A 72089-nucleotide genomic window follows, 5' to 3' on the forward strand; every position below is an offset into this window, starting at 1 on the left:
AAATAATACATTAACCTAAGTAAACTTAAGTAAGTGTAAATAGTAAATACATATTTACGCCAACACCCCCCCCTTAAGTGCAACTTATGGGAATGTCCTTAAGCCTACGAAAACTTGGATGAAGTGCAAGATGGGTCCTAGCTACTATTCCATGTTAAGTACCCATGTACATAATGATATGTAGTATCTCATAAAGCGGAGAAAGAGGGAAAACCTTATGGGAAAAACCCTCCCCCAAAAAGAGAGATAAATAGGGATCCATGGATGGATGAATTAATCAACACCCCCCCCCCCCCCCCCCCCCTTATGACATACATCCACTATATACAAAATTGACGATGAGAAGAACCAAATCCTCATAAGAGGAAAAATTCCCCCCCATAAGAAAGAAGAGGAAGAGGGACAAGGTAGTCCCCTCCCCCCCCCCCCCCCCAAATGAAGAATGCTTGCAAGTGAAAGCTTCTCTGATAAAGAAGCTAGTCCAAGAATGCAGAATGGTGTTCCTCCCCTTAGGAAGAAATAAAGGCAAAGGTACAATCCTAAAGATGTGTGGTGGACTTGAAACTTGCTCAAGTATCCCTGTGTTGATGCTCATGTCTGCCCCTTCCAACTATGCTAAAAAGAACAAATGCAGATCTGGCAAGGATGTCTATTGAACCTATTCTAATGAACCATCTATTTCCTCTACTGACAAAGAGACCTGCGCCAATTGTTGTTCATAAGTATCCACAATCATGCCAACCTGTAAAGATTGATCATGTAGAGAATGGACATGAGGGTCAGAGTGAGCCCTTGCAACAACTATAGAAGGATCATCGTCATCAAAGAGAAGATGTAAGTCCTCAAGTTTGTCTCCCAAGTCAACTGAAGCTGGGGTTGGAAGACAAGATGTATCATGTTGTGTTGGACCTTTCATTGTGGCAATATAAGTATGTGGACTGGATTGCTGATGTGACCTCTCACTGGAACTGTTGATAGAACCCCACGTGTCTGAAGCTATTGAAGCACTATTGCTGGTGTCACTATCAATTTGCACTGTGTATGATGTGCAGATAGGAGTATAGGATAAGCTGGGTGAACTTTCCTCAAAGTGAACATCCTTCTCCGCAAAGATCTTGTGAATCTTTAGATCCATAAGTTTGTAAGCCTTTGCATTTTCTTCATAACCGATGAAAGTACAAGACCGAGGTGTCAGTGCCTTGCAACTCTTGGAAGATAGGTTTGCCCATGCTAGACAATCAAAGACTCTGAAGTGACTCACACCGCACCATGCCTCAAAAGGAGTCTTCCCATCTAAGGCATTATGAGGAGACCTATTAAGTATGTGAGTAGCATTGCTAATGGGTTCAACTTCAAGTGTAGGATCAAGAGACTTGGCTTTTATCATGCAACTTGCCATGGATTTGAGAGTCCTAATCCTTAGTGTTGCAACATCTTTCTTATGCGGACTAAATGCTGGTGGGTTCTGAAGATCAATCCCCTCAAGTTTGCAAAAGTCCTTAAGTCTTTTATCCACATATTTGTTCTCATTGTCCACCTGTAATACTTTGATGGCTTTCCTTGACTTGTGTTCAACATGAGTCTTAAAGTCTTGAAGCTTATGAACCACTTCATTCTTTTGATGAAGGAAGTAGACCCAAGTTAATCTTGAAAAGTCATCAACACATGTGAGTATGTAGCGGCCTTGGCTAATTGAAGTCACTGCAAAGGGTCTTGCTAAAACCATGTGAACTAGCTAAAGAAAAACTGGAGCTCGAGAAGACTTCCCTTTATCATACTTCTCCTTGAGATGCATATCCAATAAACATGATGAACACTCTCCCTTAGAAAAGTTGATATTAGGTAGACCTTTGACCATGTGTTTCAAGAAAAGTTGTTGAAGAGAGCAAAAGTCAAGGTGACCAAACCGCTCATGCCATAAGTTAGGTTGTGAAGTAGAGTGAATCAACAAGGCTCGAGAAGGAGACTTAGGCACAAAGTGGGAGAAGGAATAAAGCCTTTTTTCATCATTGACTTTCCCCACTGCAACCAATGAATCATCTCTAAGACTGCACACCATCACTGAATCAGGAAGGAACTCAACTTTGTGACCATCTCCAAGGTGAGTGATTTGGTAAACTAAGAGGGGATTAGAGCTAAGGTTTGGAATATAGAGCACATCTTTGAATTCCCCATTTTCCATTTCCACATGTCCTTTCCCTTCTACTTCCATTTTAGAATCATCTCCCATGAAGATGTGTGGTACCTTTGACTGCTTCAATGAAGAAAAATCTTCCTTTGAATAACCCATATAGTAAGAGGTACCTAAGTCAAGTATCCATTCTGAAGAAGAACTTGTGTTTTCTATAAGTGCTTTCCCTTTACCCTTTGAAGAGGTTGGAGTTGAATCCTTGGAAGTACCTAGCACTTGAATCTTGTTCTTCCTAAGTAGGTTTTCTAACTCATTGATTCTTTTAGTTTTGCAATGATGCTCGTCATGATTTGGCTTTTTGCAATATGCACAAAAGAGTTTGTCCTTCTTGTCATTACTTCTCTTCTTGTTGGAAGAAGAACTGCCTTGTTGAGAGGAGGATTTTTGTGTCTCAGATTGTGATTCCTACTTCCACTACTTCTTGTTGTTGTTGTTTTTCCCTCCTTGACTTGATTGGTGCTCATCACTAGCCAGCAAGGCTTTGGTCTTTGATGGCTTGAGAAGTCCTAAATCCATCAAGTGAGATTGTTCAACAATCAACATCTCTACAAATGCATCAAATGAAGGCTTCTGGTAAGCAAATCCCATGGTTAACTTGTGAGTATTAAAACTTGAAAAAAAGGAAGCGTACTCAAATGTAGCCTCTTTAGGATGTGATGAATCAACTTTTCATCCTTCATGGGATTTCCACAATCTTTAAGAAGTTCCCTATACTCATTGGCTTTGATGATGTAATCCTAAATTGTGTCAAATTTTTTTTGGATCCAAGAGAAGTAGATCATCCTCAATCTGAAATCCCTTTTCTTCATCCACCTTACCATACAATGATTCAAGTTTGTCCCAAGCTTCTTTAGATTCTGAACAATTAGTAATATGAAAGAGGAGATCCCTATGTACACAACTCCTGATTACTCCTAAAGCCTATTGGTCTTGTCTTTTCCATTCAATGAGTTCTTTAGCATCAGTAGGTTTGGTAATTGTACCATCAACATAAAGACTATCATTTTTCCATTAATCTACTCCATGCAATATCTTTCCATGTAGAATAGTTGCATGAAGTTAGAGGTGGACATTTAAAATGCATGATGTAGAAATGAAAAGATCACAAAAGAGAGACACAAGAACACAGTACACACCCTCTCTTTTCACTCAATCAAAAGACCCCCCCAAAAAAGATGCTTTTGGCACTTTATAAGTAGTGCATGTACAATGGGCCACTTGTCAAAATGAACAAAGTGGACTTTCTAATTTTACTTGAACAACTACCTTATGAGGCCCAAATCTGTCACTAAGCACTGTAGCTCAGATGTACAACAATTTTGAAAAGTAATCAAAGCTTTACAATGTAGAAAAAATCCTAATTCTGAAAGTGAGATTTTGGTCCACATAACCCTAGAATCTTACTTCAGATCCGAAAAGTGGACGAAAAAATGTGCACTTTAAAAAAAAAATGAAACTTGAAAAAGTGACCAGATGTGCCCGTAGTGAGCATTTGAATTTGCAAAATGAAGGATTATGTAGGTACACTCACCAAAAAATGCAATTTCTACAAAATCTATGCACCAAAACTAGAAAACAACACCACCACTAGAAAACTCAAGAAATTATGCCCAATTTCAAAATAAAAAAGCACCTGAATCAGAGTCAAGATGTGCAAGTTATGGGCTCACAAAGTTAGGCTACCAAACTGCAAAGCAATCTAAAGAGGGATTTGGCAGGAAATCTGTGTGTTTAAATTTGACGGTCAAATGATTGTCACAATAGTTATAAAATAACTGGTTTTGACGGTCAAACGATCATCAATTTTAATACAGTGTTCTACTAATGTCAACAAAAAAAGTCCCTTGTTGACTTGTCATGTTGACTGGGCATACAGATCTGTATGGATGTGACACATGTCTTGTACAAAATTTTCCATGTGGCATTTTGGGTGGCAATGAAAAATAGCCAGATTCCAAATGGCACATGGCAGTTTCAAGGTTATGTAGCTGAAACATGGAGGAAGTATTGTTGACATGACAGTAAAATGACTTGTCGTTGCTGACATAAGTCCATCATGTGCAGTGAAGGATGCTGATGGGTCGGAGCAACCAAAACACGTTGCATGGAAACCAATTAGTTATCCGTGTGGATACCTATTAATATGTGGGTGGGAAGAAATTAGGGATGTTGAAGTGTGAAAATGTGATCAAAATGTTGCAAAAGAATGACGTCATGATCTTGCGGACGGGTGCTGGAATTATTAGTCACTGGCCTTTAAATGGGCAGGAGAATCTTGAGATGCACCAGAATCTTCGATGCATTCAATGTTGTCGGAGAGGTTTAAACGTGCAGGCTGAAGATAGGAAAATGCAGTGATTCGAATGATGGTGAGCAATTTGTGGCACAAACCACAGCTAAAAATTTGATGCGTGGCCGAATTTTGCTTTACAGGTTGTCGGGATCAAAGAATGAGCCATCGATTGTGTTAAACACACCATATTTTCAAATGAAAATCCCACATTGATAGTGGGTGCGGGCTTAAGCTTATTTAAATCAAAAAGGTCACCCAAGCTTCACCAAAGGCAAGTCGTCGGGTCTTATGTGAAGTGGTCACTAGTAGTGTAAGATTCACCAGATTTGGCCTTCGACCGGTGATGGTGCCTTGTCCACCGAGTTGGAATAAATGCTTGCAGAATTAAAATAACTTACGAAATAATTAAACCTCTGAAATTGCAAAGCTGGGATTTGACAGCCCGGTTCTGCAAAAAAAAATTCTCTGCCGAGTGCCTTAAGGGCAAAAAGGTTTTCTAAGAATTCTGACAAAAAGTTACAGAGAAAAAAATACAGATCCAAAAATGAATTAATGAGATCTTCAAATGACCATACCCGAACTACAAATCAAGGCCTTCGGGTTTCGATTTGCAAAACAAATTTTCCTCACAGTCGACTTTGGGTCAAGGTAGCCAAGTTTATAGTCGATCTTCATCGATTCAACATTTTGGATGCAATGGCAAGGTCAGATCTAGCTCTAGATGCTCCCAATTTCTATAGTACTCTAGATTCAGGCTGAGGTGCTAAAGCAACAATGGTCTTGAATGACTATGTGATGAGAAAGTCTCCAAGCTCTGATACCATGTAAGAATTTTCCTAAGGGATAAATTCACCCAGGAACTAAGAACTCAAACACAAGCACAACTGTAGACCAGTAAGAGAGAGTATGATCAGAATGACAATATATTCATTCAATATGCCATGCTCAAGTACAATAGGAATGTCTGTATATAAAGGCCTCTAAGATACATCTAGAATGCCTCGTAATAAGCATCATGATATGTCATACAACCAAGCACATGTCCACTAGGTATGGGTTATCCTCCATTAAGCACGGAAGTAAGTGCGGTGATGAGAGGATAAGCCTACAAGAGTGTGACACACAAATTAGTATTGTAGACACCATGTGCTAAAATAGAGTTGCGTACCCTTATGTTGTCAACATGACAACTCAAAAAGGTGCACAAACTCCTAAGTGTCTCACAAAATAAAATAATAAAATAATGTAAAATAATAAAATAATGCATTAACCTAAGTAAACTTAAGTAAGTGTAAATAGTAAATACATATTTACACCAACATATAGCAATATGCTTTGTTTTGGTATGCATCAGTAGGTTCTTTGATATATTGATTGCACTGATGTTATCACACTATATGACTACCAGGTTCTTGATTTCTATCTTCATTCCTGACATCAATTGTTTGAACCAAACAATGATTGAACAATTGATTGCTGCTACCATATATTTTGCCTCTTATGTGGATTGAGAGATGCAATTTTGTTTCTTGCTTGTCCAGGACACTAGTCTTTTACCAAGAAAGAATGCTCCACCACTAGTGCCCTTCTTGTCATCAATACTTCCTACCCAATCAGCATTAGTAAATACTTTTAATTCTAAATTTCCTCTTATTTTGTACCATAAGCCATAGTCTTCAGTGCCTTTTAGATATCTCATGATTCTTTTAATTGCCATCAAATGATTTTTTTTGGGATTTGCTGAAAATTTTGCCGCCATACTGATTGCTAATGCAATATCAGGCCTTATATGCACTACATATTGCAGTTTTCTAATCATTGATCTGTATGTGGTCTAATCAACCTCTTTGGAATCATCATTTTTGAAAAGCTTATGTCCAGTAGACATAGGGGTTCCAACTAGTCTTGAGTCTTCCATTCCAAATTTCTTTAGTATCTCCTCGATGTATTTAGATTGTGTAATGTAGATACCATCTTTCTTTTGTTGAATCTATAATTTAACAAAGAATTTTATCTCTCCAAACATAGACATCTCAAATTCCTTACTCATTTGTTTTGAAAATGTCTTGCACAAGTCATCATTTCCTATGAATAATGTGTCATCAACAAATATTTTTGCCAACACAATCTTCTTGTCTGGTCCTTCTTTGATATACAGACTACTGTTTCCATTTGTTCTTTGAAAACTAATCTGTATCAAATAATTATGAAGTCTCTCATACTAGTCTCTGGGAGCTTGCTTGAGACCATATAATGCCTTGTGTAATTTGTAGACCATGTCTCTTTTGGTAGGATCTACAAAACCTTTTGGTTGTTCAAAGTAGACTTCCTCATCAAGAATTCTATTCAGGAATGCATATTTAACATCCATTTGATAAAATTTAAATCCTCTATGAGCTGCATATGCAATTAAAGTTCTAACACCTTCTAATCTTACAACAGGGGAAAAAGCTTCACCATAATTAATACCTTTTTCTTGAGAATAGCCTTTACATACCAACCTTGCTTTATTTTTAGATACTCTTCCATCTTCATTTAACTTGTTTTTGAACACCCATTTTGTGTCAATTAAATTTGTATCCTTTGGTCTAGGAACAAGAGTCCAGGTTTTGTTCTTCTCTATTTTTTCTATTTCTTCATTCATTGCTTCAACCCAACTTTCATTATCCAATGCTTCTTTAATATTTCTAGGTTCAAATTTAGTAAGTAACCATGTAACTTTTAATTTCCTTCTTGTCATTGTTCCATCAGATTTGTCTCCAATGATCTGATCAGGTGCATGATGCCTTCTGACATATCTTGCTAACACAGGTTCTTTGGATTTGGAATGAGTTTCACTAATTTTGTTATGAACTTCAGTTTCAAGCTCGAGTCCCATTGTTTGTGACTTGGGTCTATCAGACTCGATTTTCTCTTGAAGTAGCTCGGTAGCCTTTGACTACGACTTGGGTCCTTTAGACTGTGACTCAGGTTGCATTGTCTACAACTCGATAACTATTGGAGATTTTGGGGATTCAAGAAGTGAAGCTTCCTTTCTTTCAAATATATTTGGCAGGGTATCAGGTTCATAGTAAACAAATCTTCTGTAATCATCTGGCTCTTTGTTGCTTTCTTATTCACTCTTTTCTACAAACTCATCAATTCTCACATGTGCACTTTCTATGATTTTATGAGTAGACAAATTCAAACTTTTGTATGCTTTACTTATACAGGAGTATCCTAGAAATATGCCTTCATTACCTTTGACATCAAATTTTTCTTTTCTAGATTTTTTCAAGATATAACATTTTCTATCAAATAATTTCAAGTAACTTACATTAGGTTTGTAGCCATACCATAATTCATAAGGAGTTTGATTGGAGTCTCCTTCAACTGCACTCTGTTCAAGGTATGAACTGTATTGTTGATAGCTTCCTTCCAATATTTGATTGCAACATTATTTTCTATCATTAATGTTCTTACACAATACATGATGGATATGTTTCTTCTTTCAGCTATATCATTCTGCTTTGGTATACCAAGGGTTGATACTTGTCCTTTGATTCCTTTTTCAATGCAAAATTCATTGAATTCATTTGAGATGAATTCACCACCTCTATCTGATCTTAAGCATTTTAACTTCTTTTCAGTTTCTTTCTCTACTCTTGCCAAGTACCACTTGAATTTTTGAAAAGCTTCAGATTTTTCTTTTAGATACGTTACAGTCATTATTCTAGAATAATCATCAACAAAAAGAATGAAAAATTTTCTCCACTATAACTCTGTATTCCAATAAGTCCACATAAGTCAGTATGCACAAGTTCTAAGACTTTTTCAAAATGATAGTTTTTGCTTTTGAAACTAGTCTTTCCCATCTTACCAATTTGGTAAATTTTTCATAGACACATATTAGGTTTCTTCAAACTAGGAATATCTCTTACCCTTTTCTGTTATCTTATTTTAACCAAATTATTAAAGTTTACATGACATAACCTTTTGTGCCATAGCCAACTTTCTTCTATATGAGCAATCAAACATGAACTTTCACTGAGATCAAGATAAATTAGGTTACCTTTTGTTTGCTTGCCAGATCCAACCAAATTTCATTTTTCATCTAGCAGTTTGGCCTTTCCATCCATGAATTCTACCTTGAATCCAATGCTATTCAATTGTGCCACACACAGTAGATTATGCTTTAGTCCTTCAACCCAATAAGCATTATCACATAGAAGTTCATTGGTTAATGAGATGTGACCTTTTTCTTTTATGCAACAAGGTTCATTGTTTCCAAATCTTACACTACCTCCATCATAATGTTTCATGTGTTCAAACTTTGTTTTATCTCCAATCATATGACTTGAACATCCACTGTCAATAATCCATGTATCGTTTTTGTTAACATGAGAGATAAGTGCCATCTTATCTCCTTCATCATTAGATTCATCTTTTATAGCAATATATACCATTTCATCTTCATTGTTATGAGAATCTTTAGCCATAAAACAAGATTTCTTACCTTTGTCCTTATAGTTCTTGTAATTTTTGGATTCCTTCTTGCCTTTGTACTCATTACTTTTCTTCTCATCCTTGTTTTCTCTGTTTGGACACCTAGCAACAATATGACCAATTTCTTCACAAGAAAAATAGATTAGAGAAATTTTGCCTTTGTATTTTCCTCTTCCTTTGGAGTATTTCTTTGTAAGTAGGGCTTCAACAATTTCAAGATCACTGTCAGAACTTTCTTCAATTTCTTCTTCACTTCCTGATTGATTGACCTTTGATTTCTTGCTCTTTTCTTTGAGTGAAAGTTTGGCTTCAAATGCAGACTCAATATTTTTGGAACTAGGAACATAGTTATCATAGTTATCTAATTCAAAAGATGTCAATCTTCCAACTAGAGCATCCAAAGTTATTTTTTTATTTGGATCATATCTCATTTCTTGAATAATAGATACTCTAATTGCATAAATATGAGGAAGAGTTTTGAGTACCTTGCTTACAATAGTCATGTCATCAATGTCTCCTCTAGTAGCTTTGATTGCACTCACACTAGCTTTGATTCTTTTCACATATTTTGCAACATTTTCATCTTCTCTCATTTTCATTTGATCAAGTTGTCCTCTAAGACTTTCTACTTTGGCTCTTCTTACATTGTCATATCCTCCATAGATATCTTTCAATTTGGTCTACATTTCATGAGTAGTTTTATAGTCTTTTACCTCATCAAATTCAGCATAACTGAGAGTAGATACAATATCAATCATCATGATGTTATCATTCTTCTTTTCAACAATATCTTTGACTAATAATGTTCTAGTGGGAATCTTGTATTCAGTATCAAGATATTTACAATCTGAATCACTGATAGTAGCTAAATATAACTTCATAAGTCCTTGTGATGCTGCAAAATTGTCTTTGTTCAACTTGGGAATCTCTCTTTTGTAAGACATCCTGATCTTTAGCTTAGGTCCTGTAAATCTTCTCTACAAGAACCAAAAGATCTTATACCAATTTTTGGAAATATAAGAGGAGTAACTGAGAGGGGAGGGGTGAATCTGTTACTACAAAAATAAATCTTATATCCCTTAGATGTTAGTAAAATAATTCTGTCAAAACTTGATTTTGCTGATCCTCCGCAAACAAAGAAATGTTGTAACTTGGTAAACACTATGAATGCTCGGTAATTAATCAACATGCAAATCATAGATTTTATCTATAATTATCATTAGTTTAACTTAGTTGCAATTATAGAAAAGAAATAACATGAACACATTTGACACCAAGATTTAACATGGAAACCCAATTTGGGAAAAACCATCAATTGCAACTAGTTACTAATTTCACTCTTCTAAAGTGAGCCCTATTAGGAGACAACCCTATTAAAGGTTACAAATCACACTGTTAGGTGTGACCCTGTTAGAGGATTTAATCACCTTATTAGGAGTGGCCTTGTCAGAGGTCTTTAGAAAATTCAATAGAATTGCCACCTTGTTAGAGGATTTACAAATGGTTGTTAAACCAACTCTATTAAGAGATTTAAATCACTGCTACAATGGTTAAAGAGTAAGAATGAGATGACCTGATTTGGATGCAACTGAATTGCTGATTATAGATCTCTATTCTAGTTTGAACTTGATCCTTCCTGATTGAATGTATCCTTTCAGCTCCACAAGAATATTTTTCTTATCCTTCTAATTTTTTTCCTCTTAGCATTATCAAATCTTTAATGTAGTCACATACCACTTCGCACATTCTAACCCACAGCTTGACCTTATACTTATATCTTTCACATTGTCAAGTCAGGTAGAATAAAACTTAGAATAACTAATATTCATCTTCTCTGTCGGCTAGAACCAATAGATAAATCAATTAAACTTAATATGCCAAAATAAGAAAATTCTTCATTAGCCAACCCTGTTTGGTAAACACTAACTCAGAAGTGATTTTCTAGTGTTAACCAAGTGAAGCTTGGTCAACACTACATACTAGCAAAGTTCCTTTGGTAACCAAGTGAGCCTGGTTAGCACTAGTTCTATCCAATATTTCCTTCATTAACCAAGTGAGCTCGGTTAACACTCATTATCTGTAGACTTTCCTTTGGCACCGAAGTTAACTCGGTAGATACTGCCTTCTAAACTAGGAAAACTCTAGGTTATTGGATGTGATTTAGAGTTATATTGGATGCTAATTATTTTTTTGAAATTTTCAGCTACCCATTGATAGTTGCAAATTCCATTCACCAATGTCTTAACGAGCATTGATGCGGAGGTACGTGTGATTGCGACAACTACTTTGGCTAAAAATGTAAAAGTGGTGTGGACAAGAGATATGGAACAAAAATTTCTAGATCTACTTTTGGAGAGGATTTGATTAGGAAGAAAAGGTGACGGGGGCTTTAGAAAAGAAGCTTGGACAACAATAGATAAGAAGTTTAATGAATATATGCATATGAATCTTGTAAAGGATAACTTTAAATACAAGTTAAAAATATGGAAACAAGGTTACATAATGATGAAATAGTTGAGAAACATGAGTGGTTTTGCCTAGAATGAGACTACTCAATGTGTGGATGCCGAGGATAGTGTATGGGAAGAGTTGTTGAAGGTAATGTTCTCTAGATAATATTTCTAGGCAAGAAAAATTTCTCGTAATCAATTGTAACAAAAGACATCTAATTCATTAATTTTTGCATCATGTAGAGAAAGGACTTCAAAAATGTTAGAGTGTACAAAAGGCAATCATTCACCTATTTCAATGAGTTAGCAGTCATTGTTGAGAATGACATAGCTGAAGGAAATGCGACATCAACAACTACATAGACTGATGATGGGGCATCTATTTGAAGAGGTTGTTGATCTAGAGGATGATGGGGGCTTCAATATGAGTATGGATGGGGGCTTGAATACTCCTAATTTGGATGAAGAGTTCATTCAAACAATTCTACTACTTCTGTAAATCCTTCTACGCCCACAACAAGGAGGCCAAAGAGGATGAAGCCAAGCATGGCTACTCATTGGGATGTCATATATGAAAGTATCCAAAACATAGATCAAGGCATGAATAAGGCTCACAATATCAATGTTGATAAAATGGAAGTCAAGCAAGATATGGCAAGTGAATATGATGCCTTTAAGGCCATGCCTAGACTTAGTAGGGAGACTTTGATTGTGGCATATGATTTTTTTACTTCCGAAACTACAAAAGCTTGGGGGTTCATTGAGATGACTGAAGAGGAGAGGGAAGAGTATGTGAGATATAAGTTTGGAGGAGCTTCGTGATATATTATAATCTTTATGAACTTATAATCTTTTTGAGATTGTTTATGAACTTATAATCTTTTTCAAGTAAGATATGTAACTCTTATGACTTGTAATTTCGTTTAAGATTAACTATTGGGGATTTTTTCCCCAAAGAATAGTACAATTTGTTTACCTTCATTTTGTTTATGTAAAAGTATACATATGAAATGTGTAAATGAAATCCATTAACTCTGCAGATAATTTCTTGTATATAGGTGCTAAATATTCTTGTGAATCACTTTATTCCTTGCTTGGTTGAATTGTTGTTGTATCTATGAAGATGGGGTAATTTTATACTGTAAAATTATTTATAGTTCCATTGAATTATGTTTTATGACTTACTTGAAATAGTTGTTTCTATGTTTATGGATATATTGATCTTGCCAAGTGGTTCAATCTTGTCAACATCCATATTCTCAATCTTGTCAACATTTTCTCCCTTAGCTTCAGCTTTAATGGCACTGTTTAGTGCTCTTACTAGTAAAGAATCCTCAAATTTTTCTTCTATGTTAATCTTATATTTCTTAGAACGTGTCTTCTTCACATGGTCCATAAGACCATGATCAATACCATTCTTTGTGATCTAAAAGAATACAAACAGTTTAGTTCAATTTTATCCGTATTATTGAAGAGCTTATCAATCATGTAAGTTTGAAATGTATTACTATCAATACCAACTTGAAACCCACTCTTCACTAGTGGAGAACAATCCCAAACTGATTTGAATACATCTTTTTTTGAGCTTCTTGCATGTCCATTAATAGGGAGTTTTTTCACTTGATAATCCTTTGTTGTACTTGAAAACTGTACTTGTAGATTGAGAACTGATTTTTTTTTTATAGTGTGAGTGTTGTTGTAGAAGCTGACTATCTTATATTTCTTCTTTTCTAAAATATATGTTTTCACTTTGCTAATGATGTATGAACTTGCATAGTAATTGGGGGCAGTGGTAAAAAATTGCTACATTGGAAATTCAATGCAATAGTAGAGTTTCAAGGCTAAGGATGGTGAAGGTGGTTTTGAGTCTCAAGTTTTGACTGAATATTGGCTATATTACATATTAGAGTAGATTCATAAAATAGATTGGGAAGATAGTCTTCATTTCTTCTTAATCCCACTACTTTCAAATTTGCATATGTTATAGGAGTAAGGTTTTATCTTTGTATCTCTCTTTACATTTATCTTATTGGCTATATATTTTTGAGGATACATAGGATAGAGGAGCAACTTCATCTTTTTATTTCTTGTTTAAATATATGTAATCGCATTGGATATAATTTGTGGTGCTGTCATAACAATTTGAGATCTTATTTTGTTCTCTAATTCTATTTGAAATAAAGTAAGAATTTTGAGCTATGTTATTTTTATGGTTGCTATTGTATGAAAACTAGTGCAGTATAAAATGTTTCATATGCTAATCTTTGATAACTTATAATCCTTTTTCTTCCATGATATGTTATTGTTTAATAAGAAATGTTGAGTAGTTGAATTATTTTGATCATGCCACTCATGAAGGGCATATTTTAGTATTTTTTTAGTATGGCTATTAGTGTAATATGATTCTAAGGTGGATGTTTTCTTTATCAGTTCAGTGGCTACATTAGCCAAAGCACTAACCAGACTTTGGTTTGCAGTTTGATCTAAAATATGTGTACAATCAATTATTTTCATATAGTGCAGCATTGTGTACATTTTTAATAGTAGAAATATTTTGTTATAATTTTTAATTATTAATTACCTCCCCTTTTGGAATCTGTGAATACTTGTGACTTGTCAATTATTTATGTAGTCCTAGATAAATTACACAAACCTTTGGAAGTGTAGTTGCATTTTGGCAAGTGCATATTGCTTATGTAAGTTTGATAATGAATGCTAGAACTTATTAGCTCTTGGTTCATTTGCTCTCATTATATTTGTTTATTATTTATATAGAGGTGACGGCTTTGGATACTTTTCCATTGTGTCACTGTGGCATTGGTACTATATTAATGAAAGACCTCACACACAAAGTGTAATCCCAAGAATAAATTTTTATGTTGTCCAAATAGTCGAAAAGTTTTTACTATTTTTTTTTAATGTTTATTTTAAACATAATAAATTATTGTGGTTAGAACTTATGTAGTTTTGGAATGCAAGGTGACAATGGATGTAATTTCTTTTAGTGGGCCATTGATGGCCCATCTACGTCAACCACATCTAACTATATAGAAGATGAAAGGAACGGTTGCAAGTTGTGCAACATTCGAGATACTACTGCCAGGGAGATTGCTTCCATGGTAAAAGTCAAAATCATGTTTGCACGATGTGTTATTTGTGTTCTAATTGCTATAATTGTAATAGTGGTTATGGTGGTTTGAGGTCAAATGCGTAAATATGGTTAAGAAGCAAATATTGGAGATGTACTTTTTATTATGACTTTGTATACCTGATGGTGGGAAATTTTTAGTAATGACATGTCTATTTTGTTGTTTTGAACTTAACTATGATCATGGAGATTATTTGTTCCATGATTTTGTATATAAATGATAAATATATTTTACTAGTTTCATGATTATTTATTGTGTATAACATTTTCATGATGTTATCTATTTATTTTTTTAAAAATGAAATAATTTAAATTTCTCATTAACTTTAATGAATAAAAAAAAAAAAAAAATACATTCTTCTATACAATTATTGAAAAAAAAACCAAAATAATAATAAATAAAAACAAATAAAATTAAAGGAAAACTAAAATAAAATTTAACCTTATTCTAATTCCCATTTTCTACAACCAAACAAAGGATTAACATATTCTCAATCAAATTCCTGGTAAACCAAACAGGATTGGAATTGCCATCTTCTATTCCTATTCTCCATTCCCATTCCCATTCCAATTCTATTATTCTAATTTTCAATTCCTATGCTAGCAACCAAATAGGTCCTTAGAGTTTAACTCAACTCTTGTCATCTCACTTGTACAACTATTTCATTTGTTTTCTATACTTCATGTATTGATTGAACAACACATTATCTTGTGAAGGGCTAACTTATCAAGTGCCTATTATATTTCTATGTTACTTATCTTCACATCACTCATCAACATCACTAGCTCACCTTGCTATCTCTTCTTTTCAAATAGTTGTCATCAATCAATAGATATGGCACTCTACACTCTTAGTAAATGTCTCTCCAACAGGCTTGGCATTCTATCTTACTATTAGGTTTAACATCAAAGAAAACATAAACATTGATCCAACTGTAGTTTCTAATACAAAATAGTTTTATGTAGTGAACAATCTTTGATCTCTACTCAAGACCATTCATGAATTAGGAAGTATATTTGTAGGATTAGATAAAGTAGTTACTCATTATGGAAAGAAATGGTTAGGTTGGAAGATTGTTATGACTCAGACATCCTTAATAATATTATATGTCTTTCACATTCTAATATTCCAATTTTTTTAAATTATAAAATCATGTTTTATTGATCATATCATTACTAACATGCCCTATATAACCAAGATACATACTCCAAGTTATAATTCTCAGCACATCCTTCTCTAACTAATGAAGTCGACCTATTATTTTAGGTTACTCTTAGTTTCCCTAATTAACTTTGGAATCCTATTTCACCTTATAATGCATCATCATTCACTTTGGCTATTATCTCATTTAATAAAAATGTGTGTTTAGAATAAGGCTTCTCTTAAGTTATGACACATCATCCAATAAAAAATCATCTTTATTTAAGCCAATTGATTTGGTTATCCATTCTATAGACCTTGTCTTATTCCACCCACTCTTTTTTCCCTCCAACAAATTTTAAGGAAGTGATACAAAGATTCTAGGATTATTCAAGCTTCTATTAAGGTTTCACTACTTTAGGATTCTTCTTGGCACCATCCAATGGCCCAACACACTTGTTTTTCCAAAATGGTATCAACACCCTTGAACTTTCTCTTGACCCTTCCCCTTGTGACTAACTCATTGAGAAATTCAATCCCTCTTTAAGTTATATAACTTCTTACATCAAATCCAACTCTAGAGACAACATAATAGAACCTTACCCCTACCATGTTAGGATCTTTTCACCATAACTTTCATTTGGTCTTATGTAGATGTTACTCATCCTCCTAACACCTTAATTAAATAATCTAACCCTTCAGAAATAGCCCAAACTACCCAAATCCCTATCTCACTCAATTAGCCCTACTAGGACACCCAAGAGCAATTAGCTCTCCAAACTCATTTTTTGGCCCTTAACTTCAAATTTTCCTAAAAAAGGTCCCTATGATATTATATTTTCAAATACCCCATTTTTCCTTTATACGCAATAGCTGAAAATGCTAATTGGGTTTTGACATTGACCCAATCAACCAAAATATACCTAAATTAGGCCTTAATGGCTACTTTGGATAGGGTCCACAAAAACTCTTCACTAATCGATGTTCCTTGACCAAAGGCTCATTCCAACATGTTTAACCTTACACAAAGGAACTCAAACAACCTTTATTTCACACCCACATAACTTACTTTAACTTTTGCAACTAAATTCCTACTAGATAATTAGGCTTGTCACATCTGAATACCAAGCCTAAGGCTTCCTGTCAAAATTTAGGGATTGAGAAGACCACTCAAAAATAAAATAAATTTTATATTAAAAAATAAAAAATAATATTCCATATATATTTATCTATATCCAATATTAGAATGCTAGACTATGGTCATTTGTGTCCAAAACCTAGGGTTTGAGTCTTGTAAAGAAAATGTTTCACAAAATTGAATGGATATCTTTTGCTTGATCACAAAATGACTTTACACTATTTGAAATGAAAATCTAATTAGTCCTACTACAAAATCATAATCATATGATTGTCAGTCCAATCATATAATGTCTGTACAAAAGCATAAAATAGGAAAATTGCTCTCAAACTCTCATTTCTATCTACCAAAATCTTCAAGTTACATCTTGAGGTGGGCATATTGGTATTATATTTTCATCCTATAATCATCCCAATTGTCTTCAACTAAAATTTGAATTATTTGGTCATTGGATAACAAAATTGTAACTTTTTGTCAAACTTGCAACTTGACAACATTGACAACTTTGACAATATTTTGGGAAATGTTGCATTTCCTCTGAATCATTGAGGATACATCCTTGCATCTTCTTATCAAAAGTTCAAAGATAAATGTATATTGGACTTGAATAAACCCAAGGATCCCTCACCTAAAGAGGTTCTACCTCCTTGTCCCAGACCCCTAACTTCTTCCTACACACACACACACACACACACACACACACACACACACACACACACACACACACACACACACACATATATATATATATATATATCCTTGGCTGAACTTTGGAAATCTTGATACCATAATGCTTTATCCTCCTAGCCATTATCCTACTACAATAATTCTTGCTAGGAAGAATGCCCATGTTGTGGCAATTCCACCTAGAAGGTAATGAGCTACTCCTATAGCATGTCCTTGAATAATACTCAAGGCTCTTGGCTGGATAGTAGGAGCAAATTTTAATTTATTATGGGCCCAAACAATAGATTCAATAAGTTCTTGCCAATATCCACGACCACTAAATAGGAAAATTAAACTAAAGGCCCAAATGAAATGAGCACCTAAGAATAAAAGACCATATGCAGATAATGAAGAACCATTAGATTGGATCACTTGAGAAGCTTGTGCCCATAGAAACTCACGAAGCCACCCGTTAATTGTAACAGAACTTTGCGCAAAGTTTCCTCCTGTAATATGAGTTACCACTCCCTGATCACTTATACTACCCCTACATGTTATGAAGGAAAAATACCAACAATCCATATCTCAACCTAGTGAGCTCATTTAGTTCCTATTTCTACAAGACAAAAAAGTAAGCCTATGTTGATTGATCCCAAACCTCCACAAGTGTTGAGTTGAACAAGGAGAAATTTGAGTATGAGAGAGCCTCAATGAAAATATCATGCCAAGACTCATACAATTTCTTATTAGACCACTCCCTTTCCTACTATGTAAAATTTTGACTTGATCTCATTTGACCATCCTTTTTTTGACCCAAGGGAGAAAGTTCATCTTAATCAACCGTGCCAATAATTAAAATTTATCTATGCAAAATGATTATTTATTTCCTTTACAAATTAAATATCCTATCATAATTAATTTTAATGATTATATTGAGATAATTCTGTTGATTCTATAATGTCGAAACTAAAATAATTTTTATGATAAGAATAAGGTTACTAAGATTAATTATGAGTTGTCTTTAAGATTTTCAAAACATTAATCCTAGCTCCTGGTAACAAAGAAAGTGATCCATCGTTAGATTATGTTCATTGTTTGGAACTTTCAGTAACTCCATATATTGTGTTTTTTCCTCCTCTTTCATCTTGTCCACCATCCTAGGTGATGAAAATAAATATTAGAAGGTGGATGATTTTCTTGACTAGCTTCATTTGTGTAGTAAGATATTTTGTGTGTTTTCTTTCATGCAACATGTTTCTTGATATGTCTTTGTGTTATGTTAATCCCTCTTTAGATGGCCCTTGTTTCTCTACTAGAACAAGGTAATAAAGGGACAAAATATGTTGTAACATTCCCCTATTTGTATCTTAATTATTGTATATGTCATATCCATGCATTATGTCATAAATATGCTTGTGTTGCCATTAGGAATGATGAAAAACATTGACATATCTTTTTTTTTTCTCTCTCTCTCTCTCTCTACCATCTTGACTCAAAAAGTCTTTTTTTTTTGTCTTCACTGTATGTGTTCTTCTTCCATTGTGTACATGTAGATCCACAATATTTGGGAGATGAGGTTAATTCATTACAATCATACTTGATATATATGATTTATCAAATATATGTATACTGACCATAATTAGTGGACATGACATGATCACTGATGAGGCTAATTATTGCCTCTATTTTATCATAATTTTAAATACTCTATTTTAATAATACTACCAAGACATTTGTGAACTTATGTTTAGTTGAACTTATGATTAAGTCCAGATAGAACCGTTAACCTATGGGTAGATAGTATGTTATATTTTGCCAATATTATACATATAATGCAATATTTCATATAACCATCAGAATTTGTGTTCTAATATTTTGATTTAATTTGATTATGCTTATTTGCAAATATTTCTGTATCATAACTAACCTGATAGGGAAGAAGCTGGAGGATGGTCGACAATATTCAAGGAGGAACATTAAAGTCCAGTTGCAGTGGAAGAACCATAATGGTACCAGGAGACACGATCGCTACAAAGGAGGAGCTATTATTCTATGAATGCAGGGATGAAGAGTTGCTATATTCCTTTTTCATTTACTATTGTGTCGAATTGGTTATCTAGACTTTATTGTCTATACCACGAACTATTATATTTCCTTCTTTTTCTCTGGCAAATTTGTAGTTAGTTTGTTTTCTTTCCTATTTTAGAATAAGTTTTGATCCTCTATTTATAGGGATTGGATCAATAATTTTTGAAGGTTGGAAGAAAGTTTATGAAAAGAAGCTATTAACTCTCATAGTGAATTGTTTTATAGTTTTATTTATTGTTCTTATTAAAGGAATTTTGAAATATAATGAAATAGTTCTTGGTTTACATTCTGTGTTAGTAGATTAGAAGAAGCCAACCAAGGAGGGCCACTTGGGAGGTGGATTAGACTAGAGTAGTGTAAATTTACTTCCATAATTTCTAGAATTTCAAGTAGAAGTTGTAAGTTTCTTCCTACAACATCATACTTTGTGAGTGTTCCTACAGAATTTGCGGGAACAGTTATAGTGGATGGTCTGAGTTGGAATATAAGTTAGCATTTAATTGTATTTCTAGCATTCATTTCAGTGAAGAGTTAAGTGTGTTAATTTCTTGCAACACTAGTGTAGGTTCTTTCTTTGCATTTTACTTTCCTGCAGCATAAGCATAATGACTCCTTAAGAAACCTAGTGCACATACCATGCCGATCATTTCAAGTATACGTCCCTGGATTGAAAAATTAAATGCACCTCATGGTGGGGAGAATAATCCTTAGATTGAATATACTATTCCTTAGTAAGGCCTTGGGCATGATTATCACACACCTATTGTGAGGTAGACCAATCCCTTATATGCTTTTTTTTCTCTTATGCTTCATTTGATTTTTCCTTTCTTAGGGGAATATCATTGTAGAAATGTGCTTATATTATTGCTCTTAGTAAGGCATAAAAAATTTCCACAAGGGAGCATACACTCTATGCTTTGCTACACTTTGTGCACATACCACAACTTATTTGGTGGATGTTGCAACACCTATTTCACAAAAAAATATTTTTTTAGGTTGTCTTGAACACTCTGCCTTTTTCTTTATAACATTTCACACATTTTTTGCATAAATCCCCTACATCATTCATAGTAAGAATAACCTTACCATGCCATTTTGTCATGTTCGATCTCTTCTCTTCATGTATTTTACCTTTTATCTTGATATTATAATGATAATATCACAAGTCTCAAGTGGCTTGGCATTTCTATCCTCTTTAATATTTTGATAATTCTTTCTCAATACTACCATGTATTTTACCATTAGTATGAATGTAGGTTCACATTCCTGCTAAGGTGAGGGCTAATATAGCATCAGGTAAATTATATCGGTCTATACAATTTCGCACTCATTCTACTTGCATCATGTTTACTTATGCTCACACTAGCTTCAAATTTCAAAATTTATCTATTATTTGGGCCAATGGTCATTTCTTGAGCTCTTGTAGAATAGACAATGAGTCTTGTGCACCTTTATTATGCTTAAAATGGCCCATTTTTAGACCCTTCAATGGTAAAAAAATATAAGAGATAGTTTCCTTCACATGTTTATCTTCTTTGAAAATTGAAGTGAGGTATAAAAGAAAGCCTTATCCTCTCATTTGAGACATAAAAATCATAGAGTCACCACACACACCATTCATATCTTATCATTACATCGTTGAGGAAAAAAGCTAGAATTACAAGCTAGTGAAGGAGAGGTCAAGTTCATATTTCAAGCATTCAGTATGGTATCAACCATTAATCTATTATAACGTCAATTATCCATTTTTATAGAATATCATTAACCTTTTCATGGAGACTTTAACACAAAGGAGTTTAATGAAGATATAACATTCTATTTTATAATTTCAATATCATATCAAGCCTCTCCCCTTTCAAGATATTATTTCATCAACATTCTATTTATATTTCAATTTAATTTATAGGGCTAATTCTAAACCTTGGGCTCACATTGGCAAAACCCTACCAACCCAATAATATTTTCTCACATTTTCATGTGCAAGAGATATAATCTAAAGGTAAGAATCTAGATCCATGAATAGTAGATTAAGGAAAAATAGACAAGGACCAATAGAACTAGCATTTTTGATGTTGAAACGATAAGGATAGTGGCAATCTTTTTTGCCAATGCTTGATACTTTTTTGATGAAACATTTGGGAAACTTTCATACCAACATCTTGTATCTGACACTCTTGGACAATGGCACTTAGATCCAACATTTTACTCCACTTTCATACCCAAATTTAGGCATGTGTAACTCTCTTTCTATCTAGGTATATCTACTCCATGTCTGCATATCTAATTGGAGACTCTCTATGCATTTAAAAAAAAAAAATTCACACTATTAGTCCAAGATCTTGCATTAATTCAAATTTTAGTGACTCTTTTAAAACTCAATCAAAGAGTGTCAAATTCACCTTGCACCTAATCCTTGAGCTAGGTGGACCCATTCTCCTTTCTAAAGTAATAAAATGAAATAGGCCCAAATGCATAAACTTTTGAGACCTATTACGTGACATTATATGGCCTTTTCTACAATGCATCAAGAAGGAATGCATAATGAATAAAGGACTCATTATCAAATAAGGAAGTTTTTTTGTTTTCTTGTATTTTTCTAGGATTTGTCAATTCTACCAACCTTGAAACATAATGATTTTATCATATAGTTATTTGATATTTGAAGGAAGATATGAGTATTTTCCTAGTGGTTACACCTATCCTATTTTATGATCTTATGAGATTTTGGAGACACGTCTTTGGGTTGTGGGTCAATATCATATATGAAATATTGGCTATAATGTTACCTTAACATATTTATGATAAGAATTTGGTCCCTCATACTAGACCATCTTTAAAAAATTGGGTAGGAATTCTCTCATTACTTAAATAATAATTCATGCAGTGACTATGATGAATGGGTTGATATTGTTAATTAATTCTCATATTATTCTTCTTAGATATAATTTAATCCATTTTTAGATCCTTTATGATATTCGGTAGATCATGGTTTTAAGTTTTTTGCACAAAAAATCCTTGTCATGTCTTAGTGTCATTGGTATTGCTAGGCTACCACCAAAAATAATTTTGAAGAATGCTCATAATCTCCAAGAAGAAGAAACAAGGATAATCATAGATGGATATATATAGATGATACCCTTGAATAACACAAGATGCACTTAGAGTCTTCAAAAGTTCATCATCAATCAAATCTATATATCTAGTTTATGTTGGAATATTAAGAAAGGTAGGACGTTGAGAGAGGGGAGGGTGAATCAGTTTCCTCTAAAATTTTCAACCTTAAACCAATTTAGTGCTTCCCTTGATCTTCTACAGTTTAGTACTCACATAACATTTACCACAATACTTGTAAATGAAATAACTTAAATCTAATCTAACATGCATCAACTATAAGCTCATAACACATTACTCAAGTATTTAGTTATGCAGAAACCCTTGGTCATATGGAAAATTACGGTGGGGATGGTACCCAAAAATCCATCACTACTATAGTAAGAGGATGTCTTGTTAGGACTACAATGCTTTGTCACTTTCGATGACTTGCTTTGTTAAGAGTGTACAATCAAATCTGCTAGGATCTACCTTCTTCAAGGATTTAACACTAATCTAAGTGTTTACTTAGTTAGGATATTTGCATACAAGACTTGTTAGGCCTACCTTGTTCAAGGATTTAGACTAATATAATGATTAGAAAGTAGAAACAAATGAGAAATATGATATCAACTTACTTTGCTTGATTAGATCTCTCTTTTGCTCAATTATTTATCACCTCCTATGACTAATCATCAAATCCACTTTACACTACTTGAGTCTCTGACCTCTGATATCCTCAACAGTTTCATTAGTCATAAACTCTTCTTTCTCACTTCAAAACTCCTCTAAACAATAACATAAACATGTTCTAGTTAGGTCCTTTTATAGTTTCCTTTTGCCTCTTTGATCTTTGACCTAATTAGGGTTTAGGAACCCTCCAAAATACATCCTTGATCAAAATCAATGATTTAGAGTAGTCTGTCATTCCACACTTTTCTTTTCTATATTTTCATTGGCCTTTTCTATCTTGAAATCATAAAACAATCAAATCACATTCTTCAAGAAATATTTTCAAATATTTTCCTTGAACTGCATGAATTAGGTTTCACACTCAATATAATTATTTCACATCAGATTTTGTGCCAAATCAAACTTGTATGTAGCCTCTGTTCCACTCTGTAAATACCCTTTTCTGTATGTCGCATCTATGTTCGATGATCTCTATCTAGTTGGGCAAGGTCTTCTACTTGACAATTATAAAATAACTTGGTGATTACTAAGCTTAGTAATAACTATACACTTATCCTTCTCTACCTTCATTGCTCAAGCATTGTGCGGACTGAGTTACTATCTTCACTTTCACTTATCTTTTTGACACTAATTGGCAACATAATTATTTATGGGAGTAGTAGTTTAGTGATCTACTCATCACCCCCTTGACACATACTAGACCACAAACACTTTAATTTTAAAATTAAATTTCATAAACTAAGTTTAATTTCTCAAAAATATCAATACATAAAAGCCAATCTAAAAATTACTTAGAATCAAAATTAAATTAAATTCAATCTATGTTCTCACTCATTGTATAAATCAGTTTGATGGTTGCCGTGATTATAGGTTGGAGGATAATCTCCTCCAACCCACCTATTCTCCTTAGTCTTAAAAAACTCATATTAAAACTCCAAAATATTTTTTAATTTTTAATTTTTAAAATTTACATGGTAAAAGGAGAGTTTCAAATCTAGCTACAATTGTAGACTAAGTTGGATTCTACACTCAGCTATTTAGAATGTTTGATTAAAAAATCTCCTTGTAGAATTCAAACTTAATTGATTTTCGCAATTTTAAAAAAAATTACATGGTATAAGGAGTTCCTATGTTGGGTTCTACACTCAACTCTTTAATCTTTTTGATAGAAAAGCTTCTTATAGAACTCAAACATGAATTGACAATTTTAGAATTTGAATTTACATGGTCAAAAGAGCTCCAAATTTAGTTACATTTGAATTGACATTTTAAGAATTTGAATTTATATGGACAAAGGAGCTCTAGATTTAGTTACAATTGTATCCTACATTGGATTCTACACTTAACTCTTCTCGTAGTATACTATTGCACTTGGTTGTACTTAAATAGTTATTAAGTAGTATTTTTCATTTTAATTTTACCTTTTAATTTTTGTAATGTTTATTTATGAGATTTTTAATTTTAAAAATTTTAAAATTTATTTTAGTTGAATTTTATTGGCTTATAAATTTGGGTCTTATAGAAGTGGATTTCGAGGAAGCACTACCAAATATTTTAGAATGTAAAAATATTTTTTTATGTAAAACTACTATATCAATAATATGTTACTATATAATTATTTAAATAAAATATTTTTTCTTTTATAATGATATTTTATGAATAATATTTTATTTAATATTTTTTAATTTAAATAAAATATGAATATTCAAGATACAACTTACACAGTTATAATACTATGATGACATTTATATTTAATTATAATTTTCTAATTAATTTTTTTTCTAAATCAAAAAATAGAATTTTTATGTAAAAGTATAATTTTAAAAAATTAAAAATTAATCAAATTTGATAACGTTAATTAAATATTTATAAAATCATATTAATTTTTGCCAAATTTTAAATTTTATTACTAGACTAATATAAATTACGGCAAATACATGTCACTATGTGGCATTTGTTTGAAATTCTGAATAGTTTCCATACAAACAAGTTTCACATACTACAATGATTTCTACACTCAATATGAAACTCATTGTAGAAGTCAAATATGAACTAATTTTTTAAAATTTTGTAAAAATATTTACATGGTAAAAAGAGCTTAAACACTAATTAGACTTTTAAAAAAAATTGATTGCATTGGATTTCATACTTATTAATTGAAATTGGAAAGAGGTTTTGATTAAAAAACTCCTTGTAAAACTCATAGGTACTTTTTTTCAATTTTTCAATTTATATAGTTAGAGGAACTCCAAATATGGATCATGGAGTGTGATGGAAACATCGATGCTAAGAATCATACACAATCGAATAAAGAAACAAAAGTACATTCCAAATATAATTACAACAATAGAGTACAAAATAAGCTAGCACTTAAATGTTGTATTTATGCAATTTTTTATTTTCCTTCTATTTAGAAAACAAGAGAGAACCTGTAGACTACATTGAAATCTACAAAGCCTTTGAAATTCTAAAAGATTTTGATTAAAAAACTCCTTGTAGATCTCAACATAACTTAAATTTATTATAACTATGTTTTTTTAAAGAATTCTGAATATAATATATAAGCATAGACAATAAGATCTGTACAACATACACACCATACTATTTATATATTATTATTAAAATTGTTAACTGATTAAAAATTAAGAAATAACGAGTCTTCTAATCTTTAAGTAATTAATAGTGTAAAAACTATAGTCTGACTGCTGCATAGACAATAGTCCTACAGACTACCTTGGATTCTACACTTTTCTAAAACTCTTCAAACTGAACTTCCATAGGGTTTTGACAAACTGAAATAGTTTAATATGGCAAACTGGCTACTTGTGCTAAACCCAAGGGGATGGCCTTAACCTAAGGCGCGAGGATGATGCAATACCGATGTCATCACCAGAAAACTACCAAATAATCAGGATTATTCCAAGCCGATACGCAGATAATTACCACCAAATATTCAATAATGATCTTCTAATAAACCAAGAGAATTCTTCGATGAATGCAAATAAGGGGGTGTCAATTACAAAGTGACAGATAAGCTGACAATCATGATTGTCATATATCCAGAGGGAAACTGACAGACTGAATACAGCTAAGTAGCAGTTATTAAAGCAGAGGACAAAGTCACTATCAAGGGCCTAGTTTTAATCCCCTATTTAAGCATTATTGACCCCATTTGGAGGTGGGAAATGCTTCACAGCCGGCAAATGGCAATTTGCGCTGCTCATTCCACAAGACGCCCAGCTCATCATTTGTACAACTAATGCTTTTCGACCCGTTTTCCTACACGCCCACTTCCTCAATTCTACTCAAAACCATATCCAACCTGTAATACCAATCACTTTATGCTGTCAACTCCCTGTTACCAACCCTCCTTCTGGCTCGTTTCGATATATAACTCCAAATGCCTGCTTTGTCCTCTTCATAGCATAACAGAAAGCGTTGGGTTTCTTTCCTTCAACGAGGCAGATTTCTACTGTATTTGAGACCTTGAATACAGAGATTTCATGCATTGATACAAGTGAGTGCAGGGAATGCTCAGGAAGACTAGATTTTCAAGGCTTATTTGAGAGTTGCAGGTTTCATGGTGTGGAAGAAAATCTGAGCAAAGCTGCATTCTGTGTGCTCTTCTATGTTGGAGTGAGTTCAGGATAGGGTTTGATTTGATATTGCAGGGTTTGTGTTGAAAAGCTCAAACCAACCAGATCATTAGGTGAAGAACAGCAATTGAGAGCTTTTTCATTCATTGGTCACGTCCCTGCCGTTTGAAGGCGTACTTGGGTTTTGGAGGGAATCAGAAGCTTTGCTATTGCAGGGAATGCACTTGAGTCCTAAGAAACTTTGGGTGTTGTTCATAGAGATGGAATTTTGAATACACTATCATAACGGACGCAAATTGGGTGTTGCAGGGAATGCATTGAAAGGCTAAGGAGAGTATATATTCGTAATGGATCCTTGCTCGTTTGTGAAGGTTTTGGTAGGAGGTCTGGCATTGAGGATCCCAGTGGCATCCAAGCCAACCAAAACAGGCGTACATCCAACTGCATCTCCATGTTTCTGTGAATTTAAGTTGCACAATTTTCCTCTACAGACTACAGTAGTTCCGCTTATTTCCCCAAGGTCATCTGACCCTGATGTCCATAATATATCAGCGAGCTTCCATCTTGAAGAAAATGAGGTGAAAAAGCTGTCTTCTTCGTCTTCCTCTTCTTGTTTAGGGTCCTCAAAACCCTTGTTGGAAGTTGCTGTTTATACAGGAAGACAAGGATCCACTTGTGGTGTGGCTTTGGGGAAGCTCTTGGGGAAATTCTGTGTCCCTATAGATCTAGAGGGGGCTAATGAGAAGGCCATTGTTTTCCACACTGGCTGGGTTTCAATAGGGAAATCTAAGCTGGACGGTGCTCAACTGCATCTTAATGTCAGAGCAGAGCCTGATCTTCGCTACGTGTTTCAGTTCGATGGGGAAGTTGCATCCAGCCCTCAGATTCTCCAAATTCAAGGCAGCATTAGACAGCCAATTTTTAGCTGCAAGTTCACCAGTGACAGAGGCTCTAGATCACGGTAAGCATTTCTCTTATTTTCTATATTTCTTGATGAATTGTTGTTAGCATTGTCAAGTTTCTTTATTTATTTTTCCTCTATGATCATATGCAATAAGTCATACAGAAGAGTTAAGCATATAGTGGTTTACAGGTTCCAAGCCCTAAAACATATGAAAAAATAAAATGTCATGATAGAATTTTTCTCAGATCGGTCGGCTTGTTGGTCTGAAAAAGTGCTATGTAGTTTTATCTGTGTACTATTTAAGGTCAATGGGTTTTATAGGGTTTAATTATGGTAGGGTATTTGTACAACCCCTAGTTTCTGCAATCTTTTTTATGTGAAGTTTGAAACTGCATTTAGGCGTTAGATCTACAGGAATAAGGTCTATAATGCCTACAGAAAATCAGAGAAAATGGTACACATTGTGCTAAGCAATTCTGAAGTGCATGAGTACTTCGTGGGTGAAAAACTGATCATGTCTAGGATGGGTAATTTTCAATGTATTTATTTCAGTATCTGATCAGGTCTTGTTTCTCTTCAGATCATTGCAACACGAAACTTGCAAGAAGAAAGGCTGGGCTTGTTCATTTGGAAGCGATAGAGAACAAGATCGGAGAGAGCGCAAAGGGTGGCTTGTAATGATTCATGATCTTTCTGGCTCTCCTGTTGCAGCTGCATCTATGGTCACTCCTTTTGTTCCCTCACCTGGTTCTGATCGGGTAAGTCGCTCAAACCCTGGTGCTTGGCTCATCCTCAGACCTGATCATAGGGGTGAGGACAGTTGGATACCCTGGGGCCGCTTGGAAGCATGGAGAGAGCGTGGGGCGAGTGGTGGATTGGGGTGTAAATTTGAGCTCATGGCAGAGGGGGGTGGTTTGGCTGGGATGGGTAATGGACTGTTGCTAGCAGAATCAGTGATCAGTTCAACAAAGGGTGGCAAGTTTCTTATAGACACTGGTCATGGCAAGTCATCAGGTACCCCTATTGCTAACTCTCCTGTTTCGACCCCCCGCAGCAGTGGAGATTTCAATTTCAGCACATGGCCATTTCCTTCTTATGGAGGCTTTGTGATGAGTTCTACCGTTCAAGGAGAAAGAAAATGCAGTAAACCTGTTGTTCAACTAGCCATGAGACATGTGACGTGTATGGAAGATGCTGCAGTGTTTGTGGCCTTGGCGGCAGCAGTGGATCTAAGTAGGGATGCATGCCAACTTTTTACCCAGAAGTTAAAGAAAGAGTTGTGTCATCAGAATTACAGATGTTAGAGAATCAATCTCCTTTAATGCCATTAAACAGAACTGCCCTCAACAAGGAATTTAGATCATAGTGTTCGAGATCAAAGTTTGTAGAATGTTGAAATCTTACTTCAGAACATTGTGGCTTTAGAGCCCAGCACTTGAGAAATCCTCTACAGTTAAGGTGTGGCAGTACTGCTGAGTTGCATTCGGATCTTGGGGTTTTCAGTGCTGGAGTAAAGCAAATTGCTTGTTTGCCTTTATTCTGAGTAGAATTTATCTCAGATAATGAGTTTGTGACCTTAACAGATCGAGATGGTGATATTTTTTGTGGTGTGTCTTTAGCTTAAAATCAACAATTTGCTTCAGTGACAACATTTTGTGGGGTATATTTTTTTGACCGATTAGTGATGGGCAACTATCTGACAGAAATCCAATCTTAGCTCCAAGATATTACTTTGTCACAACCCATGGGGTTTTTCATGTACAAAGACGGGCTCTTATTCCTCTGAAAGGAAAATGAGAGTTGTTCATCTTTTTTTTAAACTAACAGAGTGTTAACATACAAAAAAATTTGAGAAATATATTCATGATTTAACTTTCATGGAAGCTTGTGATGTGATGTTGGTTATGATTTCGTTTGAATTTGAACATATTGATGTTATGCTCGGGTGAAATGGATAAATGTATAAGCTTCCTGTTGAGGCTTCTAAGTAAAATAACATATAAGATGGAAAGATTACTTGTATGTTGATAAAGATTCATCAGAAGTAATATGTTATGCTTGGGTGAAATGGATAAATGTATAAGCATCTTGTTGAGGCTTCAAAGTAAAATAAGATATAAGATGGAAAGATTACTTGTATGTTGATTTAGATTCATCAGAAGTCATGGGTTTTAAATGAAGGCTACTCATGATTGAAGTCTTACCATTTCCACATATCATGTAACATTTTTATATCACATTGCACAGGTTTAATGGGCTTGTCGCTGTATTACATTTCATCAATCTTTGAGAGTCATTTATCACGAGTCATTGCCGAAAAGCTTATAGGAATAGTGGAACGAATTGAGAGTCATAATCAACTGAAAGCTTTCTATTAATTGTAGCAGCATATATTTGTTTAGTCCGATCAAACTTGATATTCTGTTGCAAATCTTAAATCTCCCTGATTTGGGAAGATTCTGAATGACTCGAGGAGTTTTTAAAAAAAAATTTAATCTTGCAATTTTTCTATAAACAGCACCCTTAGAGCAAGAATGTTGGGAAGATAGTGGACTGTATAATATATCTTGATTTTGGTGTCATTGAAGGTCTGATTGCTCCATATTGTTCCCAACGAATATGTGGGATTGAGCGTAGACTTGATAAATTCTGTATGAAACAGAATCAAGAGGCTTTGTCACAAACAAGTAAATTGAATTGGATGATGATTGCTTAGAAATATACTGTATAAACCTCAGAGTGACATTTCTCGTGTTTATGGTGCCTAATTTTCTCCAAGTTTATATCTAAGGATGTGCTCCATCCAAATGCAACAGGAGGAACTTCAGATTCAATAAACTTTTGTCACACGCACAAATAAATGAATGCAATAGATTATGAATGTGAAGCACTAGACAATAAATTCTTAAACCCAAATTTTCGAGATAGGTTACTAATTTTTGCTTGTATCATATTTATGAATGGTTTTATTTTCCAGTGGCTATCAGTACAATGCCTTTGCATTTGGTTTGATTTCTGATCAGAGGTAGCTTTGCCTATTGTTGAAGTGTTGTATATTCAGAGAGGTGTTTTGAGAGAAACAGGATTAATAACTAAAATTACTGTGTACATTGTAGTACTATGACCATAATGTGGTGTCTTCAATCTCCGTCAAAGCAAAAGGCTACAGTTTTATCAATGGAGTACTAGTAGTGCAGGATTCAGACCCACTAGCATTTGAGCTCTGTCTGCCATTTTTTATGAGTTATATCAAAACACATTGGAATCTGGTGAAGGAATGGAGTAATGACTAGAAGCCTCTGTTAGGATTCACGTTTTCAGTCGTTATGGTCTTTCATTGTAGAGCACATTATCTGCATTTATCACCAAAAGAAAAGAGGCAGGCTATAAGAGGAATGCTTATTAAATCAACTTCTAGAGGGATATTGTAATGAAGAACTGGTTAGTACAATTTTAATAAACAAGCAACCAAGGTCCGTCAGCCATTTATTATGATACTATAAAACAAATTGGAATTTGATGAAGGAATACAGGAATGACTGAGAGCCTCTGTAAGAATTCAAATTTTCTTATATTATGATCTTTGTCCGTAGAGGAATTCTTAAGTCAATTTCTAGAGGGATGTTGTAATGAAGAAAGGTTAACACAATTTTAATGAAAGGATATATTAAATCAATCGAAGATCTTTTGTTTGTTATTTCATGGTATATGAATTTGAAACCAAAATTTATGAAGTTTTTTAAGGCAACTATACTTAATGCAGTAAGGAGTTGTGGGCACTTCTATGGCTGTTTCTTTGTGGCATTTTATATCCTCAGTTGGGTTATCTGTGTAACCCTTTTCTTAAAGTATGTTTAGAATGTACACAATGTCTAGAATGTACACACTGTTTTACAAATTTCCTCTTAAATAAAGCCCAATAATCAATGATCTCTAGCCTTAAAATGTGCAAAATGAAATCATGCCAAGAGAAATATCCCAGCATCAATGCCATGTTCAATAAGGATAAACTATTATTTCAATTCCTTTGGGTAGATCCGAGAGAAAGTTTTAAACCAGGTTTAGATCTGTATGGATTAACAAACCTTGAGTGCCCTTGAAATTACATTTTGACAATATTATAACAAGACGAAATTGCATGTTTCTGTTGTTTTAATGTTGGGAGTTACCTATTCTTGCGAGGGGAAAATGCATTATTCTTAACCCTATATTTTGTTGAGGATAAAAAGTGAAGAAGCTGGCTTTCCTCAATCCACTCTGTCAGGTACATCTGTATAAGATTTGCAAGAAAATGTAAAATATTCTGCAGATAAGCGTGAAGGAATTTTGGTTTTGGTTTTTGATGTATAAATATTGCAAGAATGTGGAAAAGTGTTCAACAGATAAGCTCGGAGAAATTTAGGTTTTGCTCTTTATGCACAATTCTCTGAATGTATGCAATACCTTTGCATAGAGACGGCCATTTCCAGCTCATCTACATCAGTCATTGACTTCAAATAACCCAATCGAATACTTTGAAATATAGAGTTGAAGTTGCATATCTGGATGATAGCTTTCTAAAGATACTTTTTCGGCTGTGATGGAGACTACCTTTATGACCACCTTCAGGGCACTACCAAGGTCCATTTTTCAAATGTTATTTGTTATGCTCTCGAATCAACGTTTAGGTTATCTTAAGCACTGGTTTTTCTTTACTATGCTCTTATATCAAGGCTTATGTTATTTTAAACACTGGTTTGGTGTAGTGGCATAAATTGTTGTTGGGTGTAAGTGTTACAGTGTTCAGTTTAGGTTCTTAATTTTATATTCAGTTAAAACAAAAACCAGTTAAAGCATCCACGTTAAAAAGTCTGGTCAGATGGGTGTAAGGTTATAGTATTCAGTTTAAGATGAGCTCAATTTCATATTCATTTAAAACAAAAGCAGATTAAATAGCCATGTTACAAGGGTTACAGTGTTCAGTTTAGGTTCTTAATTTTATATCCAGTTAAAACAAAAACCAGTTTGACCATCCATGTTAAAAAGTCTGGTCAGATGGGTGTAAGGTTACAGTATTCAGTTAAGATGAGCTCAATTTCATATTCAATTAAAACAAAAGCAGATTAAAAAGCCATGTTACAAGGTTTGGTCAGATGGATGTAATGTTACAGTAATTTAGTTTAAAATCATCTCGATTCTATATTCATTCAAAACAATGTGAATATAACAATATCATATTATGCAACCACTTAAAGAGTTTTGGCCAGATTTAGTCGTGAGTTATAATTTGGTGGTAAGATGTTGCACATCTGAAGGTTATGTGCATAAATCAAAACCACCAAACTTTCTGGAGTTGGAAGGTCAACATTCATGTCGTTCAGCAGTAAAATTAGTTGCTCACGACAAGGATGGCCCAAGCGAACACTGACGAAAATGACCAAGTAAAATAGCATTGGGTGGGAGTTGGCTTACCCGCTTTTAATGGCCTTTGAAAAATGAGTACATGGGGCCTGGCAAGAAGGGATTTTGACTGTAAGATGACCAATTTGTCTGGGTTTGCATGGCCCACATTTTAATGGTTGTGATGGGCTGTTTGCAATTTCAGTTATCACTCTAGCCGCTCAAATAAAAAGACAGCAGAAGGTGTAGATTCATTCCATAGAGCCTGGAGGCCATATACAGCATCCCTTACACTAGTTATCTAAGCTTGTATAAGGCATTTTGAGAAGGAAAACCATGCAGAAATAGGTACAATTTCTATGTGTAAAGACTGCATTTTCATATACATTATAGAAGTCATAAAATGTAAACTGGGGAAAGTCACAATAAAATTCAAAGATTGACAACATCAAGCATGCAGAAATAGGTACAATTTCTGTGTAAAGACTGCATTTTTATACACATTATAGAAGTCATAAAATGTAAATTGGGAAAAGTTACAATAAAATTCAAAGATTGACAACATCATAGTCCAGCTACACTTGGACTAAAATCTAAGTTGAACAATACATCAACTTAAGCTCAGTCTCATAAAGACCAATATCTCCGACTTATCATGTAATCTCCAGTTGAGGTCCATCCACTGAGTCAAAAAGTGTCGCAGGCTTCCTAGTAAATAGAAGTCGCACGAGGTGTGCTGCTGTGATACCTTGTAGCCAAACTATAAATGTCCCCGTGTGACTGCTTAGCTTATTTTTGCTAACAGCAGCTCATTGTTTTGTGGCATAATTTGTGGAGCTAGAAACTAAAATATAAGTAAATAAAAAAGGTACCCAGAAAATTGATGGAGCAGCAGCATAGAGAAATGATATAAGGTACCACATTTAAAAAAACTCTTTACTATTTGAAAGGGTTCCTTACCCTTCAAATAGTAGGGGTAAGGACCTGCTACCCCCTAGAATGGTAGGGGCCATTTAGATGAAGGGTACCAATAATGTAAAAAGTGCATTTTAGTTGACTGTAGCAGCCCCATCCAATTTTCCTTCAACATAGTTCTAAAATCCTAACCTTCTGAATGATCTAATAATTTGGTATCAAAAGCTTCTGAAAATCTATCCACTTAATTGAATATAAGTATATATATATACACAGCTCTCAACTCTCTATACCATTCTACCTAACGGTGAATAGTTACGTTTAGGTATTTATTTATCTATAATAACATCTGATAACAATATTCCTAAACCTACTTAATAAACATATTGCCATTCTTGTTGCATAGGATTCACCTTAATTGATTATTATTTTGAAACATTTTTTCTACTTAATTTGACTTGCACTGAGCACTTTTTGGATCTTCGTAAAAGAACACAAGCTGGAGTGTTTCAAAAAATCATTTTTAGAATCCCTATTTTCTACAATGGAGTTTTATAATTGGTTTATGCTGATTAAGCCTAGTATGCCGTTCATGGCATTTACCCTGAGACTAAATGGACAAAACTGTTGTATATCCATTGCTTTCAAAAAGCTTATTTTCTGAAGAGTACAACTGGATTGTTTCTAGAAAAGGAAGCTGGTGTGGGTCCAGGTGGCCCAATGGCAGATGGATATACCAGAGCTCAAAATATGTGGTGCTATAGCAATTCGCTCAAACTGTTGTGGGTCCCAGATACCCAATTGCAGATGAATATGGTAGTGGTTAAAACATATACTTAGTGCTGTAGCAATTTGCAGAGACTGTTGTGGGTCCTTCAGAATTAGATGGCAGATTATCAAAATATGTAGTGCAATAGCAATTTGCCGTAGCGTAGGTCTGTACTTTTCTGAAGTTTTCCTTAATATATTATGTATATAATATCAGGATCTGCAGAAAAATGTATGGTTGTTTTTACCGCAGTCAGACTTGTGTTTTTTGGGTGGAGCCAAGGAATCCTGATCATATCTGGCATGAAATATTTTCTGTTCTAGGTATGGCAGCCTGCTGGTACACAATGACTATTGACTTTTGACCAAGGACATGTAACTCTTTATTACTCTGTACCTCTGGCGCGTGGCTAAACAGGATTTGCACCGGACATGACAGTTTTTCGAATTAATTAATTAATTTATAAATGGCATAACAAAATCACATAACAGTTGTTATGCGATTTATAAATTAATTAATTAATTCAAAAAACTGTCACATCCTGTGCAAATCCTCTGTCTATACCTCTGCAGCAGCCCAAATCATCTCAACTAAAAAATAAATGAATCTTAACTTTAAAAGTAAAATAGCTGGGAAAAGGACCAACAAAAAGTGGGTTAAAAAACTATTTAGTGAATCATTAGATAAATTGTTCAATTTAATAGATATCAATGTTCTATTAAGTATTGGATGTCCATCTGGTTGTAGGAATAGAAACATGGGAATTGGAATTGTTATTTTAGAATAAAAAATAGGGATACATATTCCTATTCTTGTTGAAATTCACAGACTCAAAAATTTATATTTTTTAAAATAATTAAAACTGGAATAGGAATATGTGTTCCAATTCCACCTATTTAGATGGAATTGCAAATGCTCTTTTTTGGGCCACAATTGGAATACGTATTTTAATTTGCAAATCCAATTTGGTGCACCCAAATAGAGAATTTAAAATTTTAAAAATTAGGTATGCCTATTCCACTCATATTCCCGCCAAACGGAATAATATTACACTATTTTTTCGGTTATGTGAATGGCTTATGAGAAAATATGAAATTTGTTTTAGATATATTTGAAAGATTATATTAGATAATAAGTATTAGGTTAATGGGTTGTCAAATGAATTTGTATTGGGACAATAGATAAATATCATTTCAAAGGATACCACGAAATCATCACTTTGTGATCCCTGTGGACTTTAGAGATCTCACAATACACAATCTTACTATCCATAAGCTCAAACAATAGATTATGACCAAGGTTGCATGGGTACGTGGGTACGGGAACGGGAACGGGTACGGGAGCGGGTACGGGTACGCATATTTTTCAAAATAGGGGACGGGGGTACGTGTGTAAGCCTAATTTTTTCTATATAATTAATATTTTATAGAAAATATAAAAATCAAAATATCTGTCACGAGTCATGACATTGAGCATTCAAAACAAGAAATTTGAAAATGTAAGCCATAAGTCAAATATATATATATATATATATATATATATATATATATATATATATATATATATATATATATATGCTATTGCTGAATGTTTAAAGTATTTTTCATAATTGGGGACGGAGGTACTTGGGTATGTCAAACTTACTTAAAAATTACACTTTTATATTTATTAAAAATCTGATTTTATGAGTCATGACAATGGTTTTTCAAAACAAGAACAGTGATAAAGTTTGCAAATGTAATGTACTGTTTTCAGTTTCAGATTTGCTATATGTTTGAAATAATAATACATGATAAATGCTTAGATGCATAACAAAGAAGGCAGACTTTAAACATGAACAAGAAGATCCTAAACCATATGACAATGACATATTGCAAATGATAAACTTTTAACTTGAACAGTGATAAAGTTTATTGTTAGTGAGTATCAAAGTTTCAAACTGATTTGGTTTTGAATTAAGTTTGATAAACAACAAGCTAATACAAAAACAAAAAACCAAAAAAAAAAATCAGAATCTTAATCAAGGTCCTTAGCTATGATGCTCTCCACCGAGTACCCGGTACGTGGGATACGTGTACCCGGTACTTGGGTACGTGGGTACGAGTACCAGGGGTGTGGGTACGAGTACCCATGCAACCTTGATTATGACTAGTCAAGTCCTTAAAAGACAACAATCAAAATTCTCAAATTGGTTTATGCATTCTAATACACATGCACCTAGCTCCTCCAATTGCTAATGTTAAAGGATCCAAAAAATAACAATAAGTTTCACATGTACGAATAGACAATCATTTTTATTGCTAATTTTAAAGGACCCAAACAATGAAAACTCCCTAGATATTTGTGCAGGACTATTGCGACATTTATTCTTAAGTAGGGACAATTTTGAGTGCAAGATTATTGAGGCATCTTTAAGTAGGTAACTAGCAACATTTTGAAATGACTATTTTATAACCCCTGTATGCTATTGGAGCTTGGTTAACACCTAGAAATTTAAAAAAAAAATGTTTTCAAGTAGTGAGGTTATATGGAAGACAACTACTAAAAAAATGGTCCCAATGAAAATTTGAAATGCCCACTTTTGATTCTTGTAGACGCGGGCTAAGGTTGGGCTTCCTTAAAAATAGAGCCGTGGGAGCTGAATTTTTTCAGAAATATTTAAATGCCAACTGTTTGTTGAATTTTATATTGTATTCCATCTTACAAAATCTACATATCTTTAACATATTACTAAAATTTCTCTTAATCCACACATAAACCAAAATTTCCCTTTCCTAATAACTAATAACTACACTACATGAAGAGACACCAATTTTTAAAATTAATTTTCCTTGTCTAAATCCATGTATCATTAGAATCTACGTATACCCAAAAAAAAATTTCAAAATCATTGAAATGGGATGTATTGTTTAACCACTAAAGATGCTAGGAAGTTAAGCTATAATAATTAGTGATATATTTCTCTCCACCCTCTTTCCTAATTTTGAAGAATGATTTGAAATTTGAACGGCTTTATATATTTTTAACAAATTGGTTACAGGAAAGTTGAAACATTTTAAGAAAGTCCTTCCTGTCATGGGCTGGCTTTTGGTGAAGTGGAGACTCTGGTAATTGACATAATTGTAGGCTTGGACCAGGGGATTTCTATTTAGGATTCATTGTTTCTCTGAAGATGGAGCAATGTTGCCTTTAGTCAAAGTAATGGAGGGGATTTCATACTTGGGTTCTAAGTATGAATTATTAGGATGTATTATTTGGGATTTGGGTTATTATAGCTCTCCATTCTATTTTTTATTGTTGTTACTTTCTTTTCTATATTTTAGTTCTAAAGATTTGTTCTAAGTTTTGTTCTAAGATTTGAAAGTAATTCCTAAATAATCATGTTCCAATTGAAAAAGATTTTTCAACTATAAATTTTTTTCCAATTACAAGATTTTTTATTGACGGTCATAATATTTAAATGAAGATTAAAAAAAAAAAAGGTTGAGTGAAGACATTTGAATAGTGGCTTGCCTTTAGTTACATGATTAGCATAAGTATATTTAAAATAAATAAATAAAATAATTCTTTATTTTTATTGGTTAAACTAGATTAAATATATATTTTTCAATTATATTAAAATTTAACTAGAATGATAATTAATTCTAATGTTTAATTTAAAAAAAAATATTTTTAGTTTTAATTAATTATAAAAATATACAATTAAAATTATATATATATATAAAGAGGTAATATTTTCAATATATTTGATATTGAAAAATAAAAATAAAGAGGATCACATTAAATGATATTAATTATTATTTATAATAATAAAATTATGATTAAAATATAAATTAAAATAAATTAGAGTACAATACAACATATTCTTCTATTCTTTTTAAAAAAATATACATAAAATAGATATAAAATTGATGTTTATGTATATTATTTTGAAAAAAAATATTTTTAAAAATATATGAATTATTTTAAAAACAATTACTTTCAATATAGAACATGAAATGAATAAAATTGGTGAAAAAATAATATAATATGCAATTATTATTAAAAGTCAACACATAACACCTCAAATGTACTAACCAATCATAATGAAGATATATATTTTTAAAAATTTAAAAAGTTAAATAACATGCATGTAACTTTAACATAATAAAATAAATTTGAGAACAAAAAATTGAACTTACTTATAATTGGTTCAAATGGTTGATTTTAATCACTTGTTAACTAGTAGAATTCAAAATTCATTACAATAGTAATATGCCTTAACGACAATTACTAATGGGTATGTACATGATCATGGTGTGCCAAAAAGTGGCGATGTGAAAAAAGTGGAGTTTAAAAACGTCTAAAAGTGTTTCAAAATCCGCTCTGACTTTTTTCCACCCATCCTAATGCCAAGGCTACAATTTTTGGGCCAAGCCTTTTCGGGTATCCGATCAGTAATTGGGTACTTGATCTATTATTGGGTACCTGAAACCTGCGACATAGATTTAAAAAAAAGAAACGAGAGCTATTTTGTATTGCATTTTTTTGGGTTTTATTGTTGTGCTCCATTTCAGGTATCGAATTTTCGATCGGGTATCGGGTAAAGGTAATTTTTTTTTGTATTTTTTATGATTTGAATGAATATTTTATAAATTAGTTATTTATTTTAAATAGAATTTGTTAAAATTAGGTTTTTTTAATAGAAATTGTTGAAATTTAGGTTGTTTTTAATAGAAATTATGTTTTGAAAATTAATAGGTATGGCTAACCCAAATGATGATACCAAACCAGGAAACAATGTTCCTCGTAACCCTCCACCAAATGATCCAGTGCCCCCTCAAGACCGTCCACAAAACGATCCTCTACCCCCTCAGAACCCTTTTCAAATTGAAGATTTGATATTTGAAAATCTCGTCAAACTGAGGGTTTTGCGAACCACATATAACAATATACCCACATTGGGTCCTATGTTATCCACGTTAAACACCATTGTGGATAATATTGAAACACTTACCAATGAACAAAATGCTACTCTTCACTTGCGTGAGAAAATGCATGCCATGCTTGATGATGGGTTGGATAGTGGAGTACGAGGAGGTTGTGGCCCTAAATATAACTAAAGATGATACAGTTAGCCTTTTTGCGAACCCAAAATTCGGTAAACAAGTAGAATGCACAAAGCTCAAATTATCAATTAAATGGTGCACAAATGAGGCTATGCATGTCAACTTTTAGGATTCTTGGTGGTTGGTTTTTCACATCCCTCCACACAAAAATTTAGAGGTGCCATTCTATTTCATTAAAAATTTGTATGCCAAATTTGTGTTGCACCTCAAGGTCAACTATTGGAGCATGAGGCCCAACATGGGTGTAGGAGGAGGAGCTCCTCAGAATAGACCCTTTGTCCAATGGAAGAAAGATGACATTTTGTCCCCCCTACTAATGTCTTCCCACCTCCTCTAGTGCAGCCTCCTGATATCATTGCAGAGGCTAGCTCTCAGACTATTAGAGCCATCCATAGATTGACTAGCCTATTGATATCCCAGGCTAGGTCAGCGTTGCCTCCCCATGTTGATGATGCTGGCACAAGTTCATCATCGGCGGGCTCATCACATGTTTGTGTGCCCCATACTTGCATAACGTGCAAGAATATTTGTCTAGGTCCCATAGGTGATCTTTCTAAATATCAGTTTGTATTTGAGGAGGATACACTAGACACACATACAGAGGCTACACACCTTGGTGTAAGAGAGGAGGGGCATGCAGAGGCATGGAATCCTTCTATGTCGGTATGTGTATACATTTTTTTGTTACGACATATGTGATTTAAAGTTAATCTTTATAATAGAGTAATTTTAACCCATATTGACTTATACATACATATGTGATCTTCATTCATGTTTGGTTGATGACTGAGGAGGAGCTCAGATAGGTTGATAATGTCATGCTCTTGGCTATTTCATTTGGCCTTGAGACATCTACGATACAGTATGTTGTGTTCTCATTCTTTTTCTATTTGATATTGGAGCATATATGGTTTCTAATCTTTCTTTCCTCTTGCAGGTATCACCTGTCCGTGGGAGGCAGAGTGCGGGGGGTGAGGCATAACCCATTAACAAGGGAAAGGTAATTGGATGCTTTTAAAGTGATTAAATATTGATGCATCCTTTTAGAATGTTTGTGGTAATGAAATTTAATTACATTCTTTATTATACATGGTGTGGCTATTGGTGTTGAGTCCAGGCATATTCAACATCGTAGACGCTTTAGCATTTCCATTCAAAGTGAGAGCCCCATCGTATGTATAAGTATCATTTATTTGTTATTTTCCTTATTTTCTTAAATAAATTCAAAAATGATTTCCGTGATATTAACAACTAGTATTTTGTATCTCATAGGAAACACCTAGTGCACAGGAGGCTAGATGCCAAAGTTTTGTATCTTTGTTGATGCAGTCATTATATCCAGAGGAGGAGTCGATAGAGGTAAGTTGTCATTTGAATTCTTGATTATATGTTATAAATTTAGTATGCTATGAATTATAATGTTATAGTTTGAGTTTTAGGTTCATCTGACAAACATACTTGAACATATATAGACCACAATCAACGAGGTTCAAGCATTGTTGACGATATATGAGAGGACTCTTGACTGACGCAAGAGGTATTTATGATGGAAGTTTAATACTATAAATCTTCATTAAAAAAGGATCATTATGCATTTGAGTAACTCAATGTTAGATACATAAAATCATATAAATTTAGTAGTCTAACTTTGGGTTTTCCTTTTTTGTTTATGTAGGAGGCATCTGATCCACCTAGTGTAGTGAAGAGGCTTCATTTTGATCATCCACCAACAACATAGGATAGTATAGTTGTCATAGGATTTGGCATGAGATATTTTGAGATGACATATGCCACATTTTATACATAAACATTGATATTATACACATTCTGATGGCATGATCAACCACATTTTGTATATGGATCTATGTATTTCGATATATATTTGCATAATTTGTCTATGGATACATGAACTTTGATAAATATTTGTGTAATTTGTCTATGGATACATGTATTTTGATATATATTTTTTTCATTTATGTGCACAATGATATACATATTAATTTAGTATAGTATTGTTCAATTTATCTCAGATCATGTGTATTATTCATGTTTATGGAATATCATTCATTTTGATCATGTTTGTTATATTCGATTCAAATGCAATAATTTGTGAATAACATTTTAACAACATTTATTATCAAATTTTGATGCAATGTTTGATTTGAAATGATATCACATATGTTTAATTTGAAATGATCTCTGCAATCCCTTAAGATGTCACTATGGTTCACCTGCCCAAACACACTTAGAGCACCTTGAAGACTCTTTGGTATGGGGTGTCCGCGAACGATGAAGGCTCTCCATGACAGGAATAAGAGTGTCACTAGGGTTTGCCTACTCATCTGGAGCTAATGGCACTGACTATTCAATGCCAAGATTAGTGGTTTCAAAGTTACATAGTGATGCACCAATGAATTGAGGCACATTGTAAGTTTTGGCATCCAGCGAGATCATTGTGCCGAACCCAAATGCAATGTGATCTCTCAAAAATGAGATAAGTTATTGTAGGCCTTGACATGACCATCCTGTAGAATTCAACATTTCATCGATAGCCCCCACGAGCTTTGAGTTACGACCCTTGAAAGATCAACCTCAAAATGCACTTAGAGCACCTTGGAGACTCTTCAATACAGGGTGGCCGCGAATGATGGAGGCTCTTCGTGGCCAGAACAAGAGGTCACTAGAGCTCACCCACCTATACAGAGCTAATGAAACTGATGATTCAATGCTAAGATCAATAATTTCAAAGTTACACAGTGATGCACCTATGAATTGAGGCACATTGTAATTTTTGGCATCGAGCAAGATTTATTGCCAAATCCAAATGGAATGTGATCTCTCAAAAATGAGATTGGTTATTGTAGGCCTCGACATGACTATCTTATAGCATTTGACATTTCATCGATAGTCCCCATGAGCTCCGAGTTACGACCCTCAAAAGATTGACCTTGAAATGCACTTAAAGCACTTTGGAGACTCTTCAGTACAAGGTGGCTGCGAACGATGGAGGCTCTCCATGTCTAGAACAAGGGTGTTACTAAGGTTCACCTGCCCATTCAAAGCTAATGAAACTGATGATTCGATGCCAAGATTAGTAGTTTCAAAGTTACGCATTGATGCACTTATGAATTGAGGCACACTGCAAGTTTTGGCATCGAGCGACATTGATGTACCGAATCCAAATAGAATGTGATCTCTCAAAAATGAGATAGGTTATTATAGGGCGCAACATGACCATCCTATAGCATTCAAAGTTTCATCGATATCCTCCACGAGCTTCGAGTTATGACCCTCAGAAGATCGACCTCGAAACACACTTAGAGCACCTTGGAGACTCTTCGGTACGGGGTGGCCGCGAATGATGGAGGCTCTCTATAGCCAGAACAAGGGTGTCACTAGGGTTCACCCACCCATCAATAGTTTCAAAGTTATGCAGTGATGCACTAATGAACTGAGGCACACTGCGAGTTTTGGCATCAAGCGAGATCGCTGTGTCGAATCCAAACAGAATGTAATCTCTTAGAAATGAGATAGGTTATTGTATGCCTCAGCATGATCGTCTTGTAGAATTTTATATTTCATCGATATCCCCCATGAGCTCCAAGTTACGACCCTTAGAAGATCGACCTTGAAACACACTTAGAGCACCTTGGAGACTCTTCGGTACACGGTGGCCGCAAATGATGGAGGCTTTCTGTGACTAGAACAAGGGCATCATTAGGGTTCACCTGCCTATCCAAAGCTAACAGTGTTGATGATTTGATGCCAAAATCAATAGTTTCAAAGTTATGCAGTGATGCACCAATGAATTGAGGCACATTGTGATTTTTGGCATCGAGCGAGATCGCTGTGCCAAATCCAAATGTAATGTAATCTCTTAGAAATGAGATAGGTTATTATAGGCCTCAACATGACCATCTTGTAGCATTCAACATTTCATCGATAGTCCCCACGAGTTCCAAGTTATGATCCTTAGAAGATCGACCTCAAAACACACTTAAAGCACCTTGGAGACTCTTCGGTATAGGTTAGCCACGAACAATGGAGGCTCTCCTTGAAAAGAACAAGGGTGTCACTAGGGTTTACCCACCCATCTAGAGATAATGACACTGACGATTCAATGCCAAGATTAGTAGTTTCAAAGTTGCGCAGTGATGCACCTATGAACTGAGGCACAGTACAAGTTTTGGCATCAAGCGAGATTGGTGTGCCGAATCCAAATAGAATGTGATCTCTCAAAAATGAGATAGGTTATTGTAGGCCTTGACATGAACATCCTATAGCATTTTACGTTTCATCGACAACCCCCATGAGCTTTGAGTTACGACCCTTGGAAGATCGACGTCAAAACACACTTAGAGCACCTTGGAGACTCTTCAGTATGAGGTGGTCACGAATGATGGAGGTTCTTCGCAGTCAGAACAAGGGTGTTACTAGGGTTCACCTTCCCATTTAGAGCTAATGGTGCTGACAATTCGATGCCAAGATCAGCGGTTCCAGAGTTACGCAATGATGCACCAATGAACTAAGGCACACTATGAGTTTTCACATGGAGCGAGATTGTTGTGTTGAATCTAAACGAAATTTGATCTCTCAGAAATGAGATAGGTTATTGTAGGCCTTGACATGATCATCTTGTAGCATTTGACATTTCATCAATAGCCCCCATGAGCTCCGAGTTATGATCCTTGGAAGATTGACTTTGAAACACACTTAGAGCACCTTGGAGACTCTTTGGTATAGGGTGGCCGCGAACGATGGAGGCTCTCCGTGGCGAGAAAAAGAGTGTCACTAGGGTTAATATTAAGTAAAAACTTTATTTTTTTACCTCTCTGAAGTTTTTGGCATTGGGCACATTGCAAGTTTTGTGTTAGTATGTATTAAAATGATCATTTTTTAGGTCCCTCCACATAAATTGCATTAAGTAAAAACATCTTTGTTTCTTACATTAAATTAAAAAGTTTACATTTACAATATCTCAAGTGTTTCATCATTATTACATCAATACATAACTATAAAAAATCATAGTGTCAAAAATAGTAGTGTCAAAAATAGAATAGATTTTTCTTCATTCTGCTCCTTATTTAGTTTTTTTATCTTCATGCATGGCTACTCTTCATGATGTACCTACATTCCATTATCATAAAAAATATTAGTAACTTATTGTATTAAACAAGATAATCATCAGTACACCAAATCATTATGAACAAAAGAACATAAGAAGTAAATATACCTAGTTGAGTGTTCCTGTAAGGTTCTCTCTCTGTTTAGGGTCTCCAATAGGGCTTCATGATCAACATTAGTAATAGTAAAAAGTTCTTTTACTTGTGGTCTTCCTTGATGCTTCAACAACTTCACCTTTGTTGCTATAATAAGATGTAAATATATGAGAATTGTTTTGCACTTCTAATAGTCTTCAAATGTAGGAATTCCATTCTTTCTAAGCATGTATGTACGTAGCCATATTCCAACAATAAAAATTGAACTAGTAGGATATGTGAATTCATCATCATCTATGATCAGTTGTGCAAGCTTTTGTTTACCTCTTACACAATGTGCTAACTAATAATTTGATTTCTCATCATTCCCCTGTGGTGCAAATAATGCAAAGACATGTCCTGGTTGAAGAAGATCCGATAGATGGTTATGCTCAAGTGAACTTTCCATGTCATAATTTCTGATAGAGGGTATGATAGACAATCGAGTAAGATAATGTGGAGCCCATGTGTCCACCCACTCACTTGACTCACAGTGATCTTGACCACACTGAAAATAACTAGGACAAAACCAATCTAGTCATCATGTCCAAATGGTCCATGTAGTAGAATCTAAGCTTCGGAATGAATGCATTTTTGATGAGTCTCTAACTATAGTACAATCTGATCTATCACCTCTGGACCCTTCCTTAACCAAGAAAAAGAACCTGCGTAGTACTGAATCAAGAGTCCCCCCTGTGATTATGCTAAACTACACCAATCAACAATGCTACGAGCATCAAGAAGCTCTACTCCTAAAATCTTCAATTACTCCTTAATTAGAGCTCTCTTCACACATGCCCGTTCTCTATCATGTTCCCCTTTCCCATGATTGGACTAAAAAAAAACTCCAAATATGAGGCACCATCCTCTTTACGTGTATCCTACACAACCAATAAAACATGCAAGCATTCTTGAATTGACCTGTGTAATTATCTGACCAAATGATATGTCTATCCATAGCAATGTCATGCTCTTGTAAGAAATCAAAATAATTCTCAAAACAATGTTGCACAAACTCGTGAGAGTAAGATCTATCATCACTCATGTAAAAATGTTACTCTCTAATAATCTTTCGATTATCTTTCGCATTATCAAGGGTATGTCTATATGTTATGTGGACAAAAGTAACAATCTGAATGGAGTTGTAATACTGAGATTGTGTCTCATTTTGAGGCTACAATGTGTAGTTCTCTAAGGAGTCAACAACTGATATAATAGTGCCAATGGGAAAAGTATCCTTGCACATTTTAAATTGTTGATCCAACCACTAAGACCTATGACTATGCCTTGCATACTTGTAAAAAATATTTGTCTTGAAATCTGAAATAAAATTAGCCACACTGATTTCTTTTGCAAAAATTTCACCTCTAGAGCGCTCAACCATGCTTCATATACCATTTTTTTACTATTGTCCTCCCAAGATCTTGTCCACACCCCTCATGGAAACATGTGTAAAACTTGGATAAGCCACCACATTTTGAACACTTCTCATTTAAGCAAGCATTTATATAAAAGAAACAACCATCAACTCTACGGCATAAAAATTAATCTAGCAAGTCTCTTGATGATTTTGGAAGGCCACTAGCACCACAATTCTCCAACACTTCTTTACTATACAAAGTAGAACAGATGGAGCGTAATAGTTTATGGTGCATAGAAAACTCGACATGATATTTTCAACATGTATTTCAAATTTTAAGTGACAAATAATAAAATGGCTTCAAAGATTCAAAATCCCTTTGTGATATATGCAATCTTGGATGACTCTCTCTAAATTCTTTCAACAACATAGTTTGAATTACCTCCAAATAATGTTTAGGATGTGGCGTGCGGTCTTTGATGCCAATTCTCAACTTCAACATGTCTTTAGCATTGGGTGATATTCTTGAGATAGAGTACGAAAACTATGAAATTTCTTCCTTCACATCATTGGATAACTTCTTATCAAAATGTGGAAGTATCCCACCAAAAGCACATGTTTCATTTTGAATAGGATCATCAATCCTCTATCGTCTACTTAGTGCTCTTCTCAAAGTAGTATGATTTAGCTTCAAGTCAATACAAGTTTGTCTAATATATCTACCTTTTCTCAAATGATGACTTACCAAAGAGGTTGTAATAACCCTTCGAGCAACTCTCTTATCCTTCTCCCTACTATTTTTCCTCAATGCTATTGAGAGCACTAAAAATATTCTTCACAATAATGACATTTCTTTTCAATTTTTTATTGACACAAATCTTCAATTTGGAAAGCATAAGTCTCATCTTTTGCATCTTTAATAAGTGCATAAAAAGTTGACATTGCTCCACCACTGTCTTGTTGTTGAAAAATATCTTATATAGTCTTGAACCCCATAACTGAATGGTTCTTTTTGATTTTTTTCCTTCCAAATTGGTAATAATCATTTCATCAATTTCAATTATCCATTTTGGTGTTCTAGGACCTTCATGTCAATTATAATTAGGAGATATGTAACATTCCAATGCATTTTCATTTTCGACATTGTCAATCATGCAATTTACAATATGAACAGGTAAATTTTCATTCTCTAAATTTTTAATCCTGGCATTATCATTATCAATTGGTACATTTTCATTCCCCAATAGTATATATTCATTATCTAACTCTATGATTTCACCTTCGATCAATATATCATCAACTTGATTCACATTTAACATACATTGTCTCTTCCTTTGGTGATTTATCTTGTCCCTTTCCCTATATGCTACAATGTCTTCATTTGATACCTTCCTTTTGTGTTTAGCCTTCGATGACTACAACTCCCCAGTCAGACAACAATATCAGACACCTAATCATACATTATAGCAATTTTTTTTGATTGTATGGGCCCCAAGAAATTATTTTTCTCCAAACCCATGAAAATGCCCCCCAAAAAATCTGATTGTCGAGTCTGCAGTGACCGAATATTATGGAAAGAGTATGCCAATATTTCAGGTACCTGATCCCATATGGAATGGATGCCCAAATTTCGGAGGGAAGTCAAAATTTGGCAAGTGTGGGAATGTGAAGAAAATTGTATATTATTATATATTAGTATTTTATTAAATATAATATAGTAATATATGACTATTATTATTATTAAATATAATATAGTAATATATATAATAATAATATTAAATATAATAATAATAATTATTAAATATAATATAGTAATATATATGATTTTTTTTTTTTGGCAAAGTGGACGAGCCACTATATATATATAAAATTTTAAACTGGTTCAAGAGCTCAACTGGGAAACAACCAGTAAAGAAAACCCAACATCGTCGTAGTATGTACAAATTACAAGCATCGATATTAACAATCATAGTTTATCAATGGAAAAAAAACATAATTTTGCCAAAATTCAAACTTTATCAAATTTTGCATTTTTGAGCATATCAAAATAGCATGCATAAGGGACTCAATACAACCAAAATTTTCAAACATTGTACAAAACATGCCTAAAGTTTAGAAGAAAAGTCCAAAAAATAGGAGAATGGCAATAAACTATTTTTCTTCCATGTCCTCGACACCCTCTACAGAAGTTGATGTCAAACTAGTTTGTACTGAGTGACCCCAACCAAAAGCAGAGCATGGTAGTGGAGCCACCTCCCATCCCGAGCTCGAGCCTTCAACAACAACATGAGAAATACCCCCCTAAACTATTGGTTTGAGATGATCCAAATGGGATTTTTGGACAAGGTGTCCCAAGCCAACAACACTTAGAGTAGGAACTGACCAGTCACTAGTTTCACAAACCAATTGAATTGAGGGAACCAGAGGCATCTTCTTATGAGAAGATACTGCATGTGCATTAGAAGTTGGAAGACCCAAGATGTCAAGCAGTGCAAAACCAACTTTCTTCACACCTTCAAACATCTGAAAACCTAGAGCTTTTGTCGTGACTTGCAAGGTCTTGGTCAAGAGCCATGAGTTATACCTTTCACATGACTTCTGTAATGCCTCGAAATTCACCAAAAATTCATGTTTTTGCATGAGCATGGTCCTTGAAAATAGTCCTCCAACCAAGGCATTTTTGGACCACAAATCATAACTCTACATAGCCCACTTCAGTTTATCTCTGGTCTGACCACCTTGTAAGCAATGATTTCTAGTCTCGATGTTGACTGAAGAAGATCCATAGCATTAGATAGAAAAATGGAGACCAAATTTGAAGGATATAACACTTGTCTATAAGTTACAAAGAAGAAGTCCTCGCCAATGACATTCCAAATCACAAGATAGGTGGAAGAAGAAAGTAGAATGAACATAATATCCAACAACTCATCATCCAAGGGATGAGAGAGTGCATCTTCATCTACCGCTGGTTGAAGAAAAATTGTAATATATATGATGATTATTATTATTACTATAATAATAATAATAATAATAATATAGTAATATAATTATTATTATGAATATTATTATGATTATGATTATTATTAAATATTATATATATATATATATATGATGATAATGATGATGATGATTATTATTATTAAATATAATATATTAATATATATGATTATTATTATTATATAGTCATATATTATAATAATTATTATATTTAATAGTCATATATTATGATTATTATTTTATTTAATAGATAGTCATATATTATAATCATCCCTAGGGGTCCTATGGACCTGTTTGATTTGATCAAATGTGTCAAAAGGGGTCATAGGATAACCTATGACCCCTTTCTATGGATTTCATGACAACATATTTCCCTAGGGTCCTAGGACCCCTAGGGACCTATTTGGTTTGATTGAATGGGTTGAAAGGTGTCATAGGATGACTTATGACCTCTTTCGACGAATTTCATGATAACATATGTCCCCAAGGGTCTGAGGACCCCTAGGGACCTATTTGGTCTGTTCGAATGGGTCGAAAGGGGTCATAGGATAACCTATGACCCCTTCCGACACATTTCATAACAACACATGTCCCCAGGGGTCCTAGGACCCCTAAGGACCTATTTGGTTTGTTCAAATGGGTCAAAAGGGGTGATAGGATAACCTATGATCCCTTTCGACACATTTCATGAAAACATATGTCCCCAAGAGTCCTAGAACCCCTCAGGACCTATTTGGTTTGTTTGAATGGGTCAAAAGGGGTCATAGGATAACCTATGATTCCTTTCGATGCATTTCATGACAACATATGTCCCTAGGGGTCCTAGGACCCCCTGGGATCCATTTGGTTTGTTGGTCCTAGGACCCCTTGGGACCTATTTGGTTTGTTCAAATGGGTCAAAAGGGTCATAGGATAACCTATGATTCCTTTCAATGCATTTCATGACAACATATGTCCCTAGGGACCTATTTGGTTTGTTTGAATGGGTCAAAAGGGGTTATAGGATAACCTATGATCCCTTTCGACACATTTCATGACAACATATGTCCCCAGGATTCCTAGGACCCCTCGGGACCTATTTGGTTTGTTCGAATGGGTCGAAAGGGGTCATAGGTTAACCTATGATCCTTTTCGATGCATATCATGACAACATATGTCCTCAAGGGTCCTAGGACCCCTAGTGACCTATTTGGTTTGTTCGAATGGGTCAAAAGGGGTCATAGGATAACCTATGACCCCTTTCAATGCATTTCATGACAACATATGTCCTTAGGGGTCATAGGACCCCAAGGGACCTATTTGGTTTATTCGAATGGGTTGAAAGGGGTCATATGATAACCTATGACCCCTTTCGACACATTTCATAACAACATATGTCCCTAGGGGTCCTAGGGCCCGTAGGGACCTATTTGGTTTGTTTGAATGGGTCAAACCTTTCGATGCATTTCATGACAACATATGTCCCTAAGGGTCCGAGGACCCCTAGGGACCTATTTGGTTTGATTGAATGGGTTAAAAGGTGATGTATTTCATGAAAACATATGTCCCTAGGGGTCCAAGGACCCCTTGGGACCTATTTGGTTTGATCAAATGGGTTGAAAGTAGTCATATGATAACCTATGACCCCTTTCGATACATTTCATGACAACATATGTCTCCAAGGGTCCTAGGACACCTAGATACCTATTTGGTTTGGTTGAATGGGTCAAAAGGAGTCATAGGATAAGTAATGACCCCTTTCGATGCATTTCATGACAACATATGTCCCCAAGGGTCCGAGGACCCCTAGGGACCTATTTGGTTTGATCAAATGGGTTGAAAGGGGTCATAGGATAACCTATGACCTCTTTTGATGCATTTCATGGCAACATATGTCCCTAGGGGTCCTAAGACCCCTAGGGACCTATTTGGTTTGTTCAAATGGGTCGAAAGGGGTCATAGGATAACTTATGACCCCTTTTGATGAATTTCATAACAACATATATCCCTAGGGGTCCTAGGACCCCTAAGGACCTATTTGATTTGTTTGAATGAGTTGAAAGGGGTCAGGATAATCTATGACCCCTTTCAATGCATTTCATGAAAATATATGTTCTTAGGAGTCCTAGGACCCCTAGGGACCTATTTGATTTGATCAAATGCATCGAAAGGGGTCATAGGTTTCATGAAAATATTATATTTAATAATAATAATAATCTCATATATTACTATATAATAATAAAAATAAAAATAATATAATATTAGTATATATTGTTGATCTCAAATTAGTTTTGACAAGTGAGTGTCAACACACTTAAGCCATTTACTTAGTTCATGTTGAACTAGTAATGCATACCGAGTACAAAATATAAATATTAGACCATGTCGAGTTTCAATGAGTGCTGAGTCACTCATGTGTCGAGTCACTCTAGTGCTAAGTAGATAGACCATGCTGAGTGATTTAGGAGCCAAGTAAATAGCAGATGCCAAGGATCAGTGACTTCATATGCCGAGTAAAATAGATTAGACATATTTGTTTGTTATGGCACAAACAACAATGTAAACTATTTTTCAGTTGACCTAAGGATAGATTATGATCTTTTGGAGATAAGGATGAATCTATATGCAGATTCCCTATGCAATTACATCTAGCCAATCAGAAAATGGGAAGGTTTAAGCGGTAATATGGATGAATCTCAACCGTAGATTCATACCTAACCCTAAGTCTTCTAGTCTTCTTAAGGAGGACAAAACCCTAAAATTCTTATGAGTGTGTAAGGGATTAAAGGAGACATATAGAGAAGTTTGCATGTCAAAAGAAAAGCATTCATGGAGACTTAGAAGTTATGAAGAAGGAATGAATTGCAGAATCAATTAGAGAAGAACATAGGATAGAGAGAAGGATACAACATTGACACATCTAATCGTGAAGGATCAATTGGACATTGTGTAAAGGTGATCTATTATCAGGAAAGCAAGTGCCAATCGTAGGATCTATGCTGAGACATTCTAATAGGTGATTTCAGTCAAATCTCTTAAGTAGAGTAGTCCTAACAGGTTGCATGAAATCCTTTAACAGGGTGCTTGCATAGTTGTAAGTTAAAGTCCTCTAACAAGGCACACTTCTGTTGAAATCCTCTAACAGGGTAGGATTTAATAGTCTTTGTAAGCCTTTAATAGGGTAGGCCTTTCACAGGGCAGACCATGATTCATGGTCAAAACATTGTAAGCTTAATTGGATACACTTTACAACTACAATTGTGAAGATTTGTGGGTGTCATCCCCACCCCAATTTTACCTTCTCACTTGGAGGGTTTCTATGTAATCATATCTGGTGTTATGTGTGTGATTGCTTACGTGCTTACATGATTTAGATGTATGTGCTTTACAAGTTATTTCAGTTTATCTATTGAATTCATGAGATAGATGTGTGGTGAAAGTTTTATGGTTTCATGTTTTAACTGTTGATTCACCCCTTCGGAAGTTTACCTTTCCTATTGTAATTCCAATAATTGCTATCAGAGCCTTTTTCTCTGAAAGAGAAGCTTTGCACCTTTGAGGAAAGATCTTGAAATGGAAGTCTACAAGTTGGGAAAGACCATTGAGAACCAAGAGCTGAAATACATCTTATACTTCATCAACTGAATGAAGCTAGAGATGCTTCAAAGAGTTCCTTGAAGAGATAGAAAGAAATTGCTATTGCAGAGAATGACACACTGTACAAAGAGATAGACACTACCAAGCTATTTATAGATGGAGACTCAAATGAATTTGATGCAGCAATTGTAGATCTAATGGAAAAGAACAAAATCCAAAATGAGGAAATCATAAATCTCAAGATAGAGCAAGAATCACAAGCCATACTGCTATGTGAAGTGGTTGAACAAAAGAAGAAAGCCATAGAAGAAAAAGCCATGATTAAAGAAGACAAAAGAGTCTTAGCCAATATACTGGAAAAGAAGTCAATAGAACTAACTAAGATTTCCAACATGCAATTGGATACTCTAAGTCAAATGATGCATGCCAACTATGAACTGAATGTCAAGGACATTGAGATAACTACATTGAAGTTGCAGAATGACCTAAAGAGAGAAAAGGAATTTGCTGAAAGTTTCAACAAACCAAATGAAGCTATCAAATACTTTGAGAAACTACTAAAATCCCCTAGATCTAATAATGACACATCTAGGTTGGGATACACAAGCATTGAAGAAGGAGAGTCATCTAAAAGTACTGAAGAAAGGAACACCAAAGGTAAGAACTCCGAACCAACTTCTCATAATTGTGGTAAGAAAGGACATACTGCTAATATGTGCAAAAGTAAGAATACAAATAAGAATGCTAAGCCCAAGAGCATGGTTCATTGTCACAAGTGCAACAAGCAAGGTCATCAGGCACATGAATGCAGAACTAGGACCATGAATACACAAAGATTTGAAGGTTATTGCTACAACTGTCAGAAGTATGGACATAGAGCTTTTGAATGCAGATCCAAATCCTTGTGGTCATCAAACAAGCAAGAAAAGATAAGGAACAATGGCAACTCCTATTATTGGGATTATAATACAAGATATAGCTATCATTAATGTCAAGAGTATGGACATGTTCTTGAGAATTGTATTAGAACACACTTTAGTGGTAACTACAGAAGGTGGTTGAGTCAAACCACATGCTTTGGTTGTTCAAGGACTAGTCACATTAGTAAACATTGTCCAACTAGGTCAAAGGCACCAAGTTGTGAATTTGATAAAGGCAAAGGAAAGGTAGATGTTGAACACATTAGAGATGAGATGAATAAGACATGGAAAAAGAAAGATGATTGCAACACATCAAATGGAGAAGAGATCACTTCACCCAATGGGTCAAGTGATCACACCTCATCAAATTAGGCAATCAAGAGGTATGTGGGACTGATATCTAAAGTGTTATATCATACATCAGTTCCAAAAGAAGTTACTACTAAAAAGACTACATTAGCATAAATGAAGATGCAAGATGTTGTTGAAAATTCAAGATAAATCTTTAAGTTTTTCATGTTGTTGCTGAGCATGAAATATTTTCAATGGATGTCGAGTGGAACGCTAGTTGATGCCAAGCTAGTAGCCTGGCTAGTTGATGCCAAACTCGTAGTAGCTGCTGAGTGATGGAAATATCTTTGGATGTAAAGTAATCCTGAAATTGGTTGATGTCGAGCTTACAACTGTGTAAGCACTTAGTATTAAATGCAAGGTTTTCGAAGGGTATATGATTGTCATGTCCCCAATTTTTGGTGACAGTTCGATTTAATTAATTTAATTAATACTGGTTGTCCAAGGACGACTAATTAATTATTTTAATTAAATAAATAAATATTAAAAGATAACTTTATATTTAATAAAGTGACTTGGATTATAAAAATATTTAATAAAGTCACTTGAGGGATAAGATCAAAAATGTTCTAGAAGTCTCTGGAGAGGATGGAGAGAAAAGAATAAATAGGCACTCCGGGGCTCCATTCGAATCAGGCAGTTGTTTATCTCTCTTGTTTTCATATTGTGATTCAATCACAGGTGTATTTTAGAACCTAGGGTTTCTGCAATTATCACAGTTGGCCATTGAGAACGATAACTCTCAGTTGGTTCGCAATTTTGAGAGTGTGAAATATCACTTGAATTATTGCAGATTGGAGGTGACATTAAAGTCATTTCATCGGGGCATAATCTGTGGCCTAAGGCCAATTTTGGGAGGATTATTGTGAGAATTGATTTTTGAGGATTTAAGCTATTTGCAAGGGTTTGGAGTTCATCATCTTCTTGCAGAATCAGTCAGCAAAATTTGGAGGTCATTCAGTGGGAATTTCTGATCAGTCCGTACCAAGGCCTGGACTCGCATTTTTACTCATAACTCCATATTGTTTCGGAGTTTGAATTTATGCTTTGGAGGGGTCATATATTTACCTTACGCGGTACAGAACATTCATTCTAAGCATCCATTACCAAGTGGGATTATTAATAACAGTGCCGTACATGACAGGTCCGTACTAGGGCTCGAGTCACCAAACTGCTCATATCTCTCCAAATATTCAGAGGTTTATTTAATGCTTTTAAAGGACTATCAAGTAACCCTAGGCGTCCCTGTTTGGGGTAAATTCGGCTGTCATTACTGTGCATAATTTTCAGTATAGGTGCCGTACTGTACGACCTGTATTAGGGAACTGTACAACAAGGTGCGAGGGTGCAAATTCCAGGGTGCAGGATTCCAACAGTAATACATACAAGATATCCCATCCCTTATCAATGGAAGAGTTCGTCTATTGCAGCAAGATCAGAGCATTGTAAAGGAGGATGAATTGGATATGCGTTGGGAGGAATTGATTGGGGAGACTGTGGATGAAATAACATTCCTCAGCAAACGAACAGCTGTTTCAAACCGTCCTGCTCTTACAGTCATCCAAAGGTGTGCCACTTTTACAATCATATGAAGGGTGTGTTGCTGGAGGAAAGCTTGGTTGGGCAGGTTTGCCTTGTCCTCGAATAGGTGCTTAGTGCAGACTCTTGCAAGCTGTTACAGTTTGAAATTAGTGCTGTACTGGAGACTAGAAGGTGTCAGCAGTGCCATACAAGCTACAGCTGATGTATGTGAACCCTATTTAAATTTGAAGCTGCCATTACGGGTGTTGTACCATAGATGGAAAGCTGCTACAAGACCATACAGGTCTGAGGATCTTTAGGAATGATCTTCATCAGTCAAGGGACCTCACTGCAGTACCAAACACATAGTCTTTTCAGGTTCTTGTTATTAATTTGGGTTGCAAAAAAAATTAAGTACAAGTTATAGATGTCTAGTTCTCCTTATTGCAGTCCAGTATGTAACAGATGTTATTATTTAGCTTAAGTTGGACTGTTAGACAATTTGGTGAAAACTAGCTATTATCATAAGCATTTATTTTAGAACTTGTGACAGTTCAATCAGATCTTCTGAATTTTGTTCGCATTGTTATATTGTATTCATTGCATCTGTTACATCCATCTTATTTGGTGAATTTGTTTGAGACATTACATCCTTACCATTTAACGGTTGCATGCCAAGTATTTGACGAATTGCCACAGTTCAGTATTGGTTTTTAGTGACCTTTATAGTAAGGGTCATTTCAATGATCGATTTCTGCTCATTTTTCATCATTTCAAATTTGAGCAAGAGCAAGAAAAGTAGAAGGCGATTCCTAAAATTGTTCAAAGCATTTGCAAAGATTTTAGTGATGATCTCACACCAACATACAAATTTTACAAGGTATTTATTATAAGCTAAGCTATGCAATTTTGCTTTTGCACGAACCCTATTTTGACAGAATGATGTCTAGCTCAAAAAATGTAGAAGGGAAAGAGGTTTTGAATGTTCAACTTGTAAGTAATGAAGTGAAACAACCCATATTTAAGGCCATTCTTGACATCACCTATAAAAAAGATCCTTCTGGCACTCTGTCAATGATCCTACCCAATGTCATTATGGTTCAAGACATTAGGAAATGTTATAATGGCAAGATTGGTAGCATTGGAGACTTAGAAATCAAAGAAGAATATGATAGATTATGTGAAAACAGTTTTATGAAGGAAGAGTATAAAATTGTTGAGAGAAAGGGTTTGACCTTGCCCTAGATTTTTCCTAGTGTTTTCAAGACTAAATGGATTAGAACTGTGTTAAGCCAAATCCATGATGGATCTTTATGGCTAGAAGGTGGACCGATTGAGATATCAAAGAGGATAATTCATAGGGTTACAGGCTACCCAACCCTAGATTGGCCCAAAACTTTGAGGAGCAGCTCCAAGGAAGTGATAGACAAGAACACTAGAGCAAAATGGAACAATAGAGGGATGACAATTTATACTATCACTGATCCACTACTAGACTTACTATTAGGGTAATATCACACAAATTCTATCAATCTAGTAGATTGAATAGTGTACCATGTATTGTAGTGGATGTTGGTTATAAAATTGTGAACAAAGATCATACTTATGATCTAGCCGAGCTTCAATTATAACAATTGATGGAAAACCTTAGAGCTATAAGGAAAACCAAGAGTGCACAATGCAAGTTTGGTGCAATACTGGTCTGCATATTCTTTTATGTGCAAAACACATTTCCATCTTTTGGCACTATAGGATGGAAGACAAACAGGTCAATTGTGGTGCAGATCAATGAGTTCATAGAGAAAATGGGTGAAAATTTTGAGACATTGATGACTAGCTACTTTGAATATTTTAAGAAATCTATGAAAGAAAGAATGAGGATACCTATTTCATTGGTTGAGCAACATTACAATGATATATGCTTTCTTGTTGATGCTGACTACACATATGTGTAAGCTGCCACACCAAGGGTCAGATGGTTAAGGCCACTTGGATATAAAATCAATGTTGATGAAGCTTCAATAGCCATCACAACACTCTTAGCAGAGGAAATTGAAAAAACTACCAAAATCTTTGGGAATTATGATGTGATGAAATCAAATATTGAAATGGAATTGAAAACTGCTTCTACACTGAAGAAAAATGATAAGCTAGTTAAGAAGCTTAAGGCTAAATTTGGTGAGGGTGCAAATGAGGAAGAAGATGAAGAGGATGAAGAGGAGGAACAAGGAAAAACTCAAGGACCTCTTGCATTTAATCAAGGCATGGGAGAGGATAAGGAAGAGGAGGAAACAAAAGGTGCCAAGGAAGAAGAAGTTGAGGAAGCACCTACACATGCCGAGCCAAAGAAAAGGAAGGCTCGGGCACAACATATGGCTAAGGAAAAGAAAGTTGTAAAACCTAGCCCAACCAAGCCAAGTGCACTACCACTGTATGCACCCAAAAATGGTCGCCTAGACTATGGGCCCCCATTATTCAATTTATCAATTTATCAAATTTTCTGAATCAATGGTTTGTAGTATATTCAAATCAATTTCCTTGATCAAATTCGATTTATTTCATTTCTAAGATTGATCATTTTATTCGAAGTCTTATTTAATTAAAAGAAAATCTTCTCTTTTAATTAAATAAAATAAAATCCCCATTTAATTAAAAGAAAACCTCTCTTTTAATTAAACAGTTCATCCACATTTAATTAATTAAGAGAAAAACCTCTCTTTTAATTTAATTAAATATCTTCTATTTAATTAAAAAGAACTTGCTCCCTTTTAATTAAATAAAAATCCCACTTAAATATCTCTTTTGATGAAAAAAGGAAATAAAATAAATTCTTTTTATTTAATTTCTCTACACTTAAAAATGTGATCCAAGTGGGATTTATCTTTCCACTTTCTCCTCAACCACTCCTCTTTTCTCATTGGTGGAATTTTGTCTCACATGGATCAAGCTCTATTATCCCATATTGGTTGTGAGAAGCCTCTCACCCCCATAATTTCTTTTATAAGAGAGAGCCCTCTCCTCATGTTAGACACCGATGATTATGCTATCGTTATGCTGCAGGTTTGAAGACCAATTTTTGAAGGAGTTTGAATACAAAAGCTTTTTGTGGAGAACTTCTATTTTCTTGTCTTTTTCTCTCTTGCACCCATCATGGGCTTTTAGCTTAGATCTTGCATTTATAGATTAGATTTTTCTTTCATAGATTAGATCTTATTTTCATGCATATTTGAAGATCATGGAGACTAGCATTCTTGCTTTTCCTCTTTGAATCTCTCATCTCATGGTGTACTTGCATGGGCACAAAAATAGGTCAAACTGAGGGCCTTCATTGCAAACCCTTGCACTCTATGAGTAGAGAGCTATGGATCGATTTGTGAGGGCTCATTCTTCAATTTTCTTGCATGTAATGATTCATAGAAGTGTGACAACATTTTAGCACACAACCACTAGAGCAAAGACACATGCAAACAAACAGAAGGCCAAGGAGAAGACTAAGGCTACAGATTAAGGAGGCCAAGTGGAGAAGAAACAAAGAAGAAAATATGTTGCACAACCTGATTCAGATGAAGAAAGAACTAAATCAAATGATATAAGCTAATTCAAAGTGGTAAGTCACAAACCACTTTCTGATCTTGAAAATATGTGTGAAAATGTCAAGAATAATGTTGTTTTATCTGGTTTAAAGAATATTGATTTTGATAAATTGGGAAGAGATGAAAAGAGTCAAGTGGAAGAGGCATTGTATGCCATGATCTCTATATTCAAGAATACTCCACTAGGGTTCGCCAACAATACCAAAAGGCTTATATGATATTGTTGAGTAGAAGTGGTATTATTGTTTAAATTTAGAGACGAAAATTAGAGAAACAACTTTAGCTCAAGTGATGCTAGAGCTAACAAAGGGTCAAATTGCTAAGGTTGTGAAGAGATATGCTATTAGGTTTACACCTAAATATAGAGCCTTCAACATTCTTCAAAATAATATTGAAGACGTGGTTAAGAAATCAACCTAGATACTGAAACTAATCTATGGGTTAACCATTGCGAAGCAAGGAGAAGTTGATCCCTCTGGAGATAAACAAGATGACAAGGATGAGGATAAACAAGATGGAAAAGATGATGATAAGGATGAAGATGATGACAAGGAGAATGATGATAAGAAAGATGATACAGTTGGGGAAGAAATAAAACATCAAACTGATGACAAGGCAACAGTTGAACAATAGCAAGATGAACAGAGTGTGCAGGACACACAAGTGTTGAGTGTCAGTCCCCCACATGATAAAGTCAAGTCAACTTAAACTATTATTGTTAAGGATGTTTCTTGATGCTTCAACTCAAAAAATCAATCCATTGATTGCAAATGACTTGAAAAAGATATTGGACCAATCTACACTATAAGCAAAGTTATGTGAGAATCTAGTTCTGGTTAGTGTAGAAAAACTCCAAAAGGTAGTAACTGATATCACAAGGGACAAGGTGAATCCACAAGAACCACCTTCTGCCATCCCTTTAGTTACTCAAGTGCAAATTTTGACTCAAACACTAGTAGATACATCTACTAAGGTTGAGACAAGTGATAAAGTTGTTACTATTGAGAATAAGCAGGCAAAAGAGAAAGACAAAATAGGATAGGTAGATGCATCTGTACCTAAAGCACAAGAACAAGGTGCTATTCAAATCATTGTGATAGATAAGAGTAGATTTGAAGAGTGTGAGGAAACACCTAAGGTGAAGGAACAAGAGGCCATCCAAGCATTAGTAACCCTACCAACATTTGGCACTCCTTCCATGCAAGCTCTTCAGAAGCCGAGCACAAAAGCCATACCATTACAAATCTTAGTGCCTGGCTCCAGCTCTTCTAAAGTTGAAAAGGTAACTCACTATGGAGATATCACTCTTGATGAAGAGATAGTTATACCTAAGTTTGATTATGATACAATTACATTAGATCAAATAGGTATTTTGCAACAAGCCTTAGAGAAGAAAAAGCATCAAGAAATGATGAGGAGAGAATTCAGGCAGAAACAAGCTCTTCAAGATATTAAAGACATCTTTTTAGATGTATTCAACTTGCCAACTCCTGAAGAGACCAAGACACTGATTGAAAAACTCACAGATATAGTGGAAAAGGTTAGCAATGAAGACCTTAATACTACTACAAAACTTTTAGAATGGCCTAAGAAGAAGTTCCAATAAAAAGTCAATGAGAAGATATCTGGTGAGATAACACTGACTCAAATTGCATTGTCAACAAAGGTTGAGGATGTAAAGAAGGTACTTGAGAATATATTCTCATTGTACACCAAATTGTGTGACCCTACGCTCTTCACTCAAGAGACCAGACATCATATTCTGAGCCTAGAGAGAAATCTCAACATATCAGGTACAAGGTTACCTTTGAACCCAACTCAGAGTGAGAAGCAATTTAATACACTGCTTCAAACACAAAGTCAATTAGCTATATTAACAATAAAAGAGGCTAGCATAAGAGCCAAATTGACATTTATACAGGCATCCCTCACCCCTCATATGGAGATACTGCACAAGGAACTAGGTTATGTAGAAACTTTGCTAAAGAAAGACCCCAATCTTTCTACTCTAGATGGCCTAGTACACCTTGCAGCCGAGCTTGCCATCCAACTCAAATCACTGGATGTTGCATGTGACAACTGGGATGCAGCTCTCAAGATAATATTAGAGGTCCATAAATCATTTTTGGACAAACACACTATACGTGTATAGCCCATTTGACATAAGTGTCAAAAAGGGGGAGACAGAGAAAAATGGGGGAGAATATCTTATGGGGGAGAATAAAAGAATGGGGATGAAATACAATGTAGAGATAGGAACAAAGCAACATGAAAGACTATAAGTGCATTGAAGTTAAAGAGTGTTAGCAAAAATAAATCAAATCTACTTAGAATGGAGCACAAATTTTGGATACATAACAGACATATTAACTCAGGGGGAGTTATAAATTTTGAGGTATATAGGTTATTGTAAAATTTTAGAATTTTGAAGTTTTGTATATAAGCCGAGTCATGGATATGTTATACTCGAAAAGATTAAGATTGCAAGTGATATTCAAGTGTTTTTGACACTCATGTCAAAGGTGGAGATTGTTGATCTTAGATTGGTTTTTACAAGTGAGTGTCAACACACTTAAGCCATTTACTTAGTTCATGTCAAACTAGTAATGCATGCCAAGTACAACATATAAATATTAGACCATGTCGAGTTTCAATGAGTGTTGAGTCACTCATGTGCCGACTCACTCTAGTGCTGAGTAGATAGACCATGCCAAGTGATTTAGGAGCCGAGTGAATAGCAGATGTCAATCATCAGTGACTTCATATGCCGAGTGACACAGATTGGACATATTTGTTTGTTATGGCACAAACAACTATGCAAACTATTTTTCAGCCAACCTAAGGATAGATTATGATATTTTGGAGATAAGGACGAATCTATATGCGGATTCCCTATGCAATTACATGTAGCCAATTAGAAAATAGGAAGGTTTAAGTGGTAATATGAATGAATCTCAATCATAGATTCATACCTAACCCTAAGTCTTCTAGTCTTCTTAAGGAGGACGAAACCCTAAACTTCTTATGAGTTTGTAAGGGATTAAAGGAGAAATATAGAGAAGTTTGCATGTGAAAAACAAAGCATTCATGGAGACTTAGAAGTTATGAAGATGGAATGAATTAGAGAATTAGTTAGAGAAGAACAAAGGATAGAGAGAAGGATACAACATTGACACATCTAATTATGAAGGATAAATTAGACATTGTGTAGAGGTGATCTATTATCAGGCAATCAAGTGCCAATCACAAGATCTATGCTAAGACATTCTAAAAAGTGATTTTAGTCAAATCCCTTAAGCAAAGTAGTCCTAACAGGCTGTATAAAATCCTTTTACAGGGTGCTTACTTAGTTGTAAGTTGAAGTCCTCTAACAAGGTACACTTCTAACAGGGTGTTGAAATCCTCTAACAAGGTAGGACTTAACAGTCTTTATAAGCCTTTAACAGGGTAGACCATGATTCATGATAAAAACATTGTAACCTTAATTGGATACACTTTACAACTACAGTAGTGAAGATTTGTGGGTGTCATCCCCACCCCAGTTTTACCTTCTCACTTGGAGGGTTTTTGGGTAATCATATCTGGTGTTATGTGTGTGATTGCTTACATGATTTAGATGTATGTGCTTTACAAGTTATTTCAATTTATCTTTTGAATTCATGAGATGGATGTGTGGTGAAAGTTTTATGGGTTCATATTTTAACTGTTGATTCACCCCCCCCCAGAAGTTTACCTTTCCTATTGTAATTCCAACATATATAATAAGAATAAGAATAATAATCATATAGTAATCATAATAATAATAATAATAACATAATAATAATAATAATAATCATATATAATAATAATAGTCAATAATAATAATGATGCCCACACTTCCCAAATTTTGGTTTCGCTCCAAAATTTGGTCTATGAATTTTTGGAAAATATTTTGGCTGCCACTTTTTGGGTTTGACATCGGGTACTCGATTAGGGTTGGTATTTACGAAACCTATTTGGTCATCTCAAAAAACGTGTTTGAGATAGGTTTCACTGACATTTAGACTTCGAGTAGCCATCAAACAATTTTTTTCATCAAAATTCAATAAAATGAAAAGGTTTTATTTTAATAACACTCTTAAGATTCCATCGATATAATTGCTATCAAATTTCAAGTTTGATAAGTATTTATTAGTTAATTTTTAATGAAGATGTCTGTAAACTGCTGATTGATATACTAATTGAAAAATAGCTATAACTTTCAAACAATATAACATTTTTGAAATTTGAAAGTTGCGTCACATTTTATACTTCGCCTAGTATAAGAAACAAATAAATTAGTTAATTTTATGAAGTTTTCAATTATTTAAGGTGGTCAGACATGAGAGTTTTTTTTTAAATTCTAGAAAAGTTATAGTAGAAAATTCATATTTAATTATTTATTTGGAATAAAATACCCAAAAAGATGCATCACGTTCAGGCATGAGTCTACTTTTTTTAATCTATAATTATATTAAATAATATTATCATTTGATTTTGTTTAAGGTGGTTAGACATACACCTACTTTTTATTTTCGCCATGAAATTTTTGTAGTATTGCATTAAAATCCAAAAATTTGACAAATCAATTTTTTTTCTCTAGATAAGGCCTAGTAGTTTAGAAATTACATTCAATTTCCTAAATATTCTTTTCTTAGAACTTTTTGATATAAAGCCCATAACTACTTTAAAATTATGTGTCAACATAATCCTAATTTTTTGGTTTTTCACTGCCACTTAAGGCCATAGTTTGGTTGACCATGATCTTGCACATATCCTAATAATGAATAATGATTATAAGTTTCATGATATTTTCAAAATATAATATATTGATTTTTCTTTAGTTCATATACATTGGTTAAGGCGAGGTTTATGTTTTTGATTCATATATTTAGGGATTTGTTTGACGTGAGGATATATATTTTCTTTTCAATTAGTTTGGTGATAGATAGGACATATATACGACATAGACAATATATAATGTTTAAGTGTTGGTGGGTTTGATTGGGATATTGTTTCATTTTGTAAATATATGAATCTTTGTTATAGATATATTTCTAATTCAAAGCTTTTATTGTTCAACATTTGAAATGAAATTATATGTTATAATATTATTTATCAAACAAAGGGACTTTTAATGTAATTGTAATGAAAATAATTTTCTATACAAGTGTAAAATAATTAAAGTATATCTCAGAGTCATAAATAATAATTGATAATGAAATAAATATTGTAATATATACAAAAATAATTTTTAAAAAAAAGTTTAGTTCTCAATAGGATGATGAAATGTCGATTGTCACATATTGCAATATACATGTAGAAGTGATCACATCTACAACACTAATTTATACATTTGTGGAAGTGATCTTTGTGCCTATAAAATTAATTTGTGTATACTTGAACCTTTTATGTATAGATGAAGTGACAATATTTTTATGCCTAAAGAAAGTTATCTTGATATTCTATACTAATATCTTAGAAAAGGTGTATATGCAATGTGTTTGGAAACTTCCTGGAAAGAAGTTTATTCTTCTTTGGTCAAGCAAACTCAAAGCGGAATGATTCACTATTAAATTGCAAGGATCAAAGAAAACATGGATCCATACAAGATACCATTACGATACTTATGCAAATGTTGATATAGGATAAACTGTGTAAGAATTTGAGTCTCAAAGACACATTTTTTTTATTAAGTCACCCTCTTAGCAATTTTAGTTTTTAGGTGAATCCATAATTTAATAATTCATTATTCCATTATAAATAAAATATCATTCATATATACATTGTATTATTCATATCATTAGTCCATTAAATAATATATAGTTTGTCATCATTAACCCATCAATTCATTTAAATGAAAATATCATTCTTCACTTATTTAAATAAAAAGACCTTATATGAAAGCTTCTTACCTCTTACCATTTCCCATCTACCACCTATTCTATCTCCTTACTTACTACTCATTCCTATACCACGAATCTCACATTATCCCACATTCATCGTGATATGGGAATCCCTCTTGAGGACATCTATTTAAATAAGCCTCCTTATCCTTTTGCATCCATCATTATTTGTATCCATTGTTATTTTACACCTATTGTTGTTGATATTTAGTTTGAGCATATTAAGTTAGTGGTCTTGGTTTTATAACTTATTTTCATTCTAGTTCTAATTCAAAGTTGCTTTTGCATCCATCTTTGCATCTAGTTTCTTTGATCATCTTTTCCTATTCATCTTTTGATCATTTCACATCTTCATTATTCATAATCTCTTGTGTGTGTGTATGCATCTATTTCATTTTTGTTTTGGTGTTCGCAATAATGCCTCCAATTTCAATATGTTGGAAGGATTTGAAAATATAAATACGATTTTCCTCCATCTTCATCTGACATGCTTGGTAAGACCCAAATGCTGATTTAGTGGGTTGGGTTACCATCCACCATCATAATTCATTTGATCATTGCATGATATTCCTTTAAGATTTTAATGTTTTATTTGCAAGATATACATTTTGCAAATTACTATTATTTTACAAGTTATACATTTTTGGGAAAATATATTCCTTTAGAAATTTGAGAGACATGTGTTATCATTAATGTCAACAAAAATTCTTTGATCAAACAATATTACAGTTAGTGCTGAAATGTTTAGTGAAGAAGATTGGATTAGTATGGATACTATACAAAAGATTAGATGCTATATAGGTATAAATGTGTGGAAGGATGTTTGCAGATGATATATTTGAATTTTCTAAGGATCCTAGTAAAATTTGAAAAAGTTACAAGAGATTTATTAGAGACTAGTATTCTAGTATTCAAATAATGTTTGGGAAGACAAAGTGACAATGTTTGGATCAATGAGGATTGGTACGAGAGATTTAATAGACGTAAAGGATGTGGCATGTCAAGGACTCCCTTTTACATTTTTATAATGATTAGTTTGTAGAAATGAGAAAAGATAGTAAGGTTTTTAAGGTGACAGAGTTGGTACTTTATGGAAGGATACTTTTAGTGACCAACCTAAGGTGTATTGTGTTGTATAATAGATCTTGGGATGCTCTTGGATGCTTTGGTGTGTTTGAGGATGTTATTATGGATCATTGACGTGTATTGGCTGAAATACAATGGATAAATTTGTAATATGAGTTGTATTTAATAAATATTTTACATAATTAGGTGTTTGATAAGGTTGATCTTGTTTATTTCTACAAGGTTGAGAACATATACAAAGGAATACAATTTTTCATGAATGTGAAGTTTTTGTGGTGTGGGTGTGGATGTGAGCCATGCATTGGTGATCTTGAGAGGAGGTATGAGTGAAATTTGATGAGATTCTATAGAAATGAACATGCACAAAGAAGATACTATCATGTAGTTCATGATTTATGGATTGTTGTCCATATATGAAAGGAAATAAGCCTTTATTTTTAATTGATAAGTGAACTTTAGGCAATTTGGTTGAATGAAAGTGTATTCCCTTTTATAATAAGTCATACTTTTAATAATTTACAGTTTATTATGGGTACCAACTCCACTATGGGTTTTCCCCTAATAAGATTTATATGGAAAATTTTTGGTCTTATGTGTTCATTTGATGTCGTGGATCTATATTCTCATGCTTAACTTTATGATATAGAGTTTAAAGGTTCAAATTATCTAATCAGTTAAAGTTTATGTGATGAATAAACAACTAATTCACCCCTCCCTCCCAATTGTGCGATGTTGCTATTATTATAACAACTAGCATCAAAGCGAGGTTCCTCTTTTGAAGCCTAGTAACTTGAAGTGATTAGGAGGAAAACCTTCAAGAAGGTCAATCCAATATTTGATGGCATGAATTACTCCTTTTCAAAGAATCAAGTGAAGACTCATTTGAGATGTATTGGAAATGAGCATTGGGTGATAAAAACTATGCCTACAACCCTTCTATAGATGTTGCAAATGCTAGTGCAGATGAGAAGGAGTTTGATATTGGCATCAGATCCAAGAAATTCCTATTAAGTGCACTTACCAATTTAGTAAACTATGATGTCATAGGATTGCCAATGATAGATAACATATGGGTAAAGTTGTAGAGTCTTTATGAAGGAGACACATATGTTAAGATGACAAGGTTAACAATATTGAGAGGAGAATCTGAATCACTAAGGATAAGTGAAGATGAAAACGTCACTTCCTAGATGCAAAAAGAAACCAAATCATTCGCAATATGAGAAATTCTAGTGCACTCATAACTAAAGATGATATTGTTGGTAAGGTCCTTAGATCCTTAATCCCTTTCAAATACAAAGTTGAAAAAAATGAAAAAAAAAAATGGAACAATGTCTAGATAGATACAAAAGACATATTACTTATAAAATTAATTGCGTTTGAAATCAGTGAATTTAAGGATGCTTTGGCTAAAATTGAAATAGCATTGAGGCTACTATTTCCAAGAATGAGAATAAATATAACTTAGGCGAAACTTCATCATAGTATGAAAATAATTTGGAAAAGGAATGGGAGGAGATTAGTGAAAAGGAAAAAGAACTTCAAAGATATGAAGCCTTGATTAATAGAAGAATACTAAAGGGATCTTGTAAGTATGAAGGTAAGCTGCCTTTGAAATGTTTCTCATGTCATAAGATTTTTCATTTTGCATTAAGATGCCCCACTAGGCTTCTGAAACCTTAAAAGTACCATCCTAGACAACATGAAGATTGTTATGTTATTACTATAAGGATATAACTATGGAGTTTTTGAGTCAAAATCATTAACCCTTGTTTCATGAGATTATTATCAAGAAGATTATTACTATATTGATGAATAATCTATAAAGGATGGTAAGAGTGATAACCAATAGGGATTCACTATTATCATGGAGGAAGATCCTAGCACTACCCTGGATGTTGAAAGATCTTTGGTTATGCATGTGGAGGAAATAAGTTATTGGGTCATTGACAGTGTATGCTCACATCATATGATAGGTGACAAAAATAGATTTGTTAAATTAGAAAACTATGATGGTGTGTTATCAAGTTCAGTGATGGGACTCCTTACTCTTAATGGTAAGACTAATAATGATGATTTTTTTAAAATATGTTGAAGGCTTAAAACATAACTTTTTGAGTGTTGGACAACTAGTTAGTAAGGGATATAGCTTGCAATTCAAAAATGACAAATGCAAAACCTTGAAAATTTTAGAAAATGAGATTATATCTGGTACAAAATCAAGAGGAAATATTTTTTCATTTAATGAGTACAAATACAATATTTTTGATTGTTCAAATTGATAATCTCTAGCTTTGGCATAAGAGAATGTGTCATGCACACTTTGCCAAAATTGTGAAGATAAGTTCTACTCATGTTGTGAGAGATCTACCTAGACAAGTGAAACCTATGAATTTTATGTGTAAGGGATGTTTAATTGGTTAAAAAAACTAGAGCTACCTTCAAAGAAAAACTTGGATCATCAAAGGGAGTGCTAGATCTTGTGGTCAATTTAGGAGTAGGAGTTATCATAGAGACACATTTCTTACTATTTAGGGATGATGGTTCAAGAATGACATGTATAAATTTATTGAAAGAAAAATATGAGACCTTTAAAAAATTCAAGATCTTCAAAGAAATACTTAAGATAGAGTTAGGCATAAAGCTAAAATGTTTGAAATTGGATAGAGGTCGTAAATTCACATCTGGCGCTCGTTCTATACATTTTGTGAAGAACATGGGATAAAGAGGAAGAGCTCTATCTCAAGGAGTCTACAATAGAATGGTATAGAACAAAGGAGGAACACATCAATCCCAGATAAAAATAAGACCATGGTAATTGAAGGAAATGTTTCATTAATCTATTGAAGAGAATTATATCTAACAACAATATACACATTGCACCGTGTGTAGATAAAGGTGGAACTAGTAAGACTCCTTATGAACTTTAGTATGGAAATAAACTTACTATGAAATATCTCATAGTTTTTTGGAAGCAAGTGTTATATCAAGAGAGATGATGATTTAGGAAAAAATGATCCTAAAAGTGGTGAGTGTATCTTTCTTGGTTATTCTACCAAGAGCAAGGAATACACACACTACAAACAAATACTAAGGAACATAGTAGAGAGTTAAAATGTTAAAGGTAATGAAGACACTTTGATGCATCCCATAGATTGTGTTTGTGATTTAGATGATAAAGACACTAATGCAAATCAAGGAACATAAATTCAATCATGAAATCAACATCGTATTGTTCCCGTAGTTCACACTAATCAAGATAAAGGAACACATATTGAAGAAGGCACTCAAGAATAAGGCATTCTTGATAATCCAAAGAATCTACAGTATGAAAAGTCTAATCATTCTTAAATTTTTTTTTATAGGTGATAGGAATCAAGGTGAATCAAGGTATATTGACTAAAAGAAGGGTAGCAAAAACTAGATAAGAGTTTTTTTTTGATTTCACAAGTAGAACTTGAAAAATGAAAATTGGATAAAGTCAATGAAAGAAGAACTTGGTTAGATTCACAAGAACAATAATTGGATCTTAGTCCCCACACTTAAAGATAATAATATGATTGGTTTTTCTAATGGGGTTGCAAGAAGAATGGGTACAATAATGGACGAAACTTTGTAGTTGGGCATGCTCATGTTGAAGTAGTATTGGGACATGCGACCTCCTAGGAAGTCCTAGCACTCCAGCTCATGAGTATCACCTAGATCTAATGAGTGATGCATGTTCCATTCATTCTCATGAGAGATGGGTTTGTGTGAACCATGACTCATGAAACATGGGTCAATGAGTTTGAATTAAAAAACACAGAGTTGCATTCTAAGAGCAATATCACAATTTGTCCTGTTGCGGAGAACATTTCCTACTTCTCGATATCCTAAGGTATTGACCTAAATAAGGAGTTTGTAGAAGTCATCTTCTTGACCTCTAAAATATGGAGATAATATTCAACAAAAATAGAGAAAGAAAATTCCCTCTTATGGAAGAATTTGAAAGTGGAAATGAATATATTGATCTATTGCTATTCATTTTGAATTTTGAAATCTAGTGGGAACAAATCAATCATTTCATAGTGCACTTGCTTGCCATTTATAGTTGATTGCTAAGACGACTTCATTAATTCATTTTTGCATTTGTTTTTTTATTGGTTGGTTTGTTTATTGGGAAGCCTTACACCAACTACTGGTGCCACCCATAGTAATTGGAGTAAATGCATGAAGATGTGATAGGATATGTTGGGGGATGCCCAATCAAAAGTACATAAAATTTATAATTACTTGTATTGTAGCATAGTATGCACCAATAGTCATGCGTAGTTATACTTAAATAGAATATATTACTAGTTTTGGGCCACTTGTATTTGGTGCTATTTGTAAATATTAAATTGTAATTAATATATTTCTGGGTTAGATTGTGTATAAACTTTTAGCATTGGCATTTCATATCATACTCTCCATGATCCATCAAATGATGGAGTATAAGAATGCAAAATTTACAGATTTCATGGATTGAAAAATTCTTCTATCTTTAACGTTATACTTATTTTATGAATATAAACGTATGTAAAAAGTTTTTCAAAGGTCAAGTGTATGCGAAGAGCACAACTATTTTGTAAGTGTTGAGTTATTGGTGCTCTTCCCCTTGTTATCTTGCATATTCATCACACTTAGCTCACACAAAAGAGAAAAGGAGGACGAATTATTTTTCAGTTGATAGTTTATTCCTAATGTCTTAGACTCATGATGTTTAGACAACATGAGTGATAGTATATAAATAAAGTTAGAAAAAGTATGAAGTATTCCTCTTGATAAAATATATGTTTTAGTATTTAGGGGTTGCCCTTTGTCCAATAGTACAATTCTTAGTTCTTAACAACTAGAGTGTAACTTCTTCAACACCCATAAATCATCACTACCAATTCTTTAAGTCCATTTGGTTATTGGAAGATGATAGGAATTGGCTTTTTCAAAATCCGAATTTGAAATTTTTTGCATTTGTTTCAAAATTGGCAAAATGAAATTAGCATACCAGACTTCCAATTTTGCCTCAAAACTAGATTTTGCAACTTCCTACTAGCAAGTAGGAATTGAAAATCAAAACCTGGTTATGTTTTTTAAAGAGTGTAAAAACAATGGATTGGACTACTTTTTGAAATTTTCCTTCAACTCCAAGCTTACGCATAAAAATGTGTCTTCACATGCATCTTCCAAGTGAAACAAATAGTTCAAGTAAAATCCCAAAAATCAGAACGAAGATTTGCAAAACTCTGATTTGGCCAAACCAAGATTTGTATAAATCCCAGTTTTTTAAATTCCACGAACCAAACGGACCCTAACTTTACAATAAAATAGAGACTTATTCTTGAAAACCAGACATCTGAATTTTAAGGTGAGAAAATGGGTAGACTCATGATGTGTAGACAACACATACTAAGTATCCTCCTTGATAAAA

The 72089-nt window shown here is 34.1% G+C and overlaps 1 protein-coding gene across 1 annotated transcript; it reads left to right on the forward strand.

The window, feature by feature from the left end:
* Nucleotides 1-26803: 26803 nt before the first annotated feature.
* Nucleotides 26804-29761, forward strand: LOC149528940 (uncharacterized). Its single transcript, XM_089809286.1, has 2 exons — nucleotides 26804-27940; nucleotides 28464-29761. The coding sequence occupies exons 1-2, from the start codon at nucleotides 27327-27329 to the stop codon at nucleotides 29185-29187; spliced, it is 1338 nt and encodes a 445-aa protein (XP_089665412.1). The 5' UTR covers nucleotides 26804-27326; the 3' UTR covers nucleotides 29188-29761.
* Nucleotides 29762-72089: the final 42328 nt, after the last annotated feature.

The sequence above is a fragment of the Cupressus sempervirens genome, chromosome 11 (genome assembly GCF_028749045.1).
Source record: "Cupressus sempervirens isolate cs-2001-9-10 chromosome 11, ASM2874904v1, whole genome shotgun sequence".
Taxonomy (NCBI): domain Eukaryota; kingdom Viridiplantae; phylum Streptophyta; class Pinopsida; order Cupressales; family Cupressaceae; genus Cupressus; species Cupressus sempervirens.

What these genes read in the sequence shown, in the direction of transcription:
- LOC149528940 (XM_089809286.1), top strand. Translation starts at nt 27,327, where the DNA reads ATGGATCCTTGCTCGTTTGTGAAGGTTTTGGTAGGAGGTCTGGCATTG. An exon ending in GACAGAGGCTCTAGATCACG is followed by an intron (nt 27,941 to 28,463) that starts GTAAGCATTTCT and finishes GTTTCTCTTCAG; the next exon opens with ATCATTGCAACACGAAACTT.